This window comes from Pelecanus crispus, chromosome 9 (assembly GCF_030463565.1).
Source record: "Pelecanus crispus isolate bPelCri1 chromosome 9, bPelCri1.pri, whole genome shotgun sequence".
Taxonomy (NCBI): domain Eukaryota; kingdom Metazoa; phylum Chordata; class Aves; order Pelecaniformes; family Pelecanidae; genus Pelecanus; species Pelecanus crispus.
Genome location: NC_134651.1, coordinates 2,990,084 through 3,060,320, shown reverse-complemented (window position 1 = coordinate 3,060,320; position 70,237 = coordinate 2,990,084). Strand labels below are relative to the sequence as shown.

Below are 70,237 nucleotides of genomic sequence, written 5' to 3'. Positions count from 1 at the left end.
TGTGTCCGAGCCTGCGCCATCGAGAATGCCTAGCCAGGACTGCCCTTGGTCCAGGACCGCTGCCTTGCCTGACCTAGTCAATGTAATCAGAAATCCGAAATAAGGCCGGATTCCTGCCCGCTCCCGGCGCCCGGGGTGGTTCAGCACCCAGCGAGTGCAGCTCCAGGGTGCAAAAACCACCGTGGGGTGCAGAACCCAGCACGGGCAGCTGCGGAAGGGGGGCTGGAGCTTTGTGGCTTCTCTCAGCAGCTTCCGTGGCCTTGGAAGTGAATCTTCTTGGAAGTGGTCTTGGAACTTCACAGCGAGTGAAGTGGGTGCAGCGTCGCGGTGGTGGGCGGCTTCCCTTCGTGAAGCGGTGGGGTGCGCGTGCCCGGTTTGTCCAGGCTCTAAATGGAAACAGGAGAGCTGTTTTGCTTGGAGATAAAAATATACTCCATCAGCCGTGTTGACTTTGCGCTTGGAAATAGGCACGTGCTGCTGGGATTCGCAGCCTTTCTGTATTGCTTTTGTGGGTTTGAAGGCAGCCAAACGGCTAGAAAATTTTCAGTGGTGTGGGGGAAATGTAATGTTACTTTCTCATTTACCGTCGACAAATTGTATCTTCTGAGGAACCTCTTTATTAACAGGGGCACTCAGCGCTGTTTTACTGCTGACATTTTAACTGCGGTACGTAGCTGGATGACACATTTCCGTGAGGCATTTGTGACTACGCTTTTCGTATTTCTGCTCTATCAATACGAGGCACAGCGCACTTGAGTCCAGGGCTTTTGAAATTTGCACTCTTCTAGGAGAAAATCCTCGCTGGAATTCTTCAGCATCAGGGCTGCAGTCAAGTTGCTTGCGTAAAGCAAAATGAGAACGTCAAGACCGAGTATTTTGGAAAAGGCAAATGTCTTACCCCCTTCCTCTCCAAAAAAAGCAATTGGCTGCCGGCTAGTTAATCTGTCAGCTGCTGGTGGAGGATCCTTATCCGCAGGCACACGGGAATACCGGCTAGAAGAATCCCAACGCTTACATTTCTTCTCTCTCGCACCGCTGCCAAGCCCGAAGCCTTGACGGAACAGATCCCGGTGACGCGAGCTCGTCTTTCGGGTTTTCGAGGATGCCCAAATACCGCTCAACGGTATCGCCTCGCCGCGATAAGCCGTATCGTGACAGACGTCCTCACCTTGACGAAACCCACGCCCGCACCGCGCCGCACCCAGCCCCGCCCCTCCGGCCCCGCTCGCAGCATATGCGCGGGTGCGTATAGGTGCGGATCCATAGGGCCCACCTCCGCGCACCTGGCAGGCGGGGGCAGCGCACCTACAACACGGGGTGGGCGTGGAAGGGTGTGACTGACGTCACAATGCCGCGTTCCGGGGCCGCAGCCATGGGCGGGGCCTCGGTCGGGACCGCCCCCCCCCCCCCCGCCTATTCACGTGGTGCCTCCCCGCCGCGCTGCTCCCGCTCGCCGCCGCGATGTCCCGACAGGAGCGCGACAGGTGAGCGGCGACGGGGGGACCGCGGGCCTCGGCTGATCATCCCGGGGCCTGCCCGGCATCCCCCGGCGGCTTCCATTCCCCATCCCCGCATCCCCCCCCGCCCCTCCCGATGCCACCCCGGCCCCGCCCGACTCTCCCCATATCCTCCCCATGCCCCCAGCATCCTTCCTGCACCGTCCCCACCCCCCAGCATCCTCCTCCACCCCCCAGACCCCCTTCCACCTCCCCCCAGCATCACCCCCCATTGCCTCCCGCCCCCCCATCTCCCCCACCTTGCCGGACCCCAGCGAAAGGTCCCTGCCCCGCGTCGGTGCAGAGCCCAGAGGGTCCTTCCTCCCCTCCCCCGCCCCCCAAAAAAAAGCCACAGCGGTTTTGGGGCGCAGTGCCCATCCTTGCACCTGCAGCGGGGGTCCCCGAAATCCCCGCCCCAACCCTCCTCCTCCGGCCCCCGGCCGTGCAGCCACCGCCATCCCGGGCCCCGCTCCGCATCTTCGCTGCCGGCAGACAAAAGCGCGGGGCGAGCCAGCGCCGTTCCCGCTCCGCCAGCCCGGCCCCGCTGCACCGGGCCCCGCCCCGGCCCCCGCTGCCCCCCGGCCCCCGCTGCCCCCCATGGCCTCGCTGCCCCCCGGGCCCCGCTCCGACCCCGCTGCACCCCGGGCTCCGGTGCACCGGCCCCCGCTCCCCACCGGGCTGCCCCCCCGGCCCCGCTGCACCGGGCCCCGCCCCGGCCCCCGCTGCCCCGCTGGCCCCCACTGCCCCCCATGGCCCCGCTGCCCCCCCGGCCCCCACTGGCCCCCGCTGCCCCCCATGGCCCCGCTGCACCGGGCCCCCCCCCCCCCATGCCCCCGCTGCCCCCCCGGCCCCCGCTGCCCCCCGGGCCCCGCTGCTCCGGCCCCGCTGCACCCCGGGCTCCGGTGCACCGGCCCCCGCTCCCCACCGGGCTGCCCCCGCTGCCCCCCGGGCCCCGCTGCACCGGCCCCGTTGCCCCCCGCACACCGCTCCAGCTCCGATCCCCCCCGAGACCCCGCTGCCCCCCCGGGCCCCGCTGCCCCCCGGGCCCCGCTGCACCGGCCCCGCTGCCCCCCGCACACCGCTCCAGCCCCGATCCCCCCCGGGACCCCTCTGCACGCCGGGCTCTGCTCCCCCCGCTGCCCCCCCGGGCCCCGCTGCCGCCCCCCCGACCCCCGCTCGGGCAGCCCCAGCGGCAGCGCGGGCATTGCCGCAAGCGGCAGCAGCTGGGGCCGTTTAGAAACGAAGCCTTTTTTATCTTTTCCCCCTTCGAGCTGTAACGGCCAGCGGGGTCACCCCGCTTGGGTTTTGCTGCAGGCGGGGGCGGGGGAGCGACATCGCCGCCGTGCAGCTCTTGCAGGGCAGCGGATGGAGCTGGCAATTAATTGTGGGCCATAATGCCTTATACTGAATACAGCTGGGTTGGTTTTATTTTTTTATTTTTTTTTTTTTTTTTTCCCCCTGGCTGCTTCTCTCTCCCAGAGTGTTTTTTAGCTTAGGAAGAGGGCGATGCGGCGGGGAGGGGGTATAAGCCTGCTGCAAGCAAACCTTATTTAGCGAGCCAGCGCTGGGTCGGGCGGGTTGCACAAACAGCGTTTGGCTCAGGCACCGTCTCTGGGGCATAGCCAGGCTTTGTCCAAATCTTGCAGATACTATGTCATTATAATTTTTTTTTTTTTTTTTTTTTTTGAAGATTCAGTTTGGAAGCGCAAACCCCCGTTGTGTAATTTCCCACTCAGGCTCGCCATGAAACCCTTACACGGTTTCTCCTGCGTGTCTAACTGGCCGCAGCATCGTTTTCCCTGCCCTTGACCGACAAACTCCTACGGCTCCGGGCTGCGTGGGAGCATCCCCGCGCAGCCACCTACTCTGCCGCGCTTCGCCCAGGACCCCCCCCTTGCTTGCATTGCTTCACCTACTGCCTCAGCCGTACATTAGGGGATTTATTTTCCTGCCTCTACCGTTACCGCTTATTCATTTTTTTTATTTTTTAATTTTGTGTTTGAGCTCTGGCCCCCCACGGTGATGCCCGCTCGCCCCAGCGGCACCCCCCCGCCGCTTGCCGGGTGCGCTCCCGGGAGCCAGGGCCCGGAGCGGACGGGCTGTGGGTGCACGGCAGGCAGCCCGCGATGGCCAAAATCATCCTCCTGACCTGAGCTGCCGAAGAGCGACTGCCGCGGCTTGGCTTCGCCGTTGCCGGCATCCCTCGGCATCGCCGGGGCGGCGCCGAAATCCCTCACCTGCTTCCAAAGAGCGAAGGAATATTTGATCTTTCCCTGCCCGCCTGGCGTACGGCTGCCGTTCCAGCTGGCCGCTGGCAGGGCGGAGGGGCTGGGATATTTGCTCGTGCCGCCGCAGCGATGGAGAGCTGGATGTCACCTGCTGGGTTACGGTAACCGTGCCCAGGGCGGTTCCCTCCCTCAGCAGCAGCTTTTATGGTGGTTATCCGGTGGGGCCCCAGGGAGGACCTTGTGGAGCTCCATGGAAAGCTTTCCAGACCTGATCTTTATCCGTAAATGATAAAACCAGCACATTTTCCCGAACACGAACTCCAGGCGCTTTGCAAAAGGGGCCGGGGCTGAGGGCTTGTGCCGGTGGGAAACGTGCAGGAGAGCCAGGCGTCCCGAGCAGGGCCAGGGCCATGGGTGATGTTAGAGAAAGTTATTTTTTAACCCCCAGCCCCATCCTGAGTTACCTTATAACCTCCGATTCCCTGGCCAAAGCCAGGGAGCGATGCCAGCGGGTGGGGAGGTGGGTAGATGCCCGCTTGCGCGGAGGCGTGGCAAAGGACCGACGGATCTGCTCACGTGTCTCCCGTTTTGTCTTCCAGCGGAGCTGAGTCCCTCTCTTCAGATGAAAAAGGTACGGTAATTTTGTGAAAGACAGCGCTCCAAATGGGTTTGTTATGAGAAATGCCCATCCTTTGGAATGGAAATGACAATTTTATCACTGCTGGCTTTAAAAAAAAAAAAAAAAAAAAGTGGTGTAATGCCTTGGTTTAATGGATGAGTTTTAATTGGTTTTATACCGCTGTTTAAAATTCATATTCCTTTGCTATTTATTGCCTTCCTGTGACCTGCACAGTACAAAAATGCCAAGAGAAGAGTTAAATTTTTTTTCAAGCTTACATCCCCTGATTGCTTTTCTCTTGCAGAGGTGGTGGCCGGTGGTGCGGAGGGAGAGGGCTCGGCCGAGGAGTACCCAGCGGGTGAGCACGCGCGTGGCCGAGGGCTTTCCCTGCGCGCGGGATGGCGCGGCCCCTTGCACCCGCCGCTTCCCAAGCAGCGGTACTTCTCCCAAGCAGCCAGCGATAGGATGAGAGGGAATGGGCTCAAGCTGCGCCAGAGGAGGTTTAGATTGGAAATTAGGAAAAATTTCTTCACGGAAAGGGTGGTCAAGCATTGGAACAGGCTGCCCAGAGAGGTGGGGGAGTCCCCATCCCTGGAGGGGTTCAAAAAACAGGCAGAGGTGGCACTTTGGGACATGGTTTAGTGGGCATGGGGGTGTTGGGTTGATGGTTGGACTGATGATCTTAGAGGGCCTTCCCAACCTTAGTGATTCCTAGTTTTACTTTCATTATAAATGATCCAGCCACCAAGCCATGAGGCATGGGGTTGCTACTCTCCCCTTGATTCGTTTAGTGTGGACTTGGCAGTGTAGGTTAATGGTTGGACTGGATGATCTTAAAGGTCTTTTCCAACCTAAATGATTCTGTGATTCTATTCTATGATTCTATTTCCCCGTGACACGATAAAACCACAGTGTAGACACTACTGCAACTCCTCAAGTCACTGGCTTTGCAGTATTGGTTTTTCTTCAGCTTGACTTTGTAAGAATCGCAGAATCATTGTTTATTAAAGCCATGCATGGCGCATCCCCGTGAGTCACGTCACTGGTGGGACACGCCAGCTCCCACCGATGCTTGTCCTGCTTCACGTGCACGGCACAGAAAGCCATAGTTTAGCTGGGTGAGCTGGGACGTGCCACAGGTGAAACTCCAAAATAGTCCCAGGTCGCATAAAATATTACAATTAAGCATCTCGAACATCACACGTACCCTTTGGGAGGGCCTGGGTGACCCCTAAGCCCTCTCTGACGCCGGGATTTGATGCTCTGATGCTCCCGTCTGCCTAAGTAGTTTTTCTACCTTGTTATATTATCTAACTTGCTGACCAACCTGATGTATTTAAACCTCTAGATGTATCCTTTTACTTACCTGTGGCGTTGCTTTATCTCATTCTGCCTGTGACTAACGGGGTGTAATTTTGTTAAGGAGAGGATGGTTCCGAAAACAGCTCCAGCAGTAGCTCTGAAGAGGAGTCAGGTGAGCATCGCGCTGCAATTTATGTATTTTGTCCCTTTTTGAAAACGTACGTTCGGTTTAAGGCAGCTGCTTTTCATGGGAACGGCCTCAGGGTTATTGTATAAGGCTGTTAATTCAGTGATTGCATGCTGAAAAGCAGAATGATGTTTTTGTGAGCAAATGATTGCCGAGCTGCTCGGTTTTGAGCAGAGCAATAATAGAGGAGCAGCAGCTAGTGCGGCTTTAGTCTTGTAGACAACAATGCATGGAGATGTTTTTACACTGCAGTAGTTGTCCCAACACCAAGAGGCTATAAATCTGCTCAAAAGTTGGAAGCAAAAGTGGCAAAACAGGATGGACAGGAAAAGAATTAAAGGAAGCGTGTGCTGCTGATGAAAAGCCTGCGGGTTTGCGCTTACACGGGTTACACCACCAGCAGTTTATTCTGGTTTCGTGCAAGATCGATAGTCTTCAGTTAAATAATTGCAAGGCTTTTTCTCACCAGATGCGGAGGAGTTGGATGGAAGAAGGTCGGGTGAGTGTGCTTGTATTTCGTTCCTTATATCTGCCTTCCGAGGCAGGTCTGCCGCGAGGAAGTCAGCACGGATAAGGGATGCACGAGGGTAGCGATATGTGATGGCAAGAGAAGCGATTTAGTGCCGGCCCAGCCGTCGCCTCCGTGTCTTTTGGTAAAGCCGTTCGCTAGAGAGCGTACCCAAGGCGGGGGGGGGCGCGGGGGTGCATGCGCGGTGCACGCTTGCTGCCTCGGTTTGCAAATGGAGCTCGGTGCAGTGCTGTGGGTGCGGGGAGCTGCCGGAGGGAGCCGAGGCACCCTTCCTCGCCTGCGCGCTGCGGGTGGCCCCGGGTCACCGCAACCCTGCCGCGGCTCGGGGACCGAAATAGCACGGCTGCAGGAAGGGAGCCGACGCGCTGGCGGGCGTTTGCCTGATGTTTTCCAGGCCGTTTGCTGCAGCAATACGGTTTGCTGCCTCTTCCGCATCTGCCTGCCCAGGAGGGTGTTGATATCCCGGGGTGACTTTGGGACAGGCTGGCTGGAGTCCCTGCTTGCAGGGAGGGGTGCTGGTGGGGCGGGGAGCAGGAGCGAGCGGCGCAGCGCCCGTGCCTCCGCGCGCTGGCGGCCAGCCCGTCCTCGCACCTTGTCGCAACGGCTCTGCCGCTCGGCTTCTGCAAAATCCACCGTTTGGGCTAAAAGCTTTTGCCCGGTGTGCCAGCTCTGCTTCCTTTCTCTTGCGTTGGGGGTTAGTAAGGAGGATTCAGGCACTTTTAAATCGCTTTAGGGACAAATACGCCGTAAATAGTGTGGTTACCTGCTCGCTGGGAAGCACCGTTGCCAGCTTCCACACCGGTGGGTTGAACTTTGTACTTGGCACGATGAGACTCAGCCTGGGGATGAGTCTTTTTTTTTTTAACCCCTGTGAAAATTTCCAGTAGTTCGGGCAAGTTAGGAGCTCTTGACAAATGTCGTATCCTGATGTTCAGCTTTATCCCCACACTGTGCAAAGCCTGCACCCGCAGGTGTGCAAGGGTGCCTGTAAGAACTTAAGTCTGAGGAATATTCTCCTTAGGTGTTTTTTCATGTAAGCAAATTAAACTAGTGGGTTGCGCTTGCTGCATATGGGAGCAGAAGCTTGCTGGAGGCTGAGATATTTGCTGCAAACTTCTTTTTTGTAGATGAAGAACAAGAGGAGAAGGCATTGCTACCGCACGGCAATGACTCAGGTAGCAGCAGATCTCTTTAGGGCTGGGTTTTTTTTTTTCCTGAGTGCTTAATTACTTTGCTTCTAATGAGCTGATCTTCCTGTTTTCTTGCTAGGAATGAATTGTCTGCCACCCTGTGAGCATTGCAGAAATGAAAATGTAAGTTTATAAAAAAAAAAAAAAAAAAAAACAAACCAAAAACCCACAACACATATTTTGCATGAGATAATCTGCAAATCGTACTTCTGCTCTCTCATCACCTTTTTAAATATGTATTTTTCTTTTTATCTATTTATATAGGACCAGAAGGAGCAAGTGAGCCCCAGGAGACTTTCTGGAGGACAACATGTGTATGGTTTTTTTAATGTAATGGGTATACATTTATATTGTTCTCATCAAGATACTTGTCTCTTCAGTTTAAGTGGGAAAAAGGCTAATTTGCTCCACAAATACATTTGGAGTTATAACGCAGGCCCCCAAATCCTTCTAGTCTACCCTTGATTGGTTTAGGTGGTTTAGGTAGTGTAGGTTAATGGTGTAGGTTTAGGTAGTGTAGGTTAATGGTGGGACTGGATGATCTTAAAGGTCTTTTCCAACCTAGACGATTCTATGATTCTATGATTAAAAATAAATAATTTAGAGCAGCTGCCCGTGGTCCAAGAAAGCTCTTAGGATGTCTTGCCGCCTGCCTCGTCTCGCTGCGCTAATTAACATCAGGCACGTTACTACGTGCTTGTTTTCAGTCCGGACGCACGTGAGGGGTCTTGCCCTGCTTCACAGGAATACTCGTCCTCCCCATTTGCACTGACCTTGCGTTTTTCGTTGGGCCACCAGCCTCGTGCTCTCTCTCTCTGGCTTGCCAGCTGTCATCAGCGCGTGATGGTGGCGGTGTCCGTCTGCGATGTTGACGCCGGCAGCGTGCGGCGTTGGCTCCGGCATCGATGGGAGCTGGGCTGCGCCCGTCGTGTAAAAGCAGCTGCCTCGTTCGCAGGAAATGCGATGCGAAATGTTCATTACAGCTATTTTGCATGCCCTGGCTGGGTCCTCCCAGCTGGTTTTTAACACTCCAGTGACGGTTTTAACATAGAGGCCAGAGAACAGAACACTCTTATGGCTTCTGTGCTGTTCAGATAAAGCGCTCTGTGCTTGTTGGGAAGGGAGTTTCTCTGTTATCCCTTGCAAACCACGTTGTTACGGTATTTACTAGGCGGTGGAAGCTAAACTAACCGGATCGCTCTTGCCCACGGCAGGGTGCAGCTGGACGCAGAGGGGACTTACCAGTGCAGCCTCACGGGCTTGATTTTTGAGGTAACGGGGGCCGTCAAAATCACATATTCCCTCTTATCCTGGAGCAAATACGCCAACCGCGTGGCAAAGCCGTGGATCGTGGGCGGCCCCCTCTTCGACGTGCGCTGCAGCTCGGCCTCCGCTCTCACCTCCATCCAGTTTCCCCACTCTCTCTGCCTCGGCGGTGAGTGCCGGCCATCGGCCTGGCGGGCGCGGGAGGCGGCCGGCTCCCCGCCGCAGGAGGCTCTGAGATGGCCCCATGTCTCCGCAGATCATGGCGCCGGCATGGCCTTCAAGGTTTTCCACATCAAAGGTGAGAAAGTGGCCATCGAGCCCTCCGCGGACTACTCGGCCTCGCACGTGAAGTGGCTGGTGAGCTCGCTCTCGCCGGTGGGACCGCTCATCCAGAGCCAGGAGCCGGTGCACTACCACGGCGTCGTCATCCTCTACAAAGTTGTCGACGAGCACCCCTCCTTATCCTTTCGGGTCTACGTGGCTACAAACAACGACTCCTTTATAAAGGTGCGGCTCGTGTCGGGGGCTGTAGGGCGGCGTGATGGAGAAATGTTGGCAGGGTGGGTTCTGGGGGTGCTACGGCATGGGGATGGGGTATGGCGAAGAGATGCTCTTCTCTCGCCCCAGTGTTTGCATGCAGTAATATCTTATTTATATATATAGATATGAGACTTCCGTACCGAAAAGGCCTGCCAAGTTAGGCTATGATATTTAAGGAATTCCGCTGGCCCACATGCTCACTCACAAGCTGCTATCAAAAAGAAATACATCAGAAACCTGTTTGCCCCCAAAATCCACGGAGCTCGGGATTTGCACCTGGAAGAGCTTCCTGTCCTCTCACCCATTCCCCCCTACTGTATGTAGGCAGACACGAGGAGAGGACAGCAGCAAATAACCTTCCTTTCATTTGGGCTGCAAACCCTTCTGTCTAATTTCACCCATGTAGCACAACAGCTGAAGAAGTTTATTTGATATTTTTTAAGTGCGGTGTTTAGTGCACAGCTTTCCATGAAGTTTGCCGTGTGGAACAGGTCGTGGCCATTTCACGGAGCTGGGGACAGAGGAAAGCCCAAGGAGCCGCGTTAGCACAGGTTTTAAATGTTAATTCCTTCACCGAGGTGAGGAACCTTTCAATTGTATTTTTGAATTTTAGGATATCTCAAGAGCCGTAAAACATTCAAATAAGAAATTCATTAAAATTGACAAGCCCCCTGTATGCCAGAAATTACTACAGAAAGGAAAGAGGTACAGATTAATTTGTGAGCCGGAAGCTGAAATAACTCCAGAGGTAAGTCCCTTACACAACCCTCGTTTCATGTGTTGCAGCTGGATTAGAAATGTGGTGCAAAATGGCTTTTCCTGCACTGGTGTTAAGGGCGTTTTTCACATTCATTTGCCATTGCTGCAGAAAGCATTTGCCTCCCACAGCACAAAAATTGTGGGATGGAATCCTGACGCCAAAGTCAACAGCAAAACTCTGGGGAGATGAGAGTTGGGCTCAGATCTGTGCCAACAGCCAAACGCTCCTCTTCAGTTGACGTTTGGATAAATGCTTATTTTTAACGTATTTACATTGTACAGGAAATTGAATTTGTTGATGGATCGCTCCTGAAACTAAAAAGTTACATTGAAGTCTATCTGGAGAAACCCGACGACTTCACCTTGTCTTTGGTTGAGCTGGAGTCCGACGCGACTGTGTGGAAAGCAAAACTAAGAGAGAGTGAGTCTTTGGTCTTCCCACGCCTAGTTTGTTCCTGCTGAAAAGATGCAGGAGTCGGGATGTAATTCAGCCCTTAGGCGTGCTGAAATTCCTGCTGTTAAAATCATAGAATCATAGAATCGTCTAGGTTGGAAAAGACCTTTAAGATCATCCAGTCCAACCATTAACCTACACTACCAAGCCCACCTAAACCAATCAAGGGTAGACTAGACTAAACCATATCCTGAAGTGCCACATCTACCTGTTTTTTGAACACTTCCAGGGATGGGGACTCCACCACCTCTCTGGGCAGCCTGTTCCAATGCTTGACCACCCTTTCCGTAAAGAAATTTTTCCTAATTTCCAGCCTAAACCTCCCCTGGCGCAGCTTGAGCCCATTTCCTCTCGTCCTATCGCTAGCTACTTGGGAGAAGAGACCAACACCCACCTCACTACTACCTCCTTTCAGGTAGTTGTAGAGAGCGATAAGGTCTCCCCTCAGCCTCCTCTTTTCCAGGCTAAACAACCCCAGTTCCCTCAGCCGCTCCTCATAAGACTTGTTCTCCAGACCCTTCACCAGCCTTGTTGCCCATCTCTGAACACGCTCCAGCACCTCAATGTCTTTCTTGTATTGAGGGGCCCAAAACTGGACACAGTATTCGAGGTGCGGCCTCACCAGCGCCGAGCACAGGGGCACAATCACCTCCCTGCTCCTGCTGGCCACAGCATTCCTGATACAAGCCAGGATGCTGTTGGCCTTCTTGGCCACCTGGGCACACTGCTGGCTCATGTTCAGCCGGCTATCTACCAACATCCCCAGATCCTTTTCAGCCAGGCAGCTTTCCAGTCACGAGGTTTGGAGCTGGAAGTGATCAAAGGCAAAGAGAAGAGCTCTGGGAGGTCACGCAGTGGGAGTTGCAGGACCCTGCAGAATCCCTCGTCAGCAAACGGGCAAAGGCTTCGGGGCTGTGGGGCACGCAGGAGGATGCTGCGCTTTACTTTTAGTTATTAGGAATAATATGCAGTCTTTATTGCATAGATGGTGTGCTGCAGCACGTTGGGTAAGAGGGGACAAATCATCGCATTATATAAAATCTTAGTTCAGCAGCCGGAATCTACCCAACAGCTTGGGTTTGTGCCCAAGAATTGTTGGATGTAGGGCATAGCAATGGGAATTCCTCCCTCACCTTTTTTTTTTTTTTTTTTCTTCCCCCCCCCCTCTGAAAACTGCTTACCAGGTGACTGGATTCATTACAATCAGAACAAAAACGAGCAGAAAAGAAGCACAGCCAGTAAGTTGATTGGAAGATAAGTCGTGGTTGCTTATTTTCTGTGTACCTCGCTTGCTGTTGTAGCTCAAGTGATAGGGAAGAAGTAACGTCACCTCTCCCTTGCTTCTTAGGCGTCAAACGGAAACAAGCCGTCAACATTTTGGAAGAAGACAAGCTCTGTAGCAAAAAGCAAAAGACTGGCAATACTTCAGGTAGAGCACTTCTGAGTCATTAAAAATATCAGGTTCGTGGGGGTTTTTTTTGTATCCCATGAACTGAGCCTGAGCGCACTCTTTTAAAGACTTCCGTGAATCTCAGCATGAAATATAGGAGGAGAAAGCGCTGCTTTTGCAGATGCAGGATTTGTACCTACGTTTGTATACTTCGGTACACTTTGCCATTCATTCGGTAAGTAAATGGGGAGAAGCAGCTAGGAAATATGCTGTATAAGGGTCAGCTAAAATGGTGTTGTCTTCTAAGACTGGGAAATAGCGGCTGCTTTTGAAAGAGGTTTCCGCTCCATGTCTCAGATTTTGCGTTTGGGATACCTCCTGAGCCATAATAGGCTGAATTTTTCTGAAAAAGAATCATCTCCCATTTATTGTTGACATGTGATGTTCTCATGGTCAGAAATGCTTGGTGTCGGGGAGCTCCCGCCCAGAAACTACTCATTTACTGATAGTTACTTGGAAAAAATACAGAGGGAATAATGTTAGTTCAATAAATAATGGAAAAAAAAAAAAAGCAGCAAAAGTAGCCATGTAGGTGTTTGTTTACGGGTGCATGTAGCTGCCAGAGGGAGAGCTTCCATCCCTCAAAACCTTAGTTTTATGTGTAATTGGTGACACCGAGGAGGAAAGTGTCTCAGTCCATGTAACTGCGCGGGCTGAGACTTCCGAGCCATTGTAATGAAAGGAAAAACAAACATCTGGAGCAGCTGTAGGTTTCAGGAAAAACTGGCACCTGAACCTGCCAGGAGGTAGCGAGTGCTTATTGTGGCCTTAACGTTACGCATCTCAATCTCTGGGTGCTTGGTAACCTCACGTGCAGTTCATACGGTTTTTCTACTAGATGAATAGCTGCTTATAAATGGGGAAAAAAGTCCTTTACAGCAGCCAGCATGCAATCAGATGTTGTCGACTTCATGAGCCAGGCTTCTTAGTCCTTCAGGTGCTTTTCTCCAGCTCTTGGCTCTGACCTTGCTGGGTAATCTGAATAATAAGATCACCTTCACGTCCCCGGCCACGCACAGAACTAATAGTGTCGTTTAGTTACCGGTTTAATGAGAAGAGCAATGTTAAATCTGTTTTTTGTTCTGTGTCTTTTCAGATGGAATTGAAACAAAAATCTTAACTGATCAACAGCTGATGATCATCGCCAAGTTGTTTGGTAGGCAGTGGAAAGAAATTGCCATTGAGTGTCTTCAGATGGAAATGAAAGACATTGAGCAGATTCAGGAAATGGAGGAAGAAGTTAATATGCAAAAATTTCTGTTGTTAAGCAAGTGGAGAGAGAGAGAGCAAGGCAACGGAACTGCAGAAGCTTTGCACGGAAGTCTCCAGGAAAAAGCGCCCTACGAGATACTCCAAGCCCTACAAGGTATCGCTTTCCCATTGTACTTACTTAGTTACATCAGCGCGTTACAGATATATTTTAAGAATTTGCATCAGAGTTCACTGAATACCTAGTACATGTTTCACTACATAGGTCAAAATGGTCTCTCTTCTGATATTAGCAATGACTTCCCTTCTTGTGGCAGTTCTATACTTCCCTTCAGAAACTGATATAAAATGAATAATATTTTTGCACCGGCTGTGTTGAGAGTACTCTCAGCATGACCTAGCCATCACAGCCAAGCCAGTCGGTGTTGTATACCCAAACCAATTCTTGGTTTTCTCAGGGAGTCCAAAGAGGAGATGTTTGGGTCTTTACTCTTATGTATTTTAGGAAGGGTTAATTAACACCTTCCCCTGATGGATGACTTCGCGGTTCGGTCCTGCAGCCGTGTGCATGTGTTGTTTCCTTACTGCCCACGGGTGCTCCCCCTGATTTCTGGGGGGCTCCTTATGTTCAGTTCATCCTGCGCATACCAGAGTTGTTCAATGGGCTGAGAACTCAACCAGCCAAGGGGAATCTTCCTTAAAAACGAATTTTTTTTTTTATTTTTTTGGAAACGGGCAAAGCTTTGCTCTTTCTTAACTCTCCCTAAAAGCACGGCTTCCACGGTTGGAGAGCTGCTTGTGCTCCCTTGCTCATCTGACCCTCCCAAACCTGTCTGCGCCGTAGCCTTGCGCTATCTTGTAGGCTTCTCGTGCGTTTATGATTCAACTTGAATATTGCAGTAACCTGTCGAGATCGGATAATCTGCGTGCCTTTGTGTGTGTTCCTTTCCTCAGGTTTCTTGGCTTAGTGCTGAGCTGGTGAAGCCACAGCTAGAAGGAGCGCGGCGGGAGCTTCCCTGGCCAGCCGTGACGCTTCTCCGGCCGCTTCCCCGGGATCTCGCTGAGATTCGGGAAGGGTGATGCAAGGCATCATCACTCAGCGGAAAGTTTAGGCAGGATCTTCTCCAGAAATGTGAATGAAATTTTGCGCGGATATAAGCACACGTAAGACGTTCAGGATCAATTACTCACGCGGTGGATCCCGGCATCGCGGCCGGGAGTGCCGAGCTTCGCGGACGGGGAAACCCAGCACTGCCACCCAGCTTTGTCTCATTTGAGCCAGTCCTAAAAGACATGAACGCTGGAAGAAACCAGTTTACCTTGTTCAGGTATATGATCCTTATCTGGAAACGTTTTTATTTACATCAGGGAAAGAGAGGGAGAAAAGTTATGCAGAAACTTTTGTCCCCTTAAAAAAAAAAAACAAACCACTATTGAACTGCCAAAATCATGAGGTATGTTTTATTTCTCACAGATGCCCAAGATCAGGGAAGAATCATCCTAAACTTGCAGATAAATTCCTCTGCATAATCACAATTTCTATACATAATTACTGTATATACTTGTGTACATTCAGTCCTTGTTAAGCTGTGGTTCTGTTTTCTAAAAACCCGAAGACTGGTGTCATGGGAGCACCACTATTAACTCCAGGCAGCTTTGAATTTTCTCTGGGAACTTTTTCACTCTTTTCTGTATAGTCTGCATCAATTTTTATGAGAGATGTTGTATAATTTTTTTTGTATTATGAACTATTTCTACTTTTTTTTTTACTTGATTAATTTTAATTTGAATAGAATTAGGTGCTTAAACAAAAAATGGGAGAGGCCAAAATCTCTGCAAAGGCTGTTACTCTGTCAGCAACGCACATACTGCAGAATTTTGAAAGATACGGAAATAGCCTTATGTGCAGAAGAGAGCAGCGGCCCAATATGGGAGATTTTCTTGTTTTTAAAGACACGGGGTTCTTTTGATCACCTTCCTCTGTGTAGGTTTATGAAAGAAAAAGCATACTTTTAAAAAATCAGGATTAAAAAGGAAACTTTTACACTATTTACGTGTGATTTCGGATTTTTTTTTTTTTTTTTTTTAATTTTGGCTGTTGGATGAAATGTTGCAAGGTGGTTGTATGTTGTGGGCCATCATTCCAACCCTTGATGTTCCACTGCTACGTACGTCCCAGGGGGTGGTCGAGGAGAAGGGTTGTGTTGGTGGCCAGCACCTCGCGGGCTCTTCTGCCAATGGGGCAGGAAAAAAAAAAAAAGGTGTGGGAGGCAGGGAGGCTCGTGGGGGGCTCTCCATCACCAAGCAGAGCTGCCCTTGGCTCTTCTCTCTGGGACAAGCAAGGGCAAATTGCCATCGGGGGACCTTTAAGATACCCGATGCAGACAAATCTCTAATAGGACCCTCAGGTCAGAAGCAGACGTCAGTAAATCTAAGCTGGAAAGAAATAAGATGCTTATTTGTAATAACGAGGGTAACTGGATAGCGTAGCAGATGGTCACAAGAGATGGTAAGGTGTTCAACCCTCAGGTTCTTTAAATCAAAATCACGATCCTTTTAAAAAAAAAAAAAAAAAGTACATTGTATTTCTGTGGTCTTCAGTTTGGCTTTGTCCGGTTCTTGCAAGCAGAAGGAATTAAAATGTTACAGTTGCACGAGGTTGCTCTTACCTTGCAACTCGGTGTAATGGGCGGGTGGTCTGCGGGAGCCGGGAGTGTGGCTCTGGTCCCATTAGAAAGCTCTGAGAATGTGTAAGGTTACATTTTAAGAGCTGGTGTGGTGTGCGGGTAACCCCAATGCTTGGGGAAGAGGGGAGAGGATGAGGACGGCAGCTGTCCCCTCGGCGTTTGGAAGAGCAGGGGGTCCCACCAGCCCCTCGGCATCGAAGGGGGCTGCTTGAGGGTCCCCAAAGAGCTGGGAGGGCAGAGCTTGGAGAAACCAAGTGAGGGGAGAGAGCTGAAGAGCAAGATGCTGATGGGGTGATGAGAGGCAGTGAAGGCAGCGTGGGAGCTGGCTGGGACATGGCCAAAGTCATAGAATCACAATCGTTTAGGTGGGAAAAGACCTTTAAGATCATCCAGTCCAACCATTAACCCAACACTACCAAGTCCACCACTAAACCAATTAAGGGGAGAGTAGCAAGTTCATGTGTCCTGCCTTGGTGGCTGGATTATTTTTAATGAAAGTAAAAACTGGGAATCACTAAGGTTGGAAAGGCCCTCTAAGATCATCAGTCCAACCATCAACCCAACACCCCCATGCCCACTAAACCATGTCCCCAAGTGCCACCTCTGCCTGTTTTTTGAACACTGCTTGGCCCAGCACAGATCTGCCGAAGAGGGCATGGACGCCTTCGTCTGGGCTGGCTCATACTGCTGGCAGGAGTTGGGAAGATAATCATCCCGGCATCCCTCCTGGCCTTCAAAGCTGCACATAAATCCTTGCCTCACTGAAACAATTTGGCCATTGATTTCGGTGGGGCCAGGATTTTACCCCGGAAACTATGTGGCTGGAAAATCACTGTAAATGAGGATGAAATCGAGTGGGTTGCTTTGAGTGCTCAGTCCGAGAGAAAATCTACAAGCAATGCATCTGCTGTAAGTAACAGAACTTTCAAATATGATACCAGTGCTGAATGTTACCATGGTACACGTTTACATGCCAGCAATATTCAAAGTATTTTAAAAGTATTCATGGTATATCTGAAGGAAGATTAAAAAAAAAAAAACCAAACCACGTTTTTTATGCAAACTTTAATTTTATTAGGCAATAAATATAATAAATAAGGAATATCATCATAAATAAGTTGATTATTATAAATATGTTTCAATTTCTGAAAATTACAGCTGAATAAATAAAACAGTTAAGACAAATTACAGTTGAGTGTTCGGTGGTTTGAGAACATTTTGGTACTACGATGTAGCTTATTTTCTAGAAATCTAGATGTTTAACATGATGGCTTAAAAGACACTGACAACATCTCGCTAAAACGTGATGTATAAGAAACTCTGTGAAATATTATGTGCTTGGTTCCTAAAAAAAAGCCTCGTACCACCTTGCAGGATATTGACCCTACTATTTTTTCTCCAAAACATCCTTAGGTGAAATTTATACCCCAAGTGCCGGAGGGCTGGGCGCTTTACAGCGAGCTCTCCGGAGAGGTCAGGTAGTTCATCATCCTGTTGATGGTGACCGTGCGGATTCGGAAGGCGTGAAGGATGCTGCAGAGCCTCATCCTCTCCTTGAAGGAGGTCAGCCCCGCGCCTGCCGGTGCCTGCGGCACGCTCCTGCTGCTGGTCTTCAGCGCCTGGGAAGAGGTAGGGGCGTTACAAATGATCACCAGAAAGCGGCTAAAACAAAAACCTCTTCGGATTTTTCAGCCCCCGCCACCATGAGTGATAAATGGCAAAGCTTAGACATAAGAGTGTATTCTCACAAATGAAAAATTTGAAATATTTAATGATATAATTAACGGACTTAGGATGTGCAGCTGTACTTCCCTTGAGACAAAAATGTCCATTCATACGCAAAGGCTCTTTCTGCCCAGGGATAAAGATGCTTTTTTAATAGTAAGCCTACGGCCGGCTTTGCCTAGCGACCCCTCAGACTGGGCTCATCTGCCCGTGGCCAGAATCTCCAGGCTATCGGGAGATGCTGTGTCAATACAAAGGCAATTAACTTTTTTTTTAAGTAGCTTTTGTTAAACAAACGAACAAACAAGCTTTTAATGTCTATTCCCTGTACTTGCTAACAATATTTATCAAAATTCATACGTCCTACTTCCAATTCAGTATACCAGGTGTATCACAGTTCAGTATTTGGAAGAGAAATAGAGCTATGTCCCTGTGTCCTTTTACTCTATTTTTGAGTTCTCTGAGGACCTGGCAGCAAATCCTGTACCCCATCTCCTTGCGAGAGCGGAGCAGTGTGAAAGATATCTGAGTCCTGATGTGTTGACCACATCGGCAAGGCAAATACATGAAGTGAGACACATAGTTCACAAGAATCGAGTCCCTTCTGGGAAAACCAGTAACAGACAACTTTTTAAATTTTCAGATGAAAGAAAGGTCACTGTTTGACTGACTGCAGAAGGGAGCATGCTGGATTAAAAACTCTGGCTGAAGACAGGAATAGTAGAAAGGAAGGAGACAGAAATACCTACTTTCATCATTTCATCAATAGTTGCCAGCACCTCTTGATCACCGAAATTCTTCAGCTCTGCCCTGTAGGCATTCAGATCCTCATAGATGCCCTGCAGGCATTGAGTCTGCAAAAGTCAGAATTATTAGCAAAGGTGGGAACCTGTCATTACATGCTTTAAACATACAACAAGCAAAAGAAGGGGTTCTTTTGGGAAACTTGCAATTTACCGTATCAAAAGTAGATCTTTCCAGTACTGGACAGTTTCTAGTCTGCAAGTTAAAGAAGAAATGAGACATGGTGATTTTTGTGGAAGTGTGAGTTACACAGCTCTTCCATGAAAACATGATGCTGAAACTTGACAGAATTTTTTTTTTTTTTTTTTTTTTACCCCTGGATGCTCAGATGTGCAAGCTTTTATCGTGTTGATTTGATCCTTCGTGATATCTTCAAGATCAACCTCTTCAAGGGTACATTCAAATCCCAGCGTACCCAGCTCCTGTGTTAAAAAAAGGAATAAAAAAGGGTCATTGACTCAGCTTCACAGTACTGTGTCGAGATATATGTGTGTATATATATATATGTAAATACACACAATTATAAGCAGTGCATCACAGCTATCTGCACTTAACTGAATCCTAGGAATGAGGGTCTGTGAGGATTATGGTTAAATACAAAAACTGGCAAATAGGCTAAGACTGAAATGCATGTGGCAGTTGTGTTTAATGGGAATAAGCTCAGGCTTTGCACAGATTTACCTGTTGTTGCGAATTGCACCGCCGCCATTACTTTAAATTGTTCTCTCAGACGTTGAATCTATGGAGAACTTTATGTCGCTATAGCTTCAAATGTAAAGTATCTCTTAGAAAGTGAAAAATTACTAATACCGTCTGCACAGACATTTAACAGTGCTCACTGACCCCCTGCAAGTGGGGGACCAATGCACCTATTTATGGTGGGGGTTTTTGTGGTTCTCTGAGATGAAGCTTGCAACAATAGCAGGGAATTTTAGCAAAGAAAAAAAAAAAAAAAAAATCCCCTTGGCAATACTGCCAGGGAGCTTTAGTGTGGAAAGTTGCTACAGCGCTAAACCAACGGCACCAGCAACAACATGCAAACGCAACGACAAAGTCGGGAGCAAGTATTTCCTGAGCCAGCTCTGCAGGGGCCTTGGAGAAAGAGCACGTTCAAAACCGAGAGCGCTCCGATGAGCTGCTGGTGCGCTGCTGGCGCCGCTAACGGTGCGTGCGTTTCTGTGGGGCTGCAGTCAGTAAGGGCTGGGAAGGATGCCTGAGCAAATCCCCATCCTAAAGGGCTGGTCAGGGAGGCACAAAAGCAAAGACCAGGTACGGAGTCTTCAAGGGAGTCTGCAGAGAGCTTCCATGCGCCTGGGTACCATCGCCTCCTGCCTGGGACCATCGCTGCTCCATCACTGCCCTCCCAGGTACCATCACCTCCTGCCTGGGGACCATCACCAACCCATCACCACCCTCCCAGGTACCATCACTGCCTTCCTGGGTACCATCACCAACCCATCACTGCCCTCCTGGGTACCATCGCCTTCTGCCTGGGGACCATCACTAACCCATCACTGCCCTCCCAGGTACCATCACCTCCTGCCTGGGGACCATGACCAACCCATCACCACCCTCCTGGGTACCAACACTTCTGGCCTGGGTACCCTCACCAATCCATCACCACCCTCCCAGGTACCATCACTGCCCCATCACTGCCCTCCTGGGTACCATCACCTCCTGCCAGGGTACCCTCACCAACCCATCCCTGCTCTCCTGGGTACTATCACCTCCTGCCTGGGGACAATCACTGCTCCATCACTGCCACCCCAGGTACCACAACCTCCTGCCTGGGTACCCTCACCAACCTACCCCTGCCCTCCCGGGTACCACCATCTCCTGCCCAGGTACCATCGCTGCTCCATCACCTCCTGCCCAGGTTCCATCATTGCTCCATCACCGCCCCCCAGGTACCATCCCCTCCTGCCCGGGTACCATCACTGCTCCATCACCACCCACCTGGGTACCATCACCTCCTGCCCGGGTACCATCACGGCTCCATCACTGCCCCAAGGTACCACCTCCCCTGCCCAGGTACCATCACTGCCCCATCACCTCCTTCCCGGGTACCATCACTGCTCCATCACTGCCCCCCTGGGTACCCTCACCAACCCATCCCTGCCCTCCCGGGTACCAGCTCCCCTGCCCGGGTGCCATCACTGCTCCATCACCGCCCCCTGGGTACCACCACCTCCTGCCCGGGTACCATCACTGCTCCACCACCTCCTGCCCGGGTACCATCACTGCTCCATCACCTCCTGCCTGGGTACCATCACCTCCTGCCCGGGTGCCATCACTGCTCCATCACCGCCCCCTGGGTACCACCACCTCCTGCCCGGGTACCATTACTGCTCCACCACCTCCTGCCCGGGTACCATCACTGCTCCACCACCTCCTGCCTGGGTACCATCACTGCTCCACCACCTCCTGCCTGGGTACCATCACCTCCTGCCTGGGTGCCATCACTGCTCCATCACCGCCCCCTGGGTACCACCACCTCCTGCCCGGGTACCATCACTGCTCCATCACCTCCTGCCTGGGTACCATCACCTCCTGCCCGGGTGCCATCACTGCTCCATCACCGCCCCCTGGGTACCACCACCTCCTGCCCGGGTACCATCACTGCTCCACCACCTCCTGCCCGGGTACCATCGCTGCTCCACCACCTCCTGCCTGGGTACCATCACTGCTCCACCACCTCCTGCCTGGGTACCATCACCTCCTGCCCAGGTGCCATCACTGCTCCATCACTGCCCCCTGGGTACCACCACCTCCTGCCCGGGTACCATCACTGCTCCACCACCTCCTGCCCGGGTACCATCACTGCTCCATCACCTCCTGCCTGGGTACCATCACCTCCTGCCCGGGTGCCATCACTGCTCCATCACCGCCCCCTGGGTACCACCACCTCCTGCCCGGGTACCATCACTGCTCCACCACCTCCTGCCCGGGTACCATCGCTGCTCCACCACCTCCTGCCCGGGTACCATCACTGCTCCATCACCTCCTGCCTGGGTACCATCACCTCCTGCCCGGGTGCCATCACTGCTCCATCACCGCCCCCTGGGTACCACCACCTCCTGCCCGGGTACCATCACTGCTCCACCACCTCCTGCCCGGGTACCATCGCTGCTCCACCACCTCCTGCCCGGGTACCATCGCTGCTCCACCACCTCCTGCCTGGGTACCATCACTGCTCCACCACCTCCTGCCTGGGTACCATCACCTCCTGCCCAGGTGCCATCACTGCTCCATCACTGCCCCCTGGGTACCACCACCTCCTGCCCGGGTACCATCACTGCTCCACCACCTCCTGCCCGGGTACCATCACTGCTCCATCACCTCCTGCCTGGGTACCATCACCTCCTGCCCGGGTGCCATCACTGCTCCATCACCGCCCCCTGGGTACCACCACCTCCTGCCCGGGTACCATCGCTGCTCCACCACCTCCTGCCCGGGTACCATCGCTGCTCCACCACCTCCTGCCCGGGTACCATCACTGCTCCACCACCTCCTGCCTGGGTACCATCACCTCCTGCCCAGGTGCCATCACTGCTCCATCACTGCCCCCTGGGTACCACCACCTCCTGCCCGGGTACCATCACTGCTCCACCACCTCCTGCCCGGGTACCATCACTGCTCCATCACCTCCTGCCTGGGTACCATCACCTCCTGCCCGGGTGCCATCACTGCTCCATCACCGCCCCCTGGGTACCACCACCTCCTGCCCGGGTACCATCGCTGCTCCACCACCTCCTGCCCGGGTACCATCGCTGCTCCACCACCTCCTGCCCGGGTACCATCACTGCTCCACCACCTCCTGCCTGGGTACCATCACCTCCTGCCCAGGTGCCATCACTGCTCCATCACTGCCCCCTGGGTACCACCACCTCCTGCCCGGGTACCATCACTGCTCCACCACCTCCTGCCCGGGTACCATCACTGCTCCATCACCTCCTGCCTGGGTACCATCACCTCCTGCCCGGGTGCCATCACTGCTCCATCACCGCCCCCTGGGTACCACCACCTCCTGCCCGGGTACCATCACTGCTCCACCACCTCCTGCCCGGGTACCATCACTGCTCCACCACCTCCTGCCTGGGTACCATCACTACTCCATCACCACCCCCCCGGGTACCCTTCCATGCCCCCCCGGGTACCACCTCCCCTGCCCCATCCCCAGCCCGCCGGGCCCCCGCAGACCTGCAGCCGGAGGAGGGAGGCGTTGGCGGCCGCCAGCAGCTCCCGGGCGCGGCTCAGCCCCTCGGCGGGCCGGTGGCGGGGCGGGGGGGGCGGCAGGGCCCGGGCGGGGGGCGGCAGGGCCAGGGCCAGGCAGAGCGCGGGCAGCAGCGCCCAGGGCCCTGCCCGCTGCCCGCAGCGCCGCGGCGCGCCGCCAGGGGGCGCTGCCCTCCCGCCGCTGCCGGTGCCGCTGCCGGTGCCGGTGCCGCCGCTCCGCCGCATGCCGCTGCCCGGGGGAGCCGTGCCGCTGCCGGGCCGGCCTCGCCGGCTTTTATAGGGGCGGCGGCAGCCGGGGGGGGGTTCCCCCTCTTCTCCTTTCCGGCGGGGCCGGGGGGCAGGCAGCACTCATCCCGAGAGCGGCGGGGCCGCCGGGAATCCCGGCACCGCGGGGCGGGCGGGGAGGAGAGGCGGGGGGGGCGGGCACACACGGGACCCGGCGCTGCCGGGGTCGCTGCCAGCGCCCGAGCCGGGCTGAGGGGCTGGGGGGGCCGTGCTTCAGGGCTGTTCCCTGTGCACCCAGCGTGCGCAGAAATACGAATGACTCCAAGTACGCGTACGGCGCGCAGATCGGCTTTTCCCTTTCCCTTCTTCGTTATTACAGACTTGGGATGTAAGGAAAAAATTCTTCAGGGAAAGAGTGGCCAAGCATTGGAACAGGCTGCCCAGAGAGGTGGGGGAGTCCCCATCCCTGGAGGGGTTCAAAAAACGGGCAGAGGTGGCACTTGGGGACATGGTTTAGTGGGCATGGGGGTGTTGGGCTGACGGCCGGACTGATGATCTTAGAGGGCCTGTCCAACCTTAGTGATTCCCGGTTTTACTCTCATTAAAAATAATCCAGCCACCAAGGCAGGAAACATGAAATGAATTGCTCCTCTCCCCTTAATTGGTTTGGTGATGGACTTGGTATCAATAGGTTAACAGTTGGACTTGATGATCTTAAAGGTCTTTTCCAAGCCAAACGATTCTATGAATCTATGGTTCTATGAAATGTCATTAATGAATATTCACGAAAACCTGCCTGGGAACTTGCTTTTTTTCTGATATACTTGGTATAACCACTAGACATTTCGATATACCCTGAATTGGTTTAGTGGTGAACTTGGTAGTGTTAGGTTAATGGTTGGACTGGATGACCTTCAAGGTCTTTTCCAACCCAAACGATTCTGTGATTCTATGAAATCAGTTCACATTGCATGTGGCCGTTCTTAGCCTGGCCAAAAGGCTGTAGAAAACTTTTCTATCCATCGGGTCTGCCGTGAAGTCAATGGGAGTTTTGCTGTCGATTTGAAAGGGAGCAGGATGAATCAAGAGTTTTATATTGCATTTTCAGATTCTTTTTATTTTAATTGACATCTTGTTTCCCATAAGAAGGTTGTGGTGTGTCTAGAGACTACTTTGCTAGAATACCAGGACTGCATAATTTTCCAATTTCATTGTGTGTTTTCCATTTCTGCAATAGTCATTATGCTGTGGGCTGAGGTTTTATTCTTGTGTAGGAGACTTTTTTTTTTTCTGACACAGAAGTGAAAGAGACCTTCGGCGTATGCTTGCATGCATATTCTTGAAAAGGCATCAGTTCGGCTTTCCAGGTTTCTTTGCCCAATGCTCAGTCATAGTGTTGCCCTTGGTCATGAGGTTTCTCTTCGCATGGAGCACTGACACACAATTTGGACAACAGCTTCTTGTTCGTGGCGTTCCTGTCCTGCACTTGGGCATGTACGGGGATATTAGTTAGAGTTCTTTGTCTGAAAGGAGCAATATTTAGCTCAGATACCTTCAGAGGTCTCTGAATGCAGCTGCTATGGAATGGGCACTGTGCACAGCACAGTTATCTCAGTTATCTTGGGGGAAGCTGTGCGTGGAGGTGCCTCTTCTCAATGGTCTCACAGGCCAGGAGAGAGGACTTTCCTTCCTGCTGCTGAGTCCCAGCTCCCGGAGGGATTTCTTTGTGACCGGAGGCAGTGAGGTGGGGCGAAAAACTGGGGCTAAAGGGTGTCCAACATGTGCTGCTGAAAGCTGGCTGGGATGGCAAGAGCATCTTCCCAGAGGACTTCACCTCCAAAGGGCCCCCCAGCAGCCCCCAGCCACAGGGAACTGAAAAATACGGGCTACACAAGTAGGACAGCCACGCAAGTAGGACACTTCTGATTCCTTTTTATGCAAAACCTTGAGCTATATTTTGCTTTCTTCATGTAATTTCTATCTCTTATGATATATGGCTCACCGATAATTTGCAAGGGATGTCCTCTTGTGGTACAGGTGTTTCCAAAGCAGAAATGCTTTCTTGGTCAGCGCTCCCTCGGCCCAACGGTTAGGTAATGTGTTACTGAAACACGGGGTGTGTTTAATTTGCTGATGAAATGGAATATATCCTAATACTGGTGAGAGATTTTTTTTTCCTGGTAGAAGAAGAAATAATTGAATGTTGCTACATTTGCTGTTTTACAAATAGGAAGGGTTTTCCTCAATTATCTATAAAGAACCATGCCCCAATGATACCATTGTCACCACTCATTTATTTTCCTGATACCATCTAAAACTGAAGTCCTGGCCATGCCGGGCTGCTGAAGATCCTTGTACACCTATTGCAGGATCAGAGGCGATAAATCCAGAGACCCACTGAAGCTCCAGCACTTGTAATCACACTCTGCAGACCCAAATCCCGCTGGAGCAGCAATCCCACAGGTATTATGGTGAGCGTCCCTGGGGCAGGTGCTGAACACGATGTTAACGTGGTGGTTGTGCTAGTTTGGGTGGGTGGTGAGTTGAGCCTGGCCAGTTTCTGCTCCTTGTGCCCAATTTGTGCCATATCTGCATTCTCTGCCCGACTGCAATTGCGTTTTGGTCGTGGGCTGAACACGACTGCACTCCTGTGTAAGGCACTTTTCATTGAGTTTTGTCTCAAAGTGATGTATAAGATATTAACTGCTGGGTCCTAGCAATGAGGTAATGCAGCCTTAATGACACAAGTATTTTGGACAGACGTTATATCTGGTTCTCATTCCTAGCCTCATCCATCTGTCTGCCTCCTTCATCTCAACGCATCCTACATTTACCCAGTCTTGAGTCTGAATCATAGAAGCATGGAATCGTTCAGGTTGGAAAAGACCTTTAAGATCATCCAGTCCAACCGTTAACCTACACTACCAAGTCCACCACTAAATCAATTAAGGGTAGAGTAGCAACCCCACGCCTCCTGCCTTGGTGGCTGGATCATTTATAATGAAAGTAAAAACCAGGAATCATTAAGATTGGAAAGGACCTCTAAGATCATCAGTCCAACCATCAACCCAACACCCTCATGCCAACTAAACCATGTCCCCAAGTGCCACCTCTGCCCGTTTTTTGAACACTTCCAGGGATGGGGACTCCACCACCTCTCTGGGCAGCCTGTTCCAATGCTTGACCACTCTTTCTGTGAAGAAATTTCTCCTAATATCGAATCTAAACCTCCCCTGATGCAGCTTGAGCCCATTCCCTCTTGTCCTATCGCTAGCCACTTGGGAGAAGAAACCAACGCCCACCTCGCTACAACGAATGAAGCATCTCGACAATTACTGGGCATGGTCTGTTCTTTGAGCAGCTCTGTCTCTGTTTGCTTTGCTCAGGGCAAGCGTGGTCTCGTGGCCAGCCCGGAGGAGGGGGAACCAACACACCTCAGCATCGGGGCCAGTGCTGCACTCCCCGGGCTTGCCCGGTCCCAGATGCCAATGGTCTTTCTCCCTTAGCTGCAAAATGGGAATAAATGTAGATCTATGGGCTGGGCTTTGATGTTCCTTCGTGATTGCATACAGCCTAGCATCTAATATTAATATTATTTTGGGCAGTTAGACATAATAATATTTTCTACGTCAGCAGCAGCATCCAAAATTGAAAAGGAAGTTCTTTTGAAATTGAAAAAAACATGTCCTTTTTATTGCATATTGTGTCTTGATCTCAGGTACCCATCTCATCAAGCAAATGAAGGGTTCTGAAGGTGGAGCGATGCATTTGTTATTAAAGCAACAAAGGTAGGGATCTAGCACATACGCATTTAGAGATACAGTGCAGTAATTGCATACCATAGTCTGTTAAAACTGTTAGAAGATGTATGATTTTACACGGGGAAAATGTAATTCCACTGGCTTTATTTCAACCATAAATTGCTCTTGCTGAAATTAACCTCCTGAGAAAAATAAGAACCATTCTGGGTCTAGCTATAAAACTGTAACATTATTGTAGTCAAAACTGGATGAAGCTCTGTTCTTGGCTATGCTGCACTCAACCAAAGCAATACTTAAAAATCCTATTTGAAAAAGAAAGGAAAAACAATAATAAGAAAGAAACCCAATTAGAAAAAACCAAAACCCCCAAACCCCTCAGCTCAGTTTAGTTTTGAGGACTGTATATGCAAGTGATGACAAATAGGATCTTCTCCAGCCACGCTGTTCTAAAAAACTGGGAGGTTCCTGGAAATGCATGCTGACACGAGGCACCACCGTGCTAACCTTTTGTTTCAGTCTTGGCTTGCCTTCTCTCCCCTCTTACAACTAGCAATCTAATTTTGGTCTTTATGGTTGCTCTCAAACCCTGAACTAAATGAAGACCACCTTGCTTTCAGAGTAAGCTACGTATGAAGAGCCGTGACCATCACACGCCGTCCTCTCCGTTGTCAGCTGTGTGCTGCAGTGAAATAGGTGGTGAGGGATATTTCCTAACCGGGGCTCCGGTTGCATGGTGTTACTTCTCCTGTAACCTGCCAAATTACTTGAATTTTCCAAACCCCTTCTGAAAGTCAGGTAGCAACTTGTAACATGTCTTCAATGGGAAGAGTTTTTTGTTGGAGAGTTCTATTTGTCGGAGAGTCCTATTCCCCATAATTATAAATAATTATGCAATAATTTTGTATCTATATAAAAATATGCAATAATAATATCTAATAATTAAAGATGCAGTATGTTTATATCACAGCTAGACTGACAGTTAATTGTAGATAGTTGCTGCATAAAAAGAACTGCAAAATGTGTGGAATAAGATTTCTGGATGCTTCAGTAACTAAAACTAATTTTTATACTATTTACCATGCTTGGAACATATGGAGGATTGATCATGGATCATTTTTTTGCTCCTGGATAGTTTTTCCGGAGGATCCAGGGTCAGATATCTCACAAGAATAAACTCGCTGACAGAAGCATTGCTTCTGATTTATGTTGGGAACCGATGGCTCCATAAAATGGGAAAGTAAAGACTTGAAACTTGCCTGGTGTTTTTTTGGCTGCTGGTGCTTATTCATTGAGGAATCCCCTGAAATACATAACCCTAAGCATTTGCTGAGGTTTCATTGATTCGAAAGCTGAAGTCATGTCATTAAATGTTATTTCTGAGTCAGCGGCTTTCCCGAACCCACAGGCAGCGCGCTGAAACCTGTGAGATCCCGGGTGTTCATCACCTGCGTCTCTTGGCTCTTCTCAATTCCGGCCAGCGCCGGAGTTCGTGCCATTTTCCCCGTGCCCCTGCCGTGTGCTGCAGCACCTCTGCTCTTCACTGTGGGTTTCTGGCCGTTGGCTTTCAGGTGACAGCCTGGCAGCTTGTGTCCTTTGGTGGCCAGCCGGACTGGGGACCCCCAAATTCAGGTGTTATTTGCAGGCTCCACTCCAAAGCTCGAATCCATGTGCCAGGGTGTCCTGGTTTCGGCTGGGATGGAGTTAATTTTCTCCCTAGTAGCAGGCACAGCGCTGTGGTTTGGATTTAGGATGAGAAGAATGCTGATCACACGCTGATGGTTTAGGTGTTGCTCAGCGCTGCTTATGCCAGTCAAGGACTTTGCAGCTTCCCCTGCTCTGCCAGGGGCACAAGAAGCTGGGAGGGGGCACAGCCAGGAGAGTTGATCCCAACTGCCCCAAGGGCTATTCCATACCATACGGCGTCATGGGCAGTATAGAAACTGGGGGGGTTGGCCGGGGAGCAGCGATCGCTGCTCGGGAACTGGCTGGGCATCGGTCGGCAGGTGGTGAGCAATTGCATTGGGCATCACCTGCTTTCTATATTATTATTATTATATTGTTACTATCGTCATTACTCTTTTACTTTATTTCAATTATTAAACTGTTCTTATCTCAGCCCAGGAGTGTTTCTCACTCTCACTCCCCCGATTCTCTCCCCCATCCCCCCGGGGCAGGGGCAGTGAGCGATGGCTGCGTGGTGCTGAGCTGCTGCCTGGGGCTGAGCCCCGACACAGGGTACGGCCTTTTCCAGGAAAGGGATGGAGCTGGTGGTGCCGTAGCTCCCTAAAAAGCATGCAGTATTTTGAACGGTTACATTTTGGACAGGTAATTTCTCATGCTGAAACAGGAGGCCTGTTTGAAAAGCGACCTAGAACATGGGGGGAAAGGAAGGGTTTTTTTGAATTCATGTATGCCTGAGATAAGGCAGGAGTTACCTTTTTTTAATCCCAATTTTTTTTCAGCGGCTTTTTCAGTTGGGTCTAGGAGCTGAATTTTTTTCCCCGTCATGAACTGGCTGCGTTTACTGCAAGGTTTACTGCAAAGCTTTCTATCACGGCTATGTCAGCACTCGTCTCGGCGTTGTCGCTCTAAGGGATTGCCATACTTAGCTCGTGATGCTTTACAGAAAGTAAAAGATGTGGGCAAGATCCAGGAACCCTTAGCCACAGAAACAGGGTTGGTGATGTGAGTAAAACTCTCCATCAGCCCTGTGGGTTTTGTTTTAAAGTTTTATGACATTAATAGGAATAAAAAGTTCCCGTGAGGACCTTCACGGGGCTGGACGGTGCTGCAGCGCGGAGGGGTGGGTGCCGAGAGCTGGGGCACCGCGTCCGTCTCCTGGTCCCTCCGTCGGAGCCCAGAGCAGCGGTGCCTCTCCTGCCCATCACCCTGGGACCTCAGGACCCCCATGGGATCCTCCTTTGTCTCCTTGTCTTCTCTGCCCCCGTAGCCCTGAAAACACGCGGGGGAGTAATGTGACTGGTGCTACCGGTGCCCGCGGTTTCGAGTGCGGGGAGGGAGCGCTGGGCTCTGCTGGGCGCAGCGCTGCCAGGATGCTGGCACTTTTGACGGTCCCTTTTTCGCTCTCGCTTCCCGTTTCCACCTACTGCAGTGTTTCTCATCTCCGGGTGCTTTTTTTATTGTTCATTCTTCCGTCGCTTTTATCTCCTGTCCGGGGGTGCAAAAGCTCTGGCGGGCTCAGATGCTGTGGCTCTGACCTGATGGGCAGGCAGGAGGACGGCTGTGATGGGAGAAAGGGCCGACTATAGTTTTGCTCTCTTTGCTGGTTTTGTATTCGCCATGTCACCTGGCAGCGGTGATGCACCCAGGAAAACAACAGGAGCGTTGATATTCATTGACCAGGAGATGCACCAGCGCAACTTTTTTTTTTTTTTTTTTTTTTTGCATTTCTTTGATGCAACGTGATTGTCTGAATCACACCAGCGATGGATTCAAGCGTTCACGCTTTTGGTGCTGAGCCAGCCGATGATTCGGTACCCGAGAATACTTACCGAGATGCAGAGGTCAGAGTCTCAAGTGCTTGGGGATACCCGGAGAGCTGCTGGCATGACTCACGCTTAGAGCAGTCCCCGATGAGAGGAGGAACCGAGCTCCAGTCCTAAGAACGTGTATTTGGTAGGAGTTACTCGGGCACCCGTCCCCTTGGGGAATGCTCTGCCCAGGATTTTGCGCCGCGGCGAAGCACGCTGCGATGTGCTGTACGGGTGGGAGGGAGCGCGTCGCTGGCTCCCCACGCCGCTCCTCCTCCAGGACGGGCGCTCCCCTGGCAGATAGTTTCTATACAGGGACACATTTAATTTTTTTTATATATCTTGGTGAGCATAAAAAAAAAAAAAAGCAGTGTCAGTGAAATGAAGCCCTGACTGAAAGGAGATTATAGCCCCTACGGCTTTGTGGGAAAGGTGGGAAAGGCACCAGTCCTTCCACTAAAGCAATTATTAGAATCATAGAATTGTTTAGGTTGGAAAAGACCTTTAAGATCATCTAGTCCAACCATTGACCTACACTGCCAAGTCCACCACTGAACCAATTAAGGGTAGACTAGACTAAACCATGTCCCAAAGTGCCACGTCTACCCGTTTTTTGAAAAAAAAAAAGAAAAAAAAGAAAAGAATGTCCATCCATGGGAAAAACCCAGCACTTGTGGCATCACAGGGCGGTATTTTTTCTGCCAGGCGCAGGCAGCGTGTGCTGGAGGGATGGGCAGGCATGTCCCAGACCCTCAGTGGTCACTAGGAGGGACCAGAGCCACCAATGTGCTCGCAGGAGTACGGATTACATGTGCGAGTAGAGTTTGAGTCAAGCACGGATTACATATGTGAGCAAGTGCCCTCTGACTTCCAGCTTTCAGCACCACAAATATGTGCTTGCTATCACAAACTTGCTTGCTCTGTTTGTTAAATTTGCGGGGAAGGCGACCACCTCACAGGTGAAACAGTCTTCGGCTCTTGAAATTGCCACGAATGAGAACATTAAAGATATTTGCAGCTCTGATTTAAAATTAGAGATTGCCTCATCCGCAGAAACGAAAGGGGAAGGATTGCAAGAGCGTGTGAACCAAGGGTTCCAGGGCGTTGGGTGGCAGCTCTCCAGGTGCGCGGGGAAGCGGGGCTTTGCTGTGCTCATCTGGAAAGACTGGGAAGCATTAACCAGCTTTGAATCCTAACAAACGCCGCTCAAAGCCATCACAGAAAAAGCTTTTCGATTTAACTGCCGCCGGTTGGGATGTGCACCTCTCCTGGCAGAGCCTGAATGCGCTGTGGGTTTGGGGAGCCGGCCGGAGCGAGCTCCTGACGCAGGCTGGGTGACCGAAGCCCTGCAGGGCTGGAGCGCTGGTTTTCCTTACTCGGCTTCCACTAAATACGACTGAGGGGCTCTGCGGTGGCTTGATGACGCATTTCACATCTGGCTGCGTGCTGCAGCATCGGCAATGCAAAGCCAGCGGTACCGAGCATCTGCCTTTGCATGCTCGGACCCTCTCGCAGCAAGTGGTCGGTGGGCAAAACCAGGGGTCATGCATACAGAGACTTCAGAGATTTAATTCCTGAAATTATTTTTTACGTAGATGTAGCAAAAGTTGGTTTAATTTTAAAATAATCACAATAGAAATTTCTGCATTTGGTTTGATTAGAGCACGAAAGCAACATCACTTTTAAACTGTTTGAAGCTGTATAATTATATGTAAGCTATTTCCAGTTCTGGTGTGCTGGGGACAAGGTCACAGCTGGTACTTTCAGGTCAGGTATTTTCCTCCCAGGCCAAGGCAGCATCGACTGTTCCGCGTGTCCTAGCACCAGGGTGGCCCCGGCTTGTCAACTAGCGTGGAGGGGACAGTATGGAGAGGAGAAAATATATGGCAGCGCTATAAATAAGTCTTCAGCTGTCCCCAGGTATCCGCTCATGGTTTTGATTAAGAAAAAAAATTGCAATATTGGATTTTATGCAGAGTACAGAAAATTAAATGGGGTCACTTGAAAGCACGTGCATTGGGCGCTGTGAACTGCGACGAAGTCGATTTTGTTCCCCCAAGCTGGAGCTGGGTGTTCACTACCCGAAGCAAATTCAAACCCAGGGAAGAAGAAACCCTGCATTTGCTGTGCGGATGGGGCCTCGGCATTTCCAGGTGCTGTCCTTCCCTTGGCGAAGGCGCCGTGAGCCCAGAGGCTTCGTTTTGCTCATGGCTACATCCCGCTCCTGGCCCTGCCAGGGCTTTGCAGGAGACTGTCGTGGTTCAGCCCCAGGCAGCAGCTCAGCACCACGCAGCCATTGCTCACTGCCCCTGCCCCGGGGGATGGGGAGAGAATCGGGGGAGTGAGAGTGAGAAACACTCCTGGGCTGAGATAAGAACAGTTTAATCATTGAAATAAAGTAAAATAGTAATTATAATAGTAACAATATAATAATGATAATAATAATAATGATACACAAAGCAAGTGATGCCCAATGCAGTTGCTCACCACCTGCCGACCGATGCCCAGCCAGTTCCCAGCAGCGATCGCTGCTCCCCGGCCAACCCCCCCAGTTTCTATACTGCCCATGACGCCGTATGGTATGGAATGGCCCTTGGGCCAGTTGGGATCAACTCTCCTGGCTGTGCCCCCTCCCAGCTTCTTGTGCCCCTGGCAGAGCAGGGGAAGCTGCAAAGTCCTTGCCTGGCATAAGCAGCGCTGAGCAACACCTAAACCATCAGCGTGTGATCAGCATTCTTCTCATCCTAAATCCAAACCACAGCGCTGTGCCCGCTAGTAGGGAGAGAATTAACTCTAGCCCAGCCGAAACCAGGACAGAGACCCAAATGGTTTCCAAGTGGGCTGCGCTAAGCCACAGGCTGCCGGTGGGATGTTGAACTCCAAGGCAGCCCAGATGTGATCGCACAAGCTCCAGTCACAGCTTCCAACCCAAAACATCTGCTGCAGGCTCCTGACCCGTGCACGGCTCTGGGGGCTGCTGTCCCTTTTCTCCCCACACCTCATGTTCCGAGGCAGCGGGAAGGCGCAGGACGAGTGGTCTGACCCAGCGATGTGACTCCCTTCCCCATTCCCAAAATCAGATCTCCGGGTGGTTTTGGAGCCACAGAGCTCTGCAGAGCCCCTCGCCAGCTCTTATTCTTGCTTTGGGGGGGTCGGACCTCTGCAGCCGTGGGCACCAGTTACTCCGGCAAAACTCCCCGAGCATCCGACGGGAGTTTTCCAACCTAGCGCCTGCCCAGGTATGGTCAGCCCTACCTCCAGGGTGGGCTGAGGCCAACACCTGGGAAAATTTCTCCTCCCGCAGCTCTGCCGGCAGTTTCACTGACAGGCAGCGGAGGAGTTCTGACCCAGCTGCCTGGAAATGGCTGCTGCCCGCAAGGCTGTTAGCTCAGGAGATCCATGTGAAACCCTGCAATTCCCTTTTTTCATGCAGCTGTAGCTATTTCGCTTTTCTTTTAAAGGGGTGTTTCTTCCCCAAACGTGCTGCTGTTAGGAAGCCCGGGGGGTAGGTGGGTATGGCAATGACCGGCGTGGTGGCTGGGCTCTGCTGCCAGTCTGTCATGGCAATCGCTCTGTCGGCAGCAGAGCCAGCATCCCGATTGGGCGTCAAATACTGAAAGTCATGAAGTAGAAGAGGCTGCGATGGCTCAGAGCCGTTTGCACCACTGTCGGGGTTCAGGCCCAGGCAGCAGCTCAGCACCACGCAGCCATCGCTCACTGCCCTGCCCCAATGGGATGGGGAGAGAATCGGAGGAGTGAGAGTGAGAAACACTCCTGGGCTGAGATAAGAACAGTTTAATCATTGAAATAAAGTAAGATAGTAATGATAATAATAACAATATAATAATGATAATAACAACATCCAAAGCAAGTGATGCCCAATGCAGTTGCTCACCACCCGCCGACCGATGCCCAGCCAGTTCCCGAGCAGCGATCGCTGCTCCCCGGCCAACCCCCCCAGTTTCTATACTGCCCATGACGCCGTATGGTATGGAATAGCCCTTGGGCCAGTTGGGATCAACTCTCCTGGCTGTGCCCCCTCCCAGCTTCTTGTGCCCCTGGCAGAGCAGGGGAAGCTGCAAAGTCCTTGACTGGCATAAGCAGTGCTGAGCAACACCTAAACCATCAGCGTGTGATCAGCATTCTTCTAATCCGAAATCCAAACCACAGCGCGGTGCCTGCTACTGGGGAGAAAATTAACTCTAGCCCAGCCCAAACCGGGACAACCACCAAAAACTGGGATCATTTATTTTGCGTAGATCCTTTGTTCCCCCCCCTATAGTCAAGAGACTTGAAAAATTTTAAATAGTATTTTACCACTACGAAGGAGCTGCTGGTATGTAAGTGAAGAGGGAAGGTCTAATCCTACCGAGTGTGACCAGGGAAAGCTGCTTTAGCACGAGACTTGCTGCTTGCTGGCAAAGCACCCGAGTGGCTTTGCTGCCGGTGGCCTTGCCCGGCGCGCAGGACGTCCCCAGTCACCGCTGGGGCAGCGGGCGGAGGACGAAGGGTCCCACACCCGTGGGTTTCGCTTCGCTTTACAATAAGAAGGAAGAGAAACTCCCTGGGAACGGGCGTAGGCTTCTGCAGGGAAGCGAGTGCGGACCGTAAGCCTCCCCCCCGACGGCTTTTCCTTGGGGTTGCCCTCTGCAAAGCCGAGCCGCCCTCGGAGCAGCGTAAGGACAGGGTTGCTTTGGAGAGGTAAAAACCAGCTCGTTCGTGCTAATCGCCTTCCCCGCAGCAGTGCAAAGCACCGGGGAACGTCCTCGAGCGGGCTGGGAGCAGGGACCTTGCAGGCAGCACGCACGGGGTTGCGTCTCGTTGCCCCAACCCTTCTCGTCTGCGTCCGCACGTGACTTCATTCTCCTAAGTTCGTTAGTGCTTGGCTTGTGAAGGATGAAATAAGAAAAGGAAAAGGCTGTGTGTGTGCTCCGCCACGGTTTGACACGCTCACAGTACCCCCGTGCCCAGCGAGATGGCGTGCAGCACGCCCCGCGCCCGGCGAGCGCTGCCTGCTCCTCCGTGGCGGGGAGCTGCTGGGTGGGTTCACAAAAAAAGGGAGGAAAAAAAAATAAAAGGGGAACCCAAGCCGCAAGGTTTGTTTGAGAGGAAGCGTCTGGCTCATAAAGCACGCCTCTGTTCCCAAGGGGCTGCTTTAACATCGGCGGGACGCTATCTCAGACATCAGAATGATTTTTTTGTTTTTCCCCCTTTGTTTTTTTTAATGCAACTTTTCACGCTTTTCAAGCACAGGTGAGTTTAGGACCAAGAGCCAGACTTAAAAAAATTAAGAAACATTATGTGGTGAGACCGGCTGGAGGCAGGCAAGGAAAACCAAGCAGAATTTCCCTTGGATGGCCTGGATTAGCTGAGGAAAGGGGTGTCGGAGGGGAGTGCGATGGGGATGGGACACAGCACGCCGAGGAGCAGGTCCTTTCCTGCCCAGCTATTCAGGCAGCACACAAAAAAAAAAAGAAAAAAAAGTAAATAATATTGCAACAGCTAAACAAACAAGCTCCAAAGGTGTTTGCAAGCTGCTGTGCCTGCCCCTTGCCCCGGAGGCTGGTAAGGCACGGCAGAGCCCGGCTCGCCGCTGGGCGAGGACCTGCCGTGGGTGGTGGGCAGCCTGGCAGCACCCCGTAGTTTCGGCACCCTGCCCCGACGCCGGCGGTGCGCCCGTGGAGCAGGCTGAGCGCGACGGGGCCGCGCAAGTCCCGGGGCAGGCAGGGAGAAGGGCGATGTGGTTTCACTCATGTGTCACTCCGTGCTCCCTTGGCCCCAGCCAGCGATGCCAGCCGGGGCGGGGGAACAAGGCACATTTCCAGCCATTTATCCCAGCTCTGCAGCCGCCTTTTATTCCCCCCCCCCCCCCCCATGCTATGAATTATATATGTGTTTGCTGGAGGCCCACTGATCTCTGGGGGCAGCAGCAGCTAACGCTCGCGCACGTTTGCCTGCTCCAGCCCATCCAACACACCCTGCACTTTCCATCACTTGAATGTTTTCTCCAAATGAACAATTTTTATTTTTATTTTTTTTTTTTTTCCCCCACGACTATGGGCGAGGGGCACCGGGCATGGGAGCTGCTTCAGGCACCCGATGGTTGGATGTGGAATCCTGGTCCCCGGCGCAGAGCAGTGGCCGCTGTCATAGCAGAAGCTGTTTATTACTGGCCCTGCTGAGCTCACCCCCCCCCCCGAAAGCAACCTTCTGACTGAGAGTCCTTTGCGTCTCCTTTGGGGAATTCAGCTCCCGGGTTACAGTACTGATACTGGGAGTCCTAAGTGGAACTGTGTAAATGTCCCATTCATGGAAGAAAAACGTCAAAAAAAAAAAAAAAAAAAAAAGAGAGAAGGAAAAAAAAAAAAAAGCAAGGCAGAACAAAACCCCCAAATTCTCCCCAAGGATGGGAGAAAAAAAAAATCCCGTGCTGTGAGGAGCGGCTATTCCCCGTGGATATACAGCATTAGCTGCAGCCAAGCGTGCGGGGGCACGGAGCGCGGCGGGCTGGGCGATGCGGGGAGCTTGCGGCCCCCCAGCCCCGTGCGTGTGCAGGGTGGGTAGGTGTTTTTGCTGACTGCATCAGGTATTTTTGGTGACTTCTAGTCTCGGAAGGTACTTTTCCTGCTGCACGCCGGTGAGCTGCGGGCAGCCTGCAGAAGGCAAAACACTGCGAAGTTTGGCATCCCGTGCGAGACGGTTTATGTTTGGTGGGGACAAGGGGAGGAGGAACCAAAAACCCACCCGGGAGAACGCAGGCGACGCACAAAGTGGGACCGGTACCCAGAAAGAAAAATGTGCCAAAATATATATTGCCCGTGACAGGGCGTCAGCAGCGGCTCAGAAACCACGCAACACCTTTCTCTTTTAAAAAAAAAAAAAAAATGTCATTTAATCCATTAATTCCACAGCATTGCCATCACACACACCAGCACGACACCGCGGTACACGGGGCACAGAGCCAAGGAGATGCAGTTACCCAGAAACACGCTTTTTCTTAAAAAAAAAAAAAAACAAAAACAAACCCCCAATCCCCTAAGGATGTAAAGGGGGGAAAAAAAGAAAATGCAGTGGTAGGTGACCAGAATAACTAGTTCTCTTCAGCAAGTTAAAGGCACTTAGCAAGGGACCGAATCTCCAGCCTGACCGGGCTGCCTCACCCCGGTGCCCCACAGGCTGGACCCTGGCTGGGGCGATGCCGGGGATGCCGCCGGGAGCGGCTGCGGAAGGCGCAGGGTTCCCCGGGGGCTTTCTGGCTTTTTTTTTTTCTTTTTTTTTTCCTTTTTTTTTCCTTTTTTTTTTTCCTTTTTCTCCTTTTTTTTTCCTTTCTTTTTCTTTTTTTTTTTTTTCCTTTTTTTTTTTTTTTTTTTAAAGCCAAGAGCAAACTTTTTGTATTTGGGGCGTTTGCTGTTTGTGCTTGAAATCCAGCGGCAGGCACCTCCTCACCGATACCCGCTTCCGATGGAGGCACCACTGGGCACGGTCTTGGCCCCAGAGCGCTGCAAACGCGTTTAACAGAGAAGAAATATCAAACCCAGCAGTTCTCCCCACGTGCAGGCAACAGCGTCAAGCCAACCAAGAGCTACAGGGATGCTAACACCCCCAATATGTTTATTTTTTTCTGCATACATTTAAAAAAAGCAAAATCAGAGGAGTTTACATCATCCCCGGTTTGCAGGCGAGGGCTCTCCAGCTTAACCCGTCCCAGCATCTTTCTGCAAAAGCCGGGGGCAGGCACAACTCCCTGCTCGGGGACGCTGCCCAGCGGGGACACGGTCCCCCACGGGGGCTGCGGGCCAGGGACTGTCCACGGGAAACCCCGTGGAGCAATTCCCAGGAAAGGCAAACCAACCCTAAATTAAACCAACCCCCCCCCACCCCAGCCCCACTAAACCCCGCCGAGGGCTGGCGCTTCCATAACCTGCACTTTCTGCACAAAGAGGCGGGGAGGAAATTAAAAAAAAAAAAAAAAAAAAGTCATTTTATAAAATATATTCTTGGCAGGGGATGAAATTTTAACGCAGCTTGTGCTTTTCTGAAAACACCCTGAATAAGTCATTAGCCAGACCCTTCGCTAAGATGAATTTGCCCCCCAAGGGGGAAAAAAAGGAATTAAAAAAAAAAAAAAAAGGAAAAAGCTGGTGCGCGCAATGCATGTCTGCTGCTGGCTACGGCCGCGCAGCTGTAGGAAGGGGATGGCCGAGCTGTGTTGGCATTAAATCAAATAAATGAGGGATGCAGACAGCCCTGTTAGTCTCCCGCTCCTGTACGCGCAGAGCGGGACCCAGCCAGCACCCGGCTGACGAACAGAGCTGCTAACGGGGAGCCCAGCCCAAAGGCAGAGAGGTGAGAAATTACCATATATAATACAGTTAATATGCTGCTTAGAGTTTTATCATAGCTTTTTTTTTTTATTTCTGACATGGTGAGTCACTTAAATATTTAGCCCAGACAATAAAATATTAAAAAAAAAACCCATCTACGGTATGTGCCTGCTGATTCTAACGATAGTCACGATATTAGGGCTCGGTGAATGTTAGAGAATCTCTTAAGTCCATGTCATACATACATTATGAACGTACAAATAAATAACTCTACAAAAATCCCGTCTTCTCTCCGTAATTTCACGTGATCGGCAAAAAAAAAAAAAAAGCCTCTTTCTGGTGACGACAAATTAGGAATTGCACATTTAGTTCGAGGAATACATTACCGGTGCATCACCAAAGTCAACCACTAGGCAACAAAAAGACGTATCCTATGAAACAATTTTTTAGATTTTTATTTTACATATTTATACATAAAACTTTCAAGGTAACTCTCTGAATCCACCCGAATGTTAATAGCACATCTAAAAATGAATGTCAGGTAGTCAACATTCACAAAATGTTGAAAACTGATTAAAATATACATATTACTGAAAGCTACAACTTCACTACGAGGCAGGCATGTATTTTTTTTTTTTTGACTTGTATAGCACCGTCAAGTACAGTTTCTTTATTTTAAAACTACAGTGAAGAATAAAAAAGTAGTCAATGGCAAAATATCGTTCAACTGAAAATCTCTAAACAAACAAAAATAAAGTTAAACCACCCTCTCTTCTCACCCATGATTTTATAATGTTATAAGTACTGTACATTTTTTTTTTGTAATAATATTATTAAAATGCCTGATATTTAGTGGCACGAGTAAAAAAATTAAAATAAATTAAGAAGCAGAGGCCAATCACCGGACATAAAGCTTCAGACATGGTCAATGACTAACACTGGTTTTCTTGTGCGCCACCGTGGACATCAGCGCTTGGACACACACAGAAGCAAAAGGAAATCTCGCTCGAGCTCTGCTCCCGGGGTTCATTTTGCCGGCATCTTCTCTGCCATGTGCTTCTGCTGACTTTCGGCGTGTCTGGGGGGAGGCAAGAAGCTGCGTTATTCCCTGCGCCGGGCCGGGGGGAGGTGGAAACCCAAACCGCGCGCAGGGCTGCACTCCAAGCCAGCGTCTGCGCCGCTCCGGCAGCGAACCAAAAATAACATTTTTTTTTTTTTTTCCGCCCCGAGGAAAAAACAAGCACCGGGAGAGGGATGTGCAGGCTCTGCCTGGGCTCCTTCCTGGCGGGAGGGGACCGGGAGGTGAGCGAAGGGAGAGGAAACCCTTCTCCGGAGCCGTTTTGGGTCAGCTGGGATCGTTTCCTCCCCTCCTACGGCGATGGCCGGCGCGTTCGCCCCCGAACAACGCCGGGATGGGGAGAGCCGGTGCCCCCCAACATGCACCAAAGCCCCCACCACGCCGACCAGCCTTCCCAATCATTTCATTTACCAAACCGCCATTAATTGCATCTAGGAAGCTTCGTTTCCCGAAGCACAGAAGGAGACAGAGATGCAAGTTGACCTTGGCCTTTGTCTACGGACCCAGCTCCACCCCCATCCCAAATCCCCCCCTTTCCGCACTTGCTCTTCGTTACGGGAAGCAGTGACGGTGCCTTGCAAGACTCAGAAGCGACAACCTGCCTGCCTGTCCCTGGGGCCACCACCCCCCGGGGCGGCAGGAGAACTGCTCCCCAAAGCCCTCATGGCCACCCCAGCTGGCAGGAATTTTTTCCAGGCCAAGCACCGTCAAATCTCAACCAGCTGCTATGCAGCACCGTGCTGTTTCAAAATAGAAACAAATTCAGGCCGTAGTTTTTGCAAGCTTAATGCTTCAGTTCTGAAACCGCGGTCCTCGTGCACTGACAATAACCACTATCATCTTTTTCAGCTTTTTTTCCCCCAAAGCTTTCAGTAGAATCATAGGATCATAGAATCGTTTAGGTTGGAGAAGACCTTTAAGATCATCCAGTCCAACCATTAACCTACACTACCAAGTCCACACTAAACCAATGAAGGGTAGACTAGGCTAAACCATGTCCCAAAGTGCCACATCTACCCGTTTTTTGAACAATTCCAGGGATGGGGACTCCACCACCTCTTAGCGTTTCTGCAGCGCATCACTGGTTAAAACGCCTCTTAAGCCTTGCTGCCCAGGAGATGAGTCCTTTAGGAAACCTGTCTATATTCTGCAAGGCCTTCTGTTTCATAGAATCATAGAATCATTTAGGTTGGAGAAGACCTTTAAGATCATCCAGTCCAACCATTAACCTACACTACCAAGTCTGCTCTAAGCCAGTCAAGGGTAGACCAGACTGAACCATGTCCCCAGGTGCCACCTCTGCCCGTTTTTTGAACATTTCCAGGGATGGGGACTCCACCACCTCTCTGGGCAGCCTGTTCCAATGCTTGACTACCCTTTCCATGAAGAAATTTTTCCTGATTTCCAACCTAAACCTCCCCTGGCGCAGTTTGAGCCCATTTCCTCTCGTCCTATCGCTAACTACATTTTGATCGGCTATTGAACATTTAAGAGATTCAGAAATTCTCCTGTCAAATTCTCCCAATGGCGAAGGCAGACTGGCTGTAGCTCACCCCAGTGGGAGGGGTGGGGTGACATGGGGAGCCCCTTGGATTTTCCTTGGATGCACTGGGGGTTTGCAGCATCGCTCCTCCCCAGGCTCTTTTCCGGCTTCGGAAAGGGAAACACCAATTCAAGAGCACGCACCAACACCTGCGTTTGGGGGAGCTCTTGAGAGCCGCTGACGGTCTCCAGAACGCAAGTGCCTTGATTTCTTGTTTTGGAGGAGAGCGCAGCGTCCTGCTCAGCCCTGCTCCCCTCTCGGCAGAGAAACGCGTGCCTTGCAGCCAGTGGCGTTACCTTCTACCTACCTTCGATGGCAAAGGCTTTCCTACTGAAATTCTGCTAAAAGAAAACCCCTATGGGCTGCCGACGGGGAGCTGGGACCTGCGAGAAGAGAGAAATACCCCGAGGAGCCTCCTTCACCTGGTCAGGTCCTCGATGTCCACCAGCATGGCGTCCTGCTCCGTGTGTAGCTCGTCCCGAATGAGCAGCAGCTGCACCAGCTCCTCGTTCAAGCCTGGTGCCGGGGAGAAAGGGCGTGAGTTTGCGATGTCCCGGGGAACGCCGGTTTGGGAGCCCGTACATCATCCTTCCCCTCCGCGTTACGCATAAGCTGGTGCGGAGAACCAGGAGGGACCTCCCCGAAGGACGCGTGTTTTCTAGCATAAACTGCAAGCCCCTTGCCACTGCATGCAAGCAGGTCCTCTCCTGAAATTGCTTAAAGCAGCAGCAAAAATAAAGGTGAATTTCTCACTGCTTGGAGTCCCGCTGGTTCAGCTTTCGCTCACTCGTGGGCAATAACCCTGAGCAAGAAAAAAGCTGCAAAAAGCGTCCGAGCCGCTCGCCCGGGCAGCCTCAGGTTTAGCTTTTTATTCCCTGCGGCAATGCAGAACACGCTGCCCACCCGTCCTGCTTTGGGGTTACTGTCCAAGCCAGCCCCTCTGCTCCAGAGGGATGTTTGTGACGCTGGATTCTTGCTCGGGGTTGGGTCAAAAGAGCGGGGAAAAGAAGAAAACAAAAAGAACCCTGTGAAAAATTAACCTGCCGGCACGGGCTCCCGGGAAGGCTGTACCTGCCCGTCGCTCACTGCCGGAGCTGCTTAAATACAGCGATCCCGGTTTAACGCCTCTTCGGTTTGGGAAGCGAGCTCGCTGTTAATGACATTAACACTCGTGCTCCCGTACCTGGGTGCTTTCTAAAGTGAGGCTAATTAATGAGTGGTTTTTTTTTTTTTTTGCCTTTGCGGCACAAAATAACAAATCACAACTCAATGGCGCAGCTCTGCAGCCTCAGCAGGGCTGCTTCCAGAAGGGACGCCAATTAACCAACACAAGTAGGGAAGGAGCAGCACAGCAGCTCCCAACCAACCTTTTTTTTTGACCTACAGCCACCAGATAAGTCTACTCCCAAAATTGTTAAGTAATTAATCAATTGGAAGATGGAGATCCCCTGGGGAAAAAAAAAAAAAAAACAACTGGATCTTTTGGAGAGAGCACAGACAGATGAGGCGGTGGGGCACCGTCTCTGCAGGCAACGCAAGGACCCATGAAACGCGTTGAAGCACTGCAAGAGTGGATTTACCCCGGGATGTTTGCTAAACTGGAAGGTTTCTCCACTTATGGATGCTTTTGATGCCATGGCACAGCGTCGCATGAAGACGCAGCCATAAAGCCATGAATGGCAGGTGCTTCCAGGACAGGCAGGCTTCCCAAGATTATTTTTACCCGACCAGGTTTTGAGTTACGAGTGGGGCATTAGGTGCTGCCACAATGCTACAATCCTCCTCTCTTACGCAGCCAAGCAAGAGCTTTAGGAGAAACTGAAAAAAAGGTAAGAAAAAGGCTGAAGGAGCCAAATCTGGAGAGAACTCCAGCTTCTGCGGTGCGCCTCATCCATATATTCATGTTATGATACATTTATCAACATTTCCATGTGTATCCTGGAGAACTGTTCTTACTTGAACGGAACATACCAAAGAATAATTAAACAAGTATCACTTACTTTCTATCTGTGAGTGGAGATCATTGACTATCACTTGTAGCTGCCCGATAGTCATGTCTCTTAGATCAGTGGGTTTTAAACTTCTCTTCATCAGGCATTCACTTATATGAGGCATATGTGGCAGCTGAAAAGAAATTTTCAATTTTTTACTGTTTTCTTCAAATTACTTGTATTCCTGAACGGTGGCAGTTTGCATTGCAGGTGTCCCCCTCTCACAAGCCTGCATTGAGGACCTCACTGAGAGGACCAAAATGAGCTGAAACATCTACACAATGTTTGACCCAAGTCTTCCGATCTACCAGCATCAGTGGTGGACTGACGCAAGGGGAGGTGAGGGCTATGGCGAGCAGCGTTGTACCAAGGCAGGAATGCTCCAGCTCGGGATGAGATGGGCTGAGCAGACTACGCCTTAAGGATGAGTAGCATCATGTCCTTGCCAGCCTCAAGGCAGTAACAACCTTCATGCTTCATCATCTCATTCCCTGCCTCCGTCCCACTCCCGTAATGCCACGATAAGACAACCCATGTTGACCCTTCAGCTCCTGACTGATGGTCCCCCTCTCCACTGCTCCTCTGCATGTCTACAAGCACCATGCACAAGCACTGCTGGCTGCTGTACGTGTCTGGACAAGCAGAAGCAAACAGCAAAAGGGTTGGTGTTACCCCCCACGCCGTCCCACGGCCCCCACTTACAAGATCCGCTACCGGCGATTTCTTCCTGTTCTGCTTTTCCACCTCGACCTGCATTTTGGCCATGGGCTTTGCCATAGCCAAGGCCATTTTGGCTTCAGCTTGGAGTTTCTTTTGCCTAGTGAGGAAGTCCATGTCGTCGAGGGACTCCGACTCTTCCTCCGTCGTGTCTCTGTCGGAGTAGGACGAGCTCTGCTTGCTCTAGGGAAGCAGACATGGAGCTGTTACAGCACCATTGCCCCAACCATGCCACAGCAAAGAAGTTTGCTGTTAACATATTTTCGTACACTTACAAGCGGTATCATTTCTACAGAAAAGGTGAAGAGCACAGATTTTTTTTTTTTTTTTTTTTAAATTTTAATCCACAAGATTATCTTTAAGAATCAGACTAATTCCCAGATAGGCCCCCTTGACTATTAATAGCAGCTCGAGCACTTCAAATGGAAAGAGGAGCCAACCAGCTCAATAGGTGTTGAAGGGACAGACTGGTTAAGCTGGAGGAAAACATCTGGGTCCGTGGTGTTATATTCACAAAGGAAGAGAGAGGAGAGGAAAGCTGGTGAGAGCTGATACCATGCCATATCCATTACTGCCCTGATAATTATCAGAGCCAAAAAGAAAAGGAGGAAGGAAGGAAGAAGGAACACCTTCACATGAAGGCATCTGCTCTACAGCAGCTCTGTGTGAGCCAGGGGCAATTTCCTATCGGCTCCTCAGCATCTCACTCTTCTTTTATTGAAGGCCGAAGATGCTGCTCTGGAGTTTAGTGTTGCTGTTTTAATAGGATCAACTCTTTATCAGCTTCCATTATGGATGGCCTCATGGTTTCCATGCTCCGGAGCCTCTGCGGGATGGGTTCTCGGACCTACCATGGGTGACAACGGCGTGTCCAGGCTGGTTTCTGTCTTGCTGTCATCGGCGTCGCTGTCCTTGTCGCTGCCGCTGTCATTCACGAAGCAAATCTGCAGGTTCATCCCACTTTGTAATCTGCGGGGGGAAAGGGAGAGGTGACACTGATGGGTTGTGCGGGAAGATGCTGGAACACTGTCAGCAGCGAGTCGTTCAGCTTTTGAAAGGATGCTGTTGTCCTGATGTTGTATCGGCCTCAGGAAAAATATAACCATTTTCACTTTTTTCCAAGAGGATGGTCGCCCCCCACCCAAAAGCCGAGCCAGGACCAGCAGCCTGCGGTGGCAGGGCACGGGCAACCTCCCGCTGCTGCCCAGCGCTGCCGTTTCTGAGCGGCAGTTCAACGTGGGACTGGAAACTCAGCAGCACCGTAATATGAATGCTTCTACCACCATCTATTGATGAACTTCAGAACTGCAGAGATACTGCAGGGCTTTTGTCATCACGGCTGGCTGGATTATTACATTAAATAAAATATTAGATATAAAGTATATGTAAAATATATTAAATATATTAATACATAAAATAGAAAAGGCATATTTTATATATAAATATATAAATACTATATGTAATATTATTATATTATATAAAAGAATGTGTTAATGATTGAAATTATTTATTCAGAAGGGTAATAAGCCTGTTAGTGGCCAAGAGGCACTACTGTACCGCAAGAGATTATTACTATGTCTCCTGGACCCTCTGCTCTATCGCCTGATTTGGACAGATTAAGACCACCCAAATTCACCTCCCCGGGAATTATTTTCTCCGGATGCAGTGGCTCAGGGAAGGGGCATCCCAGCGCAGGCTGAGAGAGGGAAAGCACTTCTACAGCTGAGAGCATCCCGGCTTTCGCTCACACAACAGTTAGCCTCCAAAGACATCTTTGTAGGAGGTCCAACAGGGCCAAGTGCCGGGTCCTGCACTTGGGTCACAACAACCCCATGCAACGCTCCCGGCTTGGGGAAGAGTGGCTGGAAGCTGCCTGGCTGAAAAGGACCTGGGGATGTTGGTGGACAGCGGCTGAACATGAGCCAGCTGTGTGCCCAGGTGGCCAAGGTGGCCAACAGCATCCTGGCTTGTGTCAGGAATGGTGTGGCCAGCAGGAGCAGGGAGGTGATTGTGCCCCCGTGCTCAGCGCTGGTGAGGCCGCACCTGGAATGCTGTGTCCAGTTTTGGGCCCCTCAGCACAGGAAGGACATTGGGGTGCTGGAGCGTGTCCAGGGAAGGGCAGCGGAGCTGGGGCAGGGTCTGGAGCACAGGGCTGGTGGGGAGCGGCTGAGGGAGCTGGGGGTGTTCAGCCTGGAGAAGAGGAGGCTGAGGGGAGACCTCATCGCTCTCTACAACTCCCTGAAAGGAGGGGGCAGGGAGGGGGGTCAGGCTCTTCTCCCATGGAGTTAGTGATAGGATGAGAGGAAATGGGTTCAAGCTGCGCCAGGGGAGGATTAGATTGGATATTGGGAAAAATTTCTTCATGGAAAGAGTGGCCAAGCACTGGAACAGGCTGCCCAGAGAGGTGGGCGAGTCCCCATCCCTGGAGGGGTTCAAAAAACGGGCAGAGGTGGCACTTTGGGACATGGTTTAGTGGGCATGGGGGTGTTGGGGTGATGGTTGGACTGATGATCTTAGAGGGCCTGTCCAACCTTAGCGATTCCTAGTTTTACGTATGATTCTATTCTACAATTCTGCACAAGCTTTTGAGCCATGGCGGACAGATGCGGGTACCCAAGCTGGGGAGCAGGATGCACCCTTGGCTCAGCTTCAAAACCGCATTGTGCAGAAAAGGCAGAGCAACTGCAAAACGTGGGTCTGCGACTCACGCGCCTTTCGAGAGCGTGACCCCAACGCCCGAAACCCAGCAATTTATGCTCTTTTTATTTCATACGCAAGCACGGTTTTATTTCATATGCAAGCACAAAAACGAGAGCAACGGTCCCGTAAAGGTTCCTGTAGGTCCTGTAGCAGGCAGCGTGCAACACTAATGCTTTGCCTGGACTATAAATGTTAACGAAACGCCAAAGCGTTCAGGTACAGCTGGTCATTTCTTGTGGCACAGCTGCCAAACCCTGCCGGGCAGCGTTAATTAGACCCGCACTATAATTACAAGCTAGCGGCTCCTGGTTTAGCTGTAACTACACAGAGCAAAACCGTTTTCCCTTTCAAATGACTTGCACTTCAATTTAATTTCACAGTGGTACCTCTCTGGTGTAATAACAGTATTCCTCCTGGCTTTATGCCTCTCTAAGAGTTTTTTCTTCTCCCACACCATGGCAACAGGTAGCTCTTCACTCCCAGTGTGGGAGGCGTTCGACGCTTTCCAAGCGCCACGGGTTACTCCCAGCAGCTGCATACATAAACAAGCCTTTCTGGAGTGTACTTGATGTAGAAATTTTAAAAATCAGAATAAGTGAGGTATCCGTGCTACGCAATGTCCCAGCCCCAGGGATGGAGCTGCGTCCAGCGAGCAGAGCCTGTGCGGAGCACGCGGACGCGGGCGGGAGGCAGGGAGCCACGCTAAAGCTCTTTTTTTCCATTCTTTGGTGCTTTCTGTGTGCGAGATTAATTGCAGCCCTGACTGCTCTCCACTGCCCTGCTGTCACCACGGCTGGCTATCAGCATCAGATCTGCTTCCAACGGGCTGCCACCTCCCGAGCCACTGAAGGAAGATGTACTTTCACAAAGCGGTGGGTTTTCACCAACCATCACCACGCTGCCTGACCCAGGACCGGTGGGACCGTCCTCGAGCCCTGCCCTGCTTAGCACATGCACACCTGGCATTAAACCTGACATTCAGGCGTCAAAATTCTCAATATTTTGCAACCCAACGTAAAGAACTCCTTGGAAAACAAAATGAATCAAGTATTTTCATGACAATAACTCCAGTTGTGCATTCGTGATACTGGTACCACCGGTCTTGGTCTGCCCAAGTCCAAAGGCAACGCTCAGTTCAGGACAGAGATCCTAAATGAAAACCTGAAGGAAACCTAACTCAGGAAAATTCACCTCATTTGCTTTATCCACCTGAGCATCCAAATATCTATTCTATACCGTTTTAACCTAATATTTTAGCATATTGTTTACAATTATTTACATAACAGACACCAATCGCGTTTGGAGCATAAGATGTTGTTCTAAACCAAGGAAAATTCAAGAATATGGCTGCAAGGAAAATTCAAGAATATGGCTGCAAGGAAAAACTCCCCTCTGAAGGGGAGGGTCTCAGGACATCCCATTGGAGGCATCTCACACTTTTCAGCCTCCGAAGAGGTTTTGGGCTGCGAGGCCGCCTGGCTTACCGGGAGGAGAGGCTCGGCTTGCCGCTCTTGCTGCAGCTGGTGTAGAGTCCCGGGCCATCGTCGAAGAAACTGCCCAGAGCCAACTTCTGCCTGATGGACTCACGCTCATTCTTCTGGGCCTGAAAGGGAAGGGCAACGAGAAAGGATGAAGCTGCCGGTCACGCCAGTCAGCAGGAAGGAGAGTTGTCCCACCAGCTCCACCGCCACACTCATGATGCCCAGCATCCCCCACGCTGTCTCCCATGCTTGGGTGGACCGCATGGCCCATCCCAACGTGGAAGCCCGTCTGCATCTCTCTCTCTCCACATATCGAGAGATAATATGCATCTATATACACACAGAGCTGGTGTACACATCTGATGGATACCTAATACGTACACTGATATCTGTACCTATAGCCATATACAGCCACCAAGACCACACTTGCACCATTAGCGTCTTCCGCTTCCCTGAGCAGCCTCCAAAACTACACAATCCTTCTGCCAACGTACTTAGGTGTGTATTTTTAACCATCGCCATCAAATTATCCACAGTTTTAAAAATGTATTTTTATATACATGGCTTTTTTGAATAAGGGCAAGCTACAAAGTGATTTGAAATTAATCACCGAACAATGATTACGGAGATGACTGTAATCAATGTGCAATAAATGAAAACCACAGATCTAGATTCAAAATTAGTACCAGTACTATCCTGGTGTCTGTCACTAATGGATTATGTGCCAGCGCTGACAACAAATTCATACAAGGCGGCAAGTTATTGATAGAAGGCGCATTTTGAAGCACTCGAACATTTCATTTTAAAATAACACACAATACCCGATCGAGAATACACAACAAAAGATAACATAGCAGGCAAGCATGGGCTGCTTCCACAGTGTTAATTAATGTAACTGTATTTCCCATATTTCACCTGTCTAATTAAAAATAAAGCACCTTTTTTTGACACAAGGAAGTGAGACATAACAAAACACAAACTATTACCTTAAAAGAGCTAATAATTTAATTCCAACTCCAGCACCGACTACCTACATTATGTTATCGCACTGCCCATTATATTGTCAGTCCCTTAACAAAATACATACTTCATTCGTAACCTAACTCCTTTTATTTAAAATATGTAAAATATGAAAAATAACCCCCATGGCATCAAGTGGTATTGAGTTTTCGGGTTCAGCTCCTGGTTTCGAGAGTTCTACCCAGACCACCCAGCTATGTGTTTCTACTTTATTTTTTCAGGTTTCAATAATTGATGCCTCAATCACACGGAGGCAGTTAGGTTTAGAAGGAAAAAAATAGCCAGCCCTGCCGGTGAAGGCAGCACAGTGAAAAAAAATAAGTAAAAAGGAGTCAGAAGTATTTTTTTAATAGACGGAAAACATCTCATGATGCACGTGGGCGTCTCCCCTGTGCGTGCATCCCTCAGTGCATCAGTGTCCCATGAAGTCATGGATACTCAGCCTCCCCGCTCTTCCTACTCAGATGACCCTCTCCCACATTTTCCCTTCTGATTTTCCTTGTGTTCTGACAGAAATCAGGAGCCCAAAGCGCATTTCCACCTCCTCCTGCCCGGCCAGGACAGCACATCCCACCCTCCACGCCAGCTGGGACCGCTCCCTCCCTCAGCAGCGCACCCACCTACCCTGTGTGTGCTGAAAACCACTCCTCTTCGCATTAAAATACACATAAATACAGGCACACTTTCACATATCCACCCCTTTCAGATGGGGCTGTCTCTCCAGATTTTTTAAAAAATTTTTGCTCCATTTCCCACCGAGACGGCAACGGCTCCCAGTTTGCCATCTGTACATTTAATCAACGTGCGATTTGTTTTCTCCACCAGGTCATTACTGAGGATACTAAATAACACTGCTCCCCCAGGACCGAGCTCAGAATATCCCGTTTTATAACCCAGACACAGGCTAATGACCGTAAAGAAATCAAGTGTCCTATTTGTTGTTATTATAAAATAGGGAACAGTTACTAAGAAATATAATATACCTAAGGGAACCGGACTTTAGGCTTTAGATAAATTACCCAACAGCTGCAGTATACATCCTGAGTTGGGTACTGAAAACTATAAATTGAGAAGGAAAATGGCAAGTGTTTTTTTTGCCTATCAAATATACTTACTTGGTATATAAAAAATAATGGCTCAAATACTCCAAATGCAAAGGTACTACCAAGAAACACATAAACCCATGTTATTTAGAAGTGTATTTTGACACTGCATCAAAAAATGTATGTATTTCTGAAAGAGGGGTCTGGCGTAGAGCTGAAGTCTGCTTCAGACGATTATTTGAAACAAAAGGCTGCTTTTTTATTTTGAAGGCAGAACAATTTTGGGCGGATGTTTTCCTTCTTACCGTTGACCTTCCAGTTCGGAAGGTCAATAGCAACCTTTGTTTAAGTACACGAATAACAACACAATGTCAGATTAGGGCTGTGACTGCCTACACATAAAACGCTTTACGCAACCGTTCCGGTAAAGGCAAATTGCCAGGAGAGGTTCAGCCTTTCCCCACAGCGGACTCAGCACACCGCTTCCCAGCCCCGTTGCCTGCTGGAATTATTGCTGTTTCTAAATCTATCGCAATCACCTTGCCGGTGTTTGCAGATTCTACTTGACCATTTGTGCTCTTCACCACCTGCCTCCCGACACAGGCTGGCAGCCAGCCCGTCCCCGACGTGCTGCAACACCCAAAAATGTCACATTTTTGGTGGAGAGCCTGAATTTCTCCAATAGATGCCTTCTTCCCACGCAACCCCATCCCGGGGGGGCACCCAGAGGTACCACTGATGCCAGAGGCCGTCCCTGACCAACCCAACGCAGGATGGAGAGTGGACGCCCACGGCAGTGGGCACAAGATTTCTGCGTTTTTTTTCTGGAAAAACTGAGCAAACTCCATACTGCATTATTTCTGTCCCTTAAGAATCATAGAAACATAGAATCGTTTAGGTTGGAAAAGACCTTTAAGATCATCCAGTCCAACCATTAACCTACACTACCAAGTCTACTCTAAACCAATCAAGGGTAGACTAGACTGAACCATGTCCCCAAGTGCCACCTCTGCCCATTTTTTGAACACTTCCAGGGATGGGGACTCCACCACCTCTCTGGGCAGCCTGTTCCAATGCTTGACCACCCTTTCCGTGAAGAAATTTTTCCTAATTTCCAACCTAAACCTCCCCTGGCGCAGCTTGAGCCCATTTCCTCTCGTCCTAAGAAGTAGCAGCTGGGCTGCACTTTTCACCACGGACCACTCTGCGTTATTTAGCATGCAGGCACCTGTACTAGCAGCCTCTACTCGTTACAGACACTGCCCGAAACGGCACGTAAAATTGCACACGGAAGGTTTATTTGGCTTGGAGGCGTAGCAGCGATTATGCCAGGCTCCTCGTCGTGCCCTGAGACCCCCAACCTTGGGTAGAGCAGCCAGCTCCTACTAATGGCTGCCGACGGCACTTCTGGAGTCGAACCGATGGGTACCAAATGCTAAGGCGCCTCCTTTTTGGAGAGGGAAGAGTCTAAGTGCACCGTGAATTTCATGTTAACGGGTGCCAGCAACACGTCGCCAGGACCCCATCCCAGCCGGGCAGTGCCGCTGCGATGCGAGGGGTTAAAACGCAGCGAGGCCGGCGGGGGCTGGATGCCGGGGCGTCCACAGGCACCAAACAGGGTGCGCAGCCGTGCCTGGCTCCGTCCGGGAGCGCCGGGACACGGCCAGGCCACCGCGGCTATTTTTGCCAGGGTCTGTCATTACCAGCCACGGACAATTACTATATTTAAAGTTCCAGACCCGTAGGCAGCGTCTTATTTTATCTCTGTAAAGTACAAGGGCTATTATTGGGTTTGCAAACAGAAATTGTAGCCAGCGAGCATTTGTTTTTATCTCCTTTTTCTTCACGGCAGAGTTGCCGGTAAATGCAAATCCAAGTCAAGCTTGCGTTACCTCCAGCCACGTGGCAAGTTGCCTTAAAACCCAGGGGTCTCGAGGTAGGGGAACACGTTTGGCAACGTCTCTTTACATTTTCTTTTATCATAAAGTGATACGGAAACGCAGAGGGAGGAAGGTTTGCTACCCTGCGCTGGCGCGTCGAACGCCACCGAGCGCTCCCCTGCGCCGGCACCCCAAACCCAGCGCCCTGGGAAGGCTTTGGGCAGCGTTTTGGCGCGTCCCCCTCCTGCCTGGACTCTTGGCAGACAAAAAGGCTCCTTTTTGTCCCTTACCTTTTTATAACTCCCCTCCCCAGCCGGCATGGCTGCTTTCCTGATGACGTCACCCATGCCATCACCCTCCCGACTCATCTCCTTCGCTCCCGGGTCCTCACGTGGCCGGTGCAATGCTCCCGCCGGGGCATCTCAGTCCTTCCTCCGCTCTTCAGCCGGCACCATGGGATCAAGTGCTCGCCCCCGGAGCCAAGACCTGCGGCAGCCCGCCGGCCCCTGGCTGGGATGCTTCCCCAGCCCCTCTCGCCTCCCGGCTGCTCCGGAGCACCTTGCTTTTCCCTAATAAAGTCAACGGCGGCGCCGGAGCCTCGGCCAGCTGATGAGAGGGAGGCGAGGGCTGCGCGGGCCAGGGAAGCCGCGTCCTCCTCCAGCCACTGCCAGCGCCGGATAAAAATAGCCCCGAGCCCTCACCGGCTACACAAGGGCAGGAAAAATCCCGGTGTCTGATGTCAAAAATCCGAGCCCGGCGGCGGCGTCACGGCCAGAGGCGGCAGGAGGAAGGGGCTTTCTCCCGGGGTTTTCACCGTGGAAGTTACCCTAATGAAATCCCAGCGGTCGGAGGAGCTGCCCACTGCCGGGGCAGTGATTCCGGGCAGAGCCGGAGCGGTCCGCAGCCCCGGCACGGCCGCTCGAGGCTGGGCAGTCACGGCAATGTCAACCACAAGATGAAATTTTCACTCTTTACACAAAAAAACCACCAGAAAGGACTCCAGGGAGCTATTTCCGGGCTAAACCAGCCTTTTCAGGTGCAAAAAAAAGTTTCTAGGAATTAACCAACAGAGCTCAAAAAGGCGTCCAGCCTTAACCTGGGGACCACTGCGCTGCCGGGTCACTGCTCCGGGGTGGCCGAGCATCCCAGCCCTGGCTCCCGGGGGGCTCTGCGGGCTTGGCAGCCCCCAAACCTGCCCCGCTTACAGCCCCGGCTCGTGCCTCCAAGCAGTCCTGCCCGGAGAATCAGGCTTCCCAAGGCAGCCGCTGCCTCCCAACCCCGCACAAATCCTGCTCAGCCCTTGCTGAGATCTCCTCTCCGTCGCGCCCGTCACGGTGTGCAACGTTTGCTCCGGATCAAGCTGCGGGTGGGCAGCGAGAGGCAGAGGTCACGCACGCGGGGTAGGCATTTCTGCAGGGAATCCTTAGAAAGAGGGAATTGAAGCCGCAATTTCTCAGTGGTCCTCAAAAGACGGCACGCCAGCGACGAAAGTACTGATTTCTGGTGCGACACAACTACGCTGCATGCTAGATTAATAATATTAATAGCCCTACAAAGTTTACGTACTTAAATGATATACCCAAGTCATGCTGACATCACTTCAGCTAAAATGCATATTTTAGTTAGATTACCAGCTTTAAGAACATACAGATCATGCATCACAGCGTTACTCTACTCTGAATTTTCAGGAAAAAACAGTAATGATAAACAGGACTGTCTAATTCCATGCTTGTCCCAGGACGCCGCTTTGTAACTGCAATTCCCAAATGAAACCAAGTCGTTCTCTGGATATTTAATTATTTTTAGTTCCCCTCCACCGCTGACTCATTGTGTCCTTTCCTGCCGTTGCTAAATTAACTTCCTCTCCTGGCCATGGGGATAGATCCTGACACAATAAATCGGGGCGGGGGGGGGAATGCCATAGCCCAAGAGGAAGGATGTGGTGGCCAGGAGCACCGGGCTGGGGGCTGAGCCTGCAATTTGCCACATGCTTCCCTCCCAAATCTGGGACAAGTCCCTGCATCAGCCTGCCCTCCCTAGTCGGAGGGGGACGTCCCCGTGCCTCCTCCCCGGCTGGCTGAGAGGGCGAGCGAGCCCCAGCCCGGTCCCGCTGTGCCCATGGTACCCAACGCGCGGCGGGGGGATGCTGCGTGAACACACGCTACGTGCAAGCCGCCCCTCTGCCAGCTGACATCGAGTCACCCCTAATAGTAGGAAGCGACACAGCCGACTGAAAATATATTTAGCAATTTTCACCCATGTTTTTTTTTAAAACGTTTTATTCCGCGTTTCAGGCCAGCTCGCCTCTGCCCTGCCCTCCGAGCCGGGATGCTCCAGGACTGGCCTCACGGAGCAGCAGCCCCTGAGCGCATCCCACAGAGCTGGGCTCGCTCTCCGGTGAAAACCCCGCTCCCAGCAGCCGCCCCATTCAAGGCAAGAGGAGAAAACCAAACCTGGTTCCAAAGCAGGGCTGGGAGCCCCTGCACCCCTGTAACCATTGCTGGAGGCATATTTGGATGCCCTTCTTGGTGGCCAGGACCAGACCCGAGCCTGCGCTCCTGGGAGGGCCATCTCCCCACTAGCAGAGAAAAGGCCGATTTAAACTGGAGATCAAAACCATAAGACATATGAATTTTATGGAAGACACATGAATTTTGTGGTTGTCTCAGCGCAGGGACCAAACCCTTTGGTGTTCAGCCCCTTCCCCACCTGATGCAAAAGGCCACCGCGGGCGGACAGGCAGCACCGCTGCCTGCACCGGACTGCCCGACAAACACCGGCAACCGGCCCTCGGGCAACCGGCCTCCGCTTGAAACACACACACATCATATAGTGTACGTAGAGGGTTTAAATAAATAAAAAAGCCATGACGGGGGCTACGCTGTCAGGTATGCTCCATGTTGGCATCGCTAGCCAAGGACTCCTCACACGTCAGATCACATCGGGAGGAAACGGGCCACCGCCACGGCTCCTCCAACAGCCAACGGCAATGCTGGCACGGGGGAGAGGCGGCCACGGCCACCTCAGCCAGGTTTGCTTTTTATAGCATGAAGGGAAAGCTCCGAACGGGCGTATCTGGAGCAGGTCAGCCGGGGTGGCCGTACGGCAGGAGCCAACGGACCCAACGCCACGGGGAACACACCGGCCAGGGACGGCAGTACTCAAGTCATCCTTAAGCACGGTGAGGAAATAGGACACATCAAGTTTTAGGTGCTTTAAACACGCACCGATTGCTTATGGGCGAGCAAGCAGCTAAATTTAACTCTACTGTGCATACGTAACGCTCGCTTGGGTCAACGAAAAACCCCCTCAACGCTGTTGGGGCGTACTCCATTGGGGGAGAAAACCACCACTCCCCTTTCTGTTGGCGATCAGCTCCCACACGCCGCTGGCTATCGAGTTAGTAGATGAACACCCAAAATTCCCAGGGAAGTTCAATGAAAGCACTCCGAGCACCCTTCCTGCCAACCGGTGTTCGTGGCCACGGGATGCTCAGGCCAGGGTATTGAGTTGACTTCCAGGTTCGTAGAAACCTCAAGTTGCCAGAACTATTTCACAAAACATTTATTTTATTGTAAAAGTGGGAATAAATCTCTTCTGAGGAGTCCCTTCACAGCACAGCACTCTTCCAGCACAGAGCAACCAGTACAAGGCTTACTACTTACAAGTAGTAAGTAGTCTACACGGGTAGACGTGGCACTTTGGGACATGGTTTAGTGGGCATGGGGGTGTTGGGGTGATGGTTGGACTGGTGATCTTAGAGGGCCTTTCCAACCTCAATGATTCCTAGTTTTTACTTTCCTTATAAATAATCCAGCCACCAAGGCAGGAAACATGAAATTGCTACTCTCCCCTTAATTGGTTTAGTGATGGACTTGGTAATGTTAGGTCAATGGTTGGACTGGAGGATCTTAAAGGTCTTTTCCAACCCAAACGATTCTATGATTCTAAGTAGTCCCTGCAAATTTAGGGATGAGGCGGACCATACCCCCCCCCCCGATGATGCTTCCCTGAGCTCTAGCACACCAAGTGCTTTCCACCTACTTTGCAGAGCTTTTTTGTTTTTTTAGATCTCTGCCTAAACAAGGTGGCCTTCAGCCTCAGCTCTCTCTACCGCAGGCTTTATTTTATTTTATTGTACGTGGTTTGGGACGCAGGGTCAGCGTGCTCAGCCTGAGCTGAGGCTCCTCTGCTGCAGCGCAGGCGAGAGGCCAGGCCAGCAGCTCGCCAACTCCGCCAGCGCTCCGTGGTGGGTTTCGTGGCATTTGAGGTTTTCTCCAAGGCCGGTCTCTAGGGGTTATATTCTGCTATGGGAACTTGTATTCACTTTAATGAAAATGGTGCTGACAGCCTGGCATTTCTACATGCCACGAAAGCCTACAAAACCCCAAAGATATCAACCAAAAGAAACCTAATAAAATATATCTATATTTATTTTTTAAATGAGCACTTCGTATTTTAAGCTTGCGACTTTTATGGATGATTTCTACGGCTCAGCGCTTGGCGAGACCCTGGGAGCGGTCTTTCTAACAGCCCCCCTCAAGAAACACGCACAAACCTGGCACCACCAGCGCAGCAGAGTCAAGCCTGATGCACCCACCCGGACCGGGTCCCACGCGAACGCACGGGGCCGAGCAGGACGCGCCGCACGCCCCGACCCGCCTACGAAATCACTTCTAAGCAAATAAAAATCTCGTTTTTCGCATCCGATTTTTTTTTTTTTTTTCTTTTTTCATTTTCTTTGCAGGCGTGAAGCCCGGTAACATCTCCAGAGCGACCCTCCCGCCAGCAGATAGCTCAGACCGTGACTGATGCCAGCGCACGGAGCCAAAACCCGTTCCCACAGGCAACTGCCTGTTTGGAGACTCCGCAGGCAGGGGCACCGGGGGGGGTTTCTTCGCTTTTAAAGGCGCATTAGAAATCAACCCAAGGAGACGATGTAAATCCAGATGTATTACCCACTCGTACAGCCGTGGCAAAGCCGGCAACAGCCCGGAGAGTCCCGGTTTGCTCCGTGCACCGGTGGACCTGCCGGGCAAAGGCTGCAAACACGCATTTACAAAGCGAACTGAAACGCTGGCTAAGGCTGCAGGCCAGTAAAGCACCGCTAATACACACGCTAGAATAAAACCTTTATTTCCGCGTTAAGGCCTGGCTTTGCACGCCGGCCTTTTATTCTGCGCGAGCTCAGGACCTCCCAAAGCGTCAGCCGCTGTGCAAGAGCTGCCATTTCTCTTGTCGAACTGTAGGAGAAACAGGGAGCCCTAAACAAAACGTTCGGCACGGGAAAATAAATCAGTATAAAACCGGCAAAGAGAAATAACTAAGAGAAAAAAACCACACGGCGCGAAGAGCGGCAGCAGCCTGCGTGACGCCAGGATGCGGCCACGGGATGGATGTCAGACGCTGGGACCTCCTGGCCGCGGAGGACCTTGGCCTAAATTCAAAGCACTGAACCTGCCTTAGCCACATCCAGAACCCCAGGAGGACCTAGGGCCACCCGGATTTCAGGGAGCTGCAGTGCCAGCTCGTTTACGGTGTGAAACAGGGCTTCTGAGGCGAGGCACGGCGTACGGCAGAAACACCCTCCTCTTCCTCGGTACCCACCTGCGCCGTGCCCCGTCCCCAGCGCCCTCCCTGCCGCGGAGCTTACGTCCCAGCCGCGCCGCGGTCACGTCGGAGCTTTTCTGCTGAATTTCTCCAAAACAAACACATTTTCAAGTTTTCCCCGTGCGCTGGCTTGTTCCTCTATCTGGTTTATTTTTAGTTTATTTAGTAGCTTCGGAAAAAAAAAGGGGTACGAGGAGGGAGGAGAGCAGAGTTACACGCTGCCACCCTCCTCCCTCCGGGCACTCCGGGCAGCCACCAAAATCCTATCATTGCTGCCTTCCAGTCTGATCCGAAACCCGGGATTGCCGGCCACAAAAGGATTAAAACTTGGCCTTTAGGTTAATGGGTTTGGGAGGGGGGTGGGGTTGCTCCTGTGGCACTGCACATCTTTGCAGTGTCGCAGGAAGGTTTTGAAACAGATTCCATTGGAAAGATGGTTTCTTCGGAGCTCCCCCCCCCCCCCCCGCTGTGATTTGCACGCTTTCTGGCCGTTTTCGCTCTAATATTTATTGGTTTGGAGAAGAACCGATTCATAAACAAGCAAGTAGATTAAAGCAGATAAAAGGCAGCAGCGCTGCCGTCGCAGCAAGCCCGGCGCATTAACATGCAGGGATGCTGGCCAGGCCTGCGCCGCAGCCGCAGCGCTCGGCAGCGCTCGCCCACAGCCACGGACCAGCTTCCACCCGGGAAACAATGCGCAACCTTTAACCCTTGCGTTCCTCCGAGTATGCTGGGAAAACATCCGCTGCGCGGAAACAATGGCACCATTTATTAAGGCACTGGAGAGCAACAGGCTCGGAGCTGCAGAAACGTCAGAGCCCCTAAAACGGAGGCTGAAAAACCCCAGGATTTTATTTTCTTTTTTGCAAAGGAGCTAAAAATGGGAATTCATTTCCAGAAGCATTTGCTGGATTGAAGACATTCAGTGAAAAATCGTTTGAACTCTTCTGTTTACACGCGTATGCTTTGGTACCTTTTCCCCTCATGACCTATTTTGCAGTATGAGACATTTTGTCTTAAAACACAGATTGACGTTCGAATTGAACGCGGTGATGGGGAAACCGAGGATAAGCCACTGTCCTGGGCAAAGCCCCATCTCTCGAGGGTCTGGCTCCTCCGCCGGGAATGCCCGTGGGCTATTTTGCAAAACACGCTCCCCCGCACGTACACGAACACATTTCTCAGCATCGCCGCAGCAGACGGACAGACGTCTGTGCATTTACTAATCTGCCTGTACCATCGAGCCCTCAACACGCCATTGCCCACGCAGGTGCACCCACCAGCACCCACCCTCCCTTTAGAGGGAAATGAAGCCACCCCAACAGCAACAGCCCACCCCAAGCTCTCACCCACCCCGCTAAAATAATCCTGATGTTGCTCAGCAAACGCTGTGATGGGTGCTGCCACCCCCAGCGCTGCTGCCAGGCCCCAGGGCCCCCCGAGGATGCGGGCGGCTGTGATGGATGCTCAGCGAGGGAAATGCTCATCCCCAAACCCAGCACCAGTTCCTGCAGGGATTATGTTGCAGAACAGCACGAAGCACGACGCGAGCGCCTCTGAAAAGAATTCTCTTGCGGGTCAGCTCTCACGCTTCGATAAATCTGGAAAGCGCGGCGGGCTGTTCCCTTTATCCTAGCCGAAAATTTACATCGCGCTCCTACGGCAGCCGCAGAAGCGCAAACCCCCGCGGCTCCCACACTTACGCGGAGCAGTTTCATCCAGGCAGGCAGGCAGCAGGCGGGGTGCAGGCAGCGGGGTGCGGGGTGCAGGCAGCGGGGTGCAGGCAGCAGGCGGGGTGCAGGCAGCAGGCGGGGTGCAGGCAGCGGGGTGCAGGCAGCAGGCGGGGTGCAGGCAGCAGGCGGGGTGCAGGCAGCGGGGTGCGGGGTGCAGGCAGCGGGGTGCAGGCAGCAGGCGGGGTGCAGGCAGCAGGCGGGGTGCAGGCAGCGGGGTGCAGGCAGCAGGCGGGGTGCAGGCAGCAGGCGGGGTGCAGGCAGCGGGGTGCGGGGTGCAGGCAGCGGGGTGCAGGCAGCGGGGTGCAGGCAGCGGGGTGCAGGCAGCGGGGTGCGGGGTGCAGGCAGAGGGGTGCGGGGTGCAGGCAGCGGGGTGTGGGCAGCAGGGTGCGGGGTGCAGGCAGCAGGTGGGGTGCAGGCAGCGGGGTGCGGGCAGCGGGGTGTGGGGTGCGGGCAGCGGGGTGCGGGCAGCGGGGTGCGGGGTGCAGGCAGCGGCTGCCAAACCCGCCCTCCGCCGCTCCGCCGGGCGAGCGCATCCCCGGCGCCTGCGAGCATCACATGGCGAGCACAAAAGCCCGGCGGGCAAGCGGCTTCTCCCCACCACGGCTGCTTGCAACCGGCTGCACGACGAGCCCGGCTCGCCTCGGGGGCTGCAGCCCAGGGCTGAAACCCGAGCGGGCGGACCCGGGCTCCCCGCACCCCCCCCCCGGGGCCGGCTCCGGGGTGGGAGCGGCTCCGGGCGGGGGCAGCTCGGGGTGGGGGGCAGCTCGGGGTGGGGGGCCAGGCCCCTTACCTGGTAGGAGCAGTTTTCCTGGTGTACCATCTCCGTGCATCATCCGCCGCTGCCGGCTCGCAGCCGCCGCGCCGGGTCTCCGGCCCCGGCGGGGGAGGAGGAGGAGGAGGATGGGGAGAAGGAGGAGGAGGATGGGAAGAAGGAGGAGGAGGATGGGAGCCCGGGCTAGCCGCCCGCCGGTAAGATGGATGCTGCCGCGCTGCTCCGCCTGCGCAGCGGCGGCCCCGGGGAAGGGGGGGGGGGCCCGGGCCCGCCCCCGCCGCCACAAAGAGCGGGGGGGCTACGCGCAGGAGAAGGGGGAAAACCAAAAAAAGGGGCTAAAAAACCCCCCCAAACCCCAGACACTGCGCTATGGCTGGGAAGGGTCGTGCTCCCTGCACCACCCCCGGCGCCGGGGCGATGCTGCGGCAGTTCCAGCCCCTCCTCCCCCCCCCCAAAATCTGCGGGAACGGGGCCGCTCCGAGCCCACCCAGCTCCGGTGCGGTGGTGGCTGGCGGCTGCCTCCCCGCAACGCTGCGAGCCATCGAGGCCTTAACAAATTTTAAGAGCTGCAAAGATCCCCTTTTCTTCTCACCCTCCGCTGCAGCCACAGAGCCCGAGCGGTTCTGGAAAGCGCTCTGCCCCACATTGCCAGCTCATCACACCTCCAGCCCGCAGCGAGGGCGAACGCCGAGCCCTCCGCCACAGCACCCGCTTGGGTGCTCCCACCCCACGCGCGACCTGGTTTGGGACACGGGGAAACGCCGCGCTGGGGCCGGAGGCGACGCTCGCCCCGACGCCCTTCTCCCCCCACAACGGGCCCTTCTCTCATCAAATTTCTCCAACGAAAAGGCCGGTGAAAGTGAAGCAAATACCCAGTGCTGGTTGCGCAGAGGCTTTCTGCAGGATGATGGCTGGGTGGGCTCAGCCGGCGCTTGCAGCCTCGGGGAAAGCGAAGCCCCCACATCCCGGGAAGCCCCTCTGCAGCACCCCCCATCCTTACACAGCCAGCAGGAATTCACTGCCAGCTGCAGAATACTCCATCGCTACCCCGAAATAACACTGTGAGACCGTCGAGCGAACCTGTTTGCAAGCTCAGGCCGGAGGCCTGACACATGGAGGGAACCGAACCTGAATTTTGCTTTCTATTTTAAAAGTCCTTAATAGGAGAGACTGGAAGGAATGGCGAGACGAGCAGATAGCTTGTCATTCTCTCCATTTGCAACCTGCTGAGTAAAGTTTGACTTGACCACTCATTTTCCAGGGGCTAACGCATACCCCGATAGCCTCAGTTGCAAGAGTTTGGGGTCACGCCAGCCCCGGCCGTAGCTGGGTGTGAGGACGCAGCAAGTCTCATGTTTGAGCCCCGTTTTCGGCTGGACACGGCCCATCCGAGGGCCACCAAAACACCCAGGGAGCGACGGCGGTGCTGTTGGCTGGGCTTACGCCATGCACCGGACACTCTTACCCAGGCCGGCAATAGTGCTTTGGCTCGCAACTAAAAGCAACGCCACGCCTCGCCTTCCTTCGTTCATCAAATAGGGCTTTATTCTGCTCCTGGTCGCAGCCAGCTGCGGCTAGGTTCAGAAATGCACGTGACTCGGAAACCCAGAAACACTTGCTCACAGAGCGTCTCAGATTGGATTCCCCGCACCAGATGTGCCTCTAGAAAAAAGGCCTTTGTAGGCTGATCGCTCTGCCCCAGCTTTCCCAGCTTCTCACCCGTGCAAACGGGCCGGAGCAGCCGCGGGTGGATGGAGATTCCCTCGAGTCCCCGTGCAGCTGGGCGGCACGGATGGAGAGAAACGCTTGGACCCTCCTCAGCTCAACCCTCTTCCCCGATGCCCTCTCCCCTACAGAGGCAGAGCCTTAAAAAAAAATAGAACTTTAATTTAAGAAAGGAAAAGCCCTATATTCCACATACATTTTTAAGAGAGGATGAAGTCATCCCTGTTTTTCACTGGCTCTGCAAAGAATCCCGCTCAACTAGGCGGCTATTTCCAAACATGAAAATAAAAAATCCCCGCTTTTCAATACACTGCATAAATCTCGGGCTTGCTGCGGAAAAGGGTGGCCAGCTAAAAGCAGCTCCACGTATTACATAATCTCTGATGCCATTTATTATGTGCCTCACAAGGAAAACTCCCCAAATTAACCCCCCGCTTCCCACGTGCGGGTCTATCTATAACGGCGGTGACTCAGAGCCGCGCCGTGCGCAGCAGATCCCCGGCAGGGCCTGCACCGACCTCCCCGCACCCAGGTTTGGTGCGGCACGGGGGCGAACCCCTGCCCCCTCGACCCATCCAAGAGCCTATTCCTCCTGCAAAGTGACCCCCGAGAGCGCTCCGTTGGATGCCAGGCATCATCGTCCTCAAGCTCTGGATTTGCTCCCCTGTTCTGTCACCCATCTGCGATTCCCCGTCCAGAAATGGGGCGGGCGGGCGGCAGGTAATAATTAAAGCAGCGGGTGATTAAGTTGAGTGAAAGGCTTTCTGGCAGTCGTCCAGGTGGGTCAACGGGAAACCAGGCTCCTGGATGAAGGCGGTGAACAAGCGCTGCTGCTCTCCGCGGAGGCGCTACCCAGCGGGAAGCCCCAGGAAACCCCCCGGGACCCCCAACAGCCCCTCTCAGCTGGGAAGAGAAACCCAGGGGGTACCTGCACTGCCTCCTTTTGCCTTTCTGCTCGAGGCACCCTCTAACTTAGAGCATCTTATACCACTTGTGAGACGATCTAGACAAGTTTTCCTGAAACCTTCCCCAAAACCAGCTCTGAACTAGAAACACGTGGTTCAGAAAGCTCTGGAGAACATCTCCAGAGGGTCTGACACCAAGCTGGGGACATTAGCACGAAACACTTCCCTTCAAACCCCCCGCGCTGGGTCGCATCCAGAGGGTCTGGGAAGATGCTGGGGCAGGAGACCTCCTGCCATCGGTCTTGGCTGAGCGGTCCCCCAGCCCGGACCTGCGGTGCGGTTGAGGTGGGCCACCAGCACCAAACCGGTTCTGATGCCCTGGATTCCTGCAGGGCTATAGGGGCGAGGACACGAGAAATTCAATCCCACGGCAACAGCATTCCTCCACTTAATCCCCGCGGACGCACCGCGGGGGCAGCTGCCCCGCAGCGAAAGAAGATGCAGCTTTACCAGACACACTCAAATTCTTATACAATCATAGAATTGTTTAGGTTGGAAAAGACCTTTACGATCATCCAGTCCAGCCATTAACCTAACACTACCAAGTCCACCACTAAACCAATTAAGGCGAGAGTAGTAATCTCATATTTCCTGGCTTGGTGGCTGGATTATTTTTTAATGAGAGTAAAAACTAGGAATCATTAAGATTGGAAAGGCCCTCTAAGATCATCAGTCCAACCATCACCCCAACACCCCCATGCCCACTAAACCATGTCCCCAAGTGCCACCTCTGCCCGTTTTTTGAACCCCTCCAGCGATGGGGACTCGCCCACCTCTCTGGGCAGCCTGTTCCAATGCTTGGCCACTTTCTGTGAAGAAATTTCTCCTACTATCCAATCGAAACCTCCCCTGACACAGCTTGAGGCCATTTCCTCTTGTCCTGGTAGTAAAACAACAGGATTTCGTTAATTATCCATCTACAGAAGGAAGAAACACCTGGTATCCTCAATTCTGGGGGAAAACGTGTCATTTCTGATTCTGTGCACATGTTTTAGCTGGTTTTTTTTTTTTTTTTTTTTTTTTTCCTTTTTTAAACCTACAGAAAGCTCCCTGGCCAGGTCCCACAGCACATCCCAAACCCTGGTCCCTTCCACCAGCCGTGTTTGCAGCAGCAGGCAGCAAACGCAGGCAGCGTGCCCCCGGCGCAGCCCTTTGTGCTTTCCCCGGCTGCTGCGCCTCTGCCCCAGGACCAAGGAAATCATTAACAGGGGAGAGGGGATAATACACGGGGGTTATCAACTCTCCCATCGTCATTCTTACTCGGGGAAAACACTCCTTAAAAAAAGAAAATAAAGCTGTGCAGTAAAGCCAAACCCTCCCGTTCACAGTGCCTGGGAGCGGAGGGCAGCCAAGCAGGGCACGTTCTCGCCGCCGTGGGAGGGAACGGAAGGAGCCCGGACGTATTACTCACATGAAAGCCACAGCCAGCCCTTTTCCTTATGTGTTTGTCATTTCTCACTGTCCCACACATTTATTTTTACACACACGTGTCCCCTGCTGTGTGCCTGAACCCCACCAGCTGCAAGGATTCACAAAGCCCTTCAGCCCAAAAACTACGCAAGGGTTTCCCCTTTCCCTACGCAAAGGGTAGGAGCAGCGTTCGTCCCTTCAACAAGGCAGGCTACTGATGGGTTTCCTTAACTCCAAAAAAACCACCAGAAGTGTTTTCCTGCCCACAGTCATTCCTGGATGGGTCTTATCAGGTCGAGCTGGGAAAGTTTCTTTTTTAGGTTGGTATTGGCCAACCCATTGGGTTGACACAAAAAGCTAGTCTAAATGAAGATGCTTTTTTCTTCAAATCTCAAAATAAATATGTAGCTGGGTCACGTACCAGGTAAAAATGAGGCAGGAGATGAACACCCCATCCCTTGGGCGCAGCGGAGGGAGAGGCAGGGAGCCCACCCCGAGCGAGCCCCACCGGCCTCTCTGGGATGCTCCTGCTGACCCCGAGCCCGTGGGCTTGCCCAAGCACAGCAAGCTTGCAGGGAACCGGGAATTATATACGGCATCGCGGGATTTCAGCTTTATTTGCTGATGATTTACTAGGAGTGATGGATTTAGCTCCTCTTTAAGCCAAGCTAAAGCTTTTCCAGGGTTTAAATCTAGCAAGAAAAAAAAAGAGAAAGATTATTTTTTAATCAGTTAATGCTAGACATCTGCTTGGAAAGGGGAATATTTGTTTGGATTACATACATATAGAAAGGTTTAAACTATCACTTTATTTAAGGAGGATGATGCTGAGGTGTTTTCCATCATTTTGGATGTGTAACTCTTCTCTGCGAGGGGACAAACCTCCGATGGTTTAAGAATCCAAAGAGTGCCCTTCCCCCTTCCATGCCCCTTTTACTCCCACGGAGGTTTCTGGAGCCCTTGACAAGCAGCAGCTTTACAAACCCCTCCTGGAGCACGGGGGTACCAACTGATACATTTTTAGGATTAAAAACTTATGTGCTGAAATGTTAGAATAAAACTCTTCTTGTTCCTCTGAGGACCAAATGTGACATTATCAGGGAAATGCAGGGGGAAAACCCCACTCTACAGTGAGTTACTATTATTTTGGAATTCCTCTGTGACCGGGGAATTAAGGAGCACCAGGAAGGGTACCCATTGCATTTTTATTTTGATGCAGAAATGCCCATCTTGCACTGTTAACAGCCTCATGCGCCAGTTTTAGCGGTAAGAGACTCATCCCAAAATGTCAATTTGCGACACGTTCACACAGACGGCATCCTTGCCATTACACAATCAAACCACCATTTCCTCTTCCCTCAGAACATGGAACAGAAGGCTACGGTAATTTCACATGCCGATACCTCTGATGCACGGGATGTCAAAGGCTTTGCAGGGAACTGGAGTGAATAATTTAAGTCACCCAAGTGTTTATAACATCCTGGTGATACAGAAGTGAGAAAACACACGGTAAACAACCAAACTTTTCCATGAAACCCATCTAGAAAGACTCACTGATACAGCTGCACAGGCTTAATTCTCAATTGTACAATTTATAAGCTGGATCACACGTGCTTAATAGAGAATTTACAAGTGGTCTGATGATGAGCAGGTACGACAGCCCACCCAGTATTTACTGCTAATGAACGGAGAACCATTTCATCTCCCAGCTCCTAAGGAGTGTGGGAAGGTAGCAACGGAAAAGTTACGGCTGCTTCCTTGCAACTTTATTTATATTCTTAAGAATAAGCTCCTCTTTTGAAATGCAATATTCATAGCATGCAACATTCTATGGTAGACAGGAGCTTTCCAGCAGGACAACTGTCAGCCTGACCTCGGTGCCGGGGAAGATTATGGAGAGGTTCATCTTGAGCGAACTCCACAGGCAAGTACAGGTCAACCAGGGGATCAGGCCCAGCCAGCATGGGTTCACAAAAGGCAGGTCCTGCTTGACCAACCTGATCTCCTTCTATGACCTGGTGACCCGCCTGGTAGATGATGGAAAGGCTGTGGATGTCATCTACCTCGACTTTAGCAAAGCTTTTGACACCGTCTCGCATAATATCCTCCTCGGGAAGCTGGCAGCTCACGGCTTAGACAGGCATACTCTTCGCTGGGTAAAGAACTGGTTGGGTGGCCGAGCCCAGAGAGTAGTGATAAATGGTGTTAAGTCCAGTTGGCGGCCGGTCACGAGCGGTGTTCCCCAGGGCTCTGTTTTAGGGCCAGTCTTGTTCAATATCTTCATCAATGATCTGGATGAGGGGATCGAGTGCACCCTCAGTAAGTTTGCAGACGACACCAAACTGGGTGGGAGTGTCGATCTGCTCGAGGGTAGGATGGCCCTGCAGAGGGACCTGGACAGACTGGATCGATGGGCCGTGGCCAACTGTATGAGGTTCAACAAGGCCAAGTGCCGGGTCCTGCACTTCGGTCACAACAACCCCATGCAACGCTACAGGCTTGGGGAGGAGTGGCTGGGAAGCTGCCTGGCCGAAAAGGACCTGGGGGTGTTAGTAGATAGCCGGCTGAACATGAGCCAGCAGTGTGCCCAGGTGGCCAAGGCGGCCAACAGCATCCTGGCTTGTATCAGGAATGCTGTGGCCAGCAGGAGCAGGGAGGTGATTGTCCCCCTGTACTCGGCGCTGGTGAGGCCGCACCTGGAATACTGTGTCCAGTTTTGGGCCCCTCACTACAAGAAAGACATTGAGGTGCTGGAGCGTGTTCAGAGGCGGGCAACGAAGCTGGTGAAGGGTCTGGAGAACAAGTCTTATGAGGAGCGGCTGAGGGAACTGGGGTTGTTTAGCCTGGAAAAGAGGAGGCTGAGGGGAGACCTTATCGCTCTCTACAACTCCCTGAAAGGAGGTTGTAGTGAGGTGGGTGTTGGTCTCTTCTCCCAAGTAGCTAGCGATAGGACAAGAGGAAATGGGCTTAAGCTGCGCCAGGGGAGGTTTAGACTGGAAATTAGGAAAAATTTCTTTACGGAAAGGATGGTCAGGCATTGGAACAGGCTGCCCAGAGAGGTGGTGGAGTCACCATCCCTGGAGGCGTTTAAAAAACGGGTAGATGTGGCACTTCGGGATATGGTTTAGTCTGGTCTACCCTTGATTAGTCTAGAGTGGGCTTGGTAGTGTAGGTTAATGGTTGGACTGGATGATCTTAAAGGTCTTTTCCAACCTAGATGATTCTATGATTCTATGATTAACCTGTATGTTTTTGTATTAGCATCAATAAATTAAAATGTTACAATCCACGCTCTGCAGCGCTATTTCTAGCCCATTTGGGAGAGGATTTGTAGCAAATTCCATCAGCTACAAACAACTTTCAGCATTTTTGGCCTGGACACGCAGACAGTGCCGCGCAGGAGACCCGACGTTCAATGAAAGCAGAGGGGTCGGGGTTAGCTGGCATAAACCACGAGCCACTCAATCACAGCCTGTTATCTTTACGTCACCTCAACCGAACCAAAATCACACCGTGCCCACCAGCTCTCCCCGCAGCCGACGTGCAAACCAGCCCCGGGGATGGCTGACCCCCAGCAGCATCCCCCAGCTGGCTCACGGAGCAAGCCGTGCCCCCGCCGGCGCTGCCCGCACCAGCTGCGCCCGACCTCATCCTCCTGCCTTTGCCAGGAGCAGCCAGGCACCGGCAGCCGGGGCAGCAGCGCCCGGCACGGCCACGCCGCCGGCTGAAATACTGGGGGGACCCGCCGACAGCCCGCACCCCCCGACTTGGGCTCAAAAGCCCATTTGCTGCTGCGAGCCGTGCCTGGGTGAGGGGGATGCTGGCGCCAGCGGGAGGCACCCAGCAGCTCCCCAAAACCATCTGAGATCTTACGCAGAAGATTCCCAAATCTGCAGCTGTGTAAATATTGATAGAGAACAACTCAAAATCATTAAAGCTGTTTCTTCTGGTGCGCGAGCTCTGAGTAACACCTTCGTCAGAGCTCTCTGATAACAAATTTGGCAGAAGTTTTTAGCGGAGCCAATAACTCAATTATGCATTTTCAAGTTCCCCTCGCCGTGCAGCACATTCAGGCTTGCCGCGCGCACCTTGCAGGCAGGCTTTCCTACCCCTCCTCCCCCATTTATTTTTCTCGTTTTCATTTTTCAAATATAAATTTGTGATATTTGAAAAAAAAAAAAAAAAAGTTGCGTTGGGCCACCATTACACATCCTTGCATTTTGACGGCAGGCAGGGAGAGAAGTGATGCATTTTCTGAAGACGATGAGAGAAGAGCTAAAAAAATGGTATGAGAAGAGGGGGAAAGGGAAGAAAGAGATTTTCCCCAAGAGGATGAAGGACAGGGTGGCCTCCAGCTTCCTCAGACCGGGGACAGCAGGAATTACGTGGAAACGTTGATGAGCTGGAAGCACGTACAGAAATCCCACGTCCCATGCTCAACACTTAGCAACCATTAAGCCACTGCTATGGGGCCAAAGCCAATTTCTGGATGAAATATTATGCCCTTTTAATCGTGGCAAAGTCCCTGAAACTCCAGTCCAGCCATGCAGGCAGGCAGACAGCACTACCACCTGCATTTCAATACGGGCGATTCATTTGCCTTTAGCATGGTGCGTACCATAGCCTGCACCGATGTTCCTCTGATAACAAAAATTAGGCGCTGAGTTCTCAATTATAATTAAGCCACTGACCCCACGGGTGTCAAAAGGCAAGACCCATGGGTGGGGATGGGATTATCCTGCCACGGGTCACCTCGAGCCCGTCTATCCCTTTCCATTCCCCTTTTTCCAGCAGGGAACAGCTGGGAGAGCTTATTTATGGGCTGGGCTTATTTTGCAACTCATTTTAATTGCAAAATGGATGGTAAAAGCACAGCACGGGGACTTGCAAGCTGAAGAAGTAAACAAACCGTACTACAAAATCACTCTGAAATTCAGTTTCTTTTTCAAACAGAGCCGAATACCATAAATACGAAGATACAAATACAGGTAACAGCAGTGCCCTTTAAAACGCTTCCTCAACAAAAACCTGAGTTTTTGGAGACAAACCTCCCTCTGAGTCATGGTCGGGATAAAAATAGACAGAAGGGGATTCTTCGCACAGCTCTGGAGTCTGATGTCCAAGCTGACTGACACAGCCTGGCAGCAATCCGCTCCTTTTTTTGGGGACCTCTTATACGAGGCACGCACCTCTCCAAAAATCAGTGAGCCTTCAGAGAGGTTCAAACCCCTACCCTGTCCGGATCAGGGGTTTTCGGAAGGATGCGATCACTGTGCGGGCGCAAACCCAGGTCCATGCGAGCAAAGCCTGGCTCTTGCTTTAGGTTTGTTTTACATTCTCAGCCTTCAAGCAAATGGACGCAAAGATGATTTTCTGAGCTTGACTCCCAACCCTACTGTCACTTAGGAAAGAAAAAAAAAAAAATCCCCTTCTGCTGCAGCAGTCTGTGGGTCGGAAAGCTGATTACACTTAATGGACACGGCACATTTTTCCAATGGATATCAGTTACAAGCTCCAAAAACAATAACATCAGCGATAAACCCCATCCCTGCCCGGTCCTGACACCGCAGCCCTCCATTTGCCAGGCTGCAAAACCACTATTTAAAATAAGATGTGAAGTTATTATAGCCCTCGATAGGGCAGGCACACGGAGCACGAGGCTGGAAAAAGCTAAAAATAACAGGATAAGCAAGGGTGGATCCCAGCTGAGCCTTATTAGTCATGGAGCGAGGAGCCGCGCGGGGCTGCTGCCTGGTGGCAGAGCAGCACCATATAAGAGCAAGGGAACGACTCTTGTCTCTTAAATCAGATTTTTCCCCTCTCCTGTTCTGCCTCAGGCACTCTTTTCCTCCGAGCAGAGCTGCTCCGGCAGCCTCCAGCTTCTACTAATAAGACGGGGTATTGTTTTCTGCGAGGCTTTAAACGGAATAAAGATCACGGGTGATTCATTTTAGGGTGTCTGCTGGCATTGGACCAATATTGACAGACAGGCATGTGAGAGGTTTATTATAGGTTTTTGGTTTTTTGTTTTTTTTTTTTTTTTACTTACACCACCGTTGTGTCAAAATTAAGCCTTTGAGTTGAGCGATG

At 51.8% G+C, this 70,237-nt stretch overlaps 2 protein-coding genes across 4 annotated transcripts; both read right to left on the bottom strand.

The window, feature by feature from the left end:
* Window positions 1-17,367: 17,367 nt before the first annotated feature.
* On the bottom strand, window positions 17,368-22,903 carry IL12A (interleukin 12A). The gene is made up of 5 exons (XM_075716817.1): window positions 22,646-22,903; window positions 18,760-18,867; window positions 18,599-18,640; window positions 18,391-18,495; window positions 17,368-17,535 (listed from the first exon to the last, which is right to left on the bottom strand). Exons 1-5 carry the CDS (start codon window positions 22,901-22,903, stop codon window positions 17,368-17,370), a joined length of 681 nt encoding a protein of 226 aa, XP_075572932.1.
* Window positions 22,904-39,505: 16,602 nt separating this feature from the next.
* On the bottom strand, window positions 39,506-52,300 carry SCHIP1 (schwannomin interacting protein 1). Of its 3 annotated transcripts, none has more exons than XM_075716291.1 (7): window positions 52,223-52,300; window positions 47,993-48,111; window positions 44,660-44,777; window positions 43,794-43,991; window positions 43,101-43,224; window positions 41,523-41,616; window positions 39,506-39,557 (listed from the first exon to the last, which is right to left on the bottom strand). In XM_075716291.1, the coding sequence occupies exons 1-7, from the start codon at window positions 52,298-52,300 to the stop codon at window positions 39,506-39,508; spliced, it is 783 nt and encodes a 260-aa protein (XP_075572406.1). The 3 variants fall into 3 exon arrangements, with proteins under 3 accessions (XP_075572406.1, XP_075572407.1, XP_075572408.1); XM_075716292.1 differs by having other exon boundaries at window positions 47,993-48,105; XM_075716293.1 differs by lacking the exon at window positions 43,794-43,991.
* Window positions 52,301-70,237: the final 17,937 nt, after the last annotated feature.

What these genes read in the sequence shown, in the direction of transcription:
- IL12A (XM_075716817.1), bottom strand. Translation starts at nt 22,903, where the DNA reads ATGCGGCGGAGCGGCGGCACCGGCACCGGCAGCGGCACCGGCAGCGGC. An exon ending in CCTCCCTCCTCCGGCTGCAG is followed by an intron (nt 18,868 to 22,645) that starts GTCTGCGGGGGC and finishes TTTTTAACACAG; the next exon opens with GAGCTGGGTACGCTGGGATT. An exon ending in AAAGATCTACTTTTGATACG is followed by an intron (nt 18,496 to 18,598) that starts GTAAATTGCAAG and finishes TGACTTTTGCAG; the next exon opens with ACTCAATGCCTGCAGGGCAT.
- SCHIP1 (XM_075716291.1), bottom strand. Translation starts at nt 52,300, where the DNA reads ATGAGTCGGGAGGGTGATGGCATGGGTGACGTCATCAGGAAAGCAGCC. An exon ending in GGGAGGGGAGTTATAAAAAG is followed by an intron (nt 48,112 to 52,222) that starts GTAAGGGACAAA and finishes CTTCCCTTTCAG; the next exon opens with GCCCAGAAGAATGAGCGTGA. An exon ending in ACACGCCGTTGTCACCCATG is followed by an intron (nt 43,992 to 44,659) that starts GTAGGTCCGAGA and finishes CTGCTTCCCTAG; the next exon opens with AGCAAGCAGAGCTCGTCCTA.